We start from the raw sequence: 72,089 nt of genomic DNA, 5'->3' as shown, positions 1-72,089 counted from the left end.
ATGGAAAGGGCAATCCAAAACAACATGTTGCATACTTCATTGAAACCTGCAAAAATGCAGGAACCAGAGTAGACCAGCTAGTCAAGTAGTTCGTCCGTACCTTAAAAGGAAATGCTTTCGATTGGTATACTGATTTGGAGCCAGAAGTGATTGACAGTTGGGAACAGTTGGAAAGAGAGTTCCTCAACTGCTTCTATAGCACAAGGTGTACCGTTTAGCATGATGGAGCCGACGAATACAAAATACCAAAAAGAAGAGTCGATCATCGACTACATCAATCGATGGAGAGTTTCGAGTCTGGATTGTAAAGATAGACTCACTGAATTATCTGCAGCGGAGATGTGCACTCAGGGAATGCACTGGGAACTTCTTTACATCCTACAAGGGATAAAACCTCGTACGTTTGAGGAGTTAGCAACATACACTCATGATATGGAGTTGAGCATCGCCAACAGGGGAACTAAAGATTTCCTAGTCCCTAAAGGAAGAAAATACAAGAATTAATCCAAAGGCACTGAAAAGATCGTGGATAGTGCCACAAAAGAATCTATGGTCGTTCATGTGACCCCGCTGAAATTTTCCTCCAAAGGAAAAGAAACAAAATTTGAAAGAAGGCACAATGAGGGTGAGAAGCGTCGTCCAACTCTTAAAGAAAGACAAGAGAGTTTATCCATTTCCTGACTCTGATGTAGTAGATATGTTGAAGCAACTACTAGAGAAGCAACTTATTCAACTGCCTGAATGCAAGTGGCTGGAACAAGCAGGAAAAGTAGATGATCCTAACTACTTCAAGTATCATCGGGTTGTTAGTCACCCAATTGAAAGGTGTTTCCTACTGAAGGAACGAATTCTGAAGTTGGCTCGTGAAAAGAAGATTGAGCTAGATTTGGATGAAGTAGCTCAGATAAATCACGCTACAGCAACGACGACTTCAAGTGTTCCAACACTATTTGTACCCCATGCTCAAAGACAAAGCCTGATCCAGTTTGGAGCCTTCAAGCCTATAGTTATTTGGTTCCAGCAAGAGATTCAAACAGCAAATTCCAAAAAGAAAGATGAGCTTGTTAAAGATGACAACGAAGGGTGGATAATTGTGACTCATTGAAAAAGAAGACAACCCAACTCCACCCAAAAAGAGTCGCGTTCCTATCGAAGCTATAGAAGAAGGAACAAGACTCATAAAAAGAAAGGCAAAAAGATGACATGGAAGCCTAAGCCTGCTAAGAAAGAAGACAAGGACTTCCTTTAATTTTGACGGCCGACAACTTTGGCAAAATTTCTCCCAAAAAGCTTTCTCAATAATCATCCAAAGAAAGTATCGGAAGTTATTGCATGTCACACTATCGGTATAATGGAAGTTGACAGCAATCATATAGTTGTCGAAGAAGTCAACGATCCAAAAGAAATGAAGCAAAGAACTTTTGTCTTCAATCGTATTAAGCCTTCAAGTGCTCGATCTTTAGTCTTTCAAAGATTGAGTATGGCCACGGTAGGAGAAGAAGACCAATGTCCAACAACTACTTCTACTCGAACTTCAGCCTTCAAAAGTCTAAGTATATCCATATCAAAGAAAGAACGACCTTCAACATCTGCTTTTGATCGTCTTAAGACAAAAAGCGACCAACATAAAAGAAGGATGAAAATCTTGAAGGCGACGTCATTCCGTGAAGAAATCAACGGTGAAAAGATTCACAGTCGTGTCCCTTCACACATGAAGAGGAAATTTTCTGTTGACATAAGTATAGAAAGTTCCTTGATAGTGAAGCCAAAACTCATCATATTGACGAATCCTATAAATGAAGAGGATGATCAAAACCATGATGAAATAAGAGCTTCTGAAGTTTAAATGAAGAAGCTCCTCATCGTAAAAGCCTAAACTGCATGATGCTCTTAGCCTGCATGAGCTTAAAATGTGAACGGCCCCCTCCAAAAAAAAAAAAACATTTGTACAAACTACGTTATGACTTGATCCCTGTCATTATAAAGGGTACGTAGGCAACTTAAAGAAATTTAAGTTCAGTCACGCATAAAAAAAAATCTTTTTGAACTACATTATGATTTGATCCCTATCATTATGAAGGGTATGTAGGTAACTTGAAAGAAACTTCAAGTTCAGTTCAGTTAAAAAAAAAAACTTGAATTATGGTATGATTTGATCCTTTTCTTCAAGGGTACAAAGGCAACTCAAAGAAATTTAAGTTTAGTCCATCAGAAAAGGTACCAAAACCACCTAAGTATAATACTAAAGATTGATGTTGATCATCCCCGTTAAAGAATGACACTTCAGATTGAAGATGTTCATCCCTATTGGGGGCAACACAATGGATTGAAGATGTTCATCCCTCGTAAGGAGCTAGCACAGTAAATAAAAAGGCACACACTTGGAATGTGCTTCGCTTCCTCTTTAAAATCAAACTTGGATGCTCCTCCATCTTCAAGTTCAAAGGCTTCGTCAATGTTCTTCAATCTTCAAGTTCAGAGGCTTCATTGATGCTCCTTCATCTTCAAGTTTAGAGGCTTCATCGATGCTTCATCTTCATGCTCAAGTATGGAGGCTTTGCAATGTCATCTTCATGCTCAAAGTCACGAAGTCGAGCTCAATGTGAAGATTCATCGATGCTTCGTCAAACTCAAGTGCGGAGGATTCGTCGATGCTTCAAGCTCAAATACGGAGGATTCACCGATTCTTCAAGCTCTAGTGCAGAGGATTCGCCAATGCTTCATCAAACTCAAATGTAGAGGATTTGTTGATGCTTTGTCAAACTCAAATGCGAAGGTCTCGTCGATGCTTCTCCATCTTCAAGTTTAGAGGCTCCATTGATGCTGCTCCATCTTCAAGTTCAAGATTGGCATGTATGACCCCACTTCCATCTTCAAGTTCAAGATTGGCGTGCATGGCCCCACTTCCATCTTCAAGTTCAAGATCGGTATGCATGGCTCTACTTCCATCTTCAAGTTTAAGATTAGTGTGCATGGATTCACTTCCATCTTCAAGTTCAAGGTCAGTGTGCTTGGCTTTGTTCCATCTTCAAGTTCAAAGTTGGTGTACATGGCTCCACTCCATCTTCAAGCTCAAGGTCAGTGTGCATGGCTCCGCTTCATCTTCAAGTTCATGGTCAGTGTGCGTGGCTTGGCTCCATCTTCAATTACTCGGTCTACAAAATTATGACGCAACTTCGCTTCATCTCCAAAGTCTGGCATGGTTCGCTTTATCTTTAAAGTCATGGCGTGGCTTTGCTTCGTCTCCAAACTGATGGCGCAGCTTCGTTTCATCTCCAAAATGTTGGCGCAGTTTCACTTTATCTCCAAAGTCTGGCATCACTTCATCTTTACAAGTTTGACATTGCTTTGCTTTATCTCCACAAGTCTGGCACGGCTTCGCTTCATCTCCACAAACCTGGCGTGGCTTCGCTTCATCTCCACAAGTCTGGCGTGGCTTCGCTTCATCTTCACAAGTCTGGCGTGGTTTCGCTTCATCTTCACAAGTCTGGCGTGGCTTTGCTTCATCTTCACATTCGTTTCATCTCCGAAATTCGAGTGCGACTTCGCTTCATCTCCGAAAGTCGAGTGCGGCTTCGCTTCATCTCCGAAAGTTGAGTGCGGCTTCGCTTCATCTCCGAAATTCGAGTGCGGCTTCGTTTCCTCTCCGAAATTCGAGTGCGGCTTCGCTTCGTCTCCGAAATTCGAGTGCGGCTTCGCTTCATCTCCGAAATTCGAGTGCGGCTTCGCTTCATCTCCGAAATTCGAGTGCGGCTTCGCTTCATCTCCGAAATTCGAGTGCGGCTACACTTCATCTCCGAAATTCGAGTGCGGCTTCGCTTCATCTCCGAAATTCAAGTGCGGCTTCGCTTCATCTCTGAAATTCGAGTGCGGCTTCGCTTCATCTCCGAAATTCAAGTGCGGCTTCGCTTCATCTTCGAAAGTCGAGTGCGGCTTCATCTCCGAAAGTCGAGTGCGCTTCGCTTCATCTCCGAAAGTCGAGTGCAGCTTCGCTTCATCTCCAAAAGTCGAGTGCAGCTTTGCTTCATCTCCGAAAGTCGAGTGTAGCTTCGCTTCATCTCCGAAATTCGAGTGTAGCTTCGCTTCATCTCTGAAAGTCGAGTGCAGCTTCGCTTCATCTCCAAAATTCAAGAGCGGCTTTGTTTTGTAAGGAAAAAAAAGAAGTTAAAAAAAACGAAACAGAAAAGATCAAAAGAAAGAAAAGAAAGGAAAAAAAAAAGAAAAAGGAAGGAAAATTGAAAAGAAAAATGTGTTCTTGCAACCCGTATTCTTGTCTGTGGTATTTGGCATACCCATCATCGATTATGAATGATGTGCTAGCGGTGGATTAAAGTGAATTTTTTTTTGGTTGATTATTTTGATTGAACGTGGTTTCCTAAAGTTTTTTTTTTAAGAAAAAAACCTTAGTTCTATTATTGTCAAAATTAAGGATGTTCAATTCAACATTCTTCACAAAAGTCCACTAATGTGATGAAATCGGAAAAAAGTTAAAGATCGATCGAAGGAATTAGATCTTTAGTTGCTGCAAGAGAGAGAGAGAAAAGGAAGGAAGAAAGAAAAGATTAAATAAAAAATAGGAAGAAAACGTTTAGGAAAAAGGAGAGAAAAGAAAGATTAGAAGAAGAGGAGGGGATGGGGATAGTGGAGAGGTTTGGGATTCTATTTATAGAGGTTACTAGGTTCCATAATAAATTAAGAAATCCAAATCAAATAAAAGATTTGATTTAAAATATTAAATTTTTTTATTAGATTTCCTACTTTGATTCTATCATAATTTCAAATTAAATTAAACAAATTTCTTGTTTAATTTAATCTTATTAGATTTTGTCTTCAAATTTATCTTCAACTAAGATTTGGACATATTCCAAATTTTATTCAAAATAAAATTTAAATTGTGGATAAAATCACAAATTAAAATTTGGCCATATTCAAAATCAAATTGTTCAACATTGAGATTAAATTGTAAATAAAATCTCAAATTAAAATTTGGGCATATTCCAAATTTTATCTCAAATCTAAATCACCAAATCATACTTTTATCCTCAAGCCAAATTTTTAAGGACAAAATCTCAAATTAAAATTTGGGCATATTCCAAATTTTATCCCAAATCTAAATCGCCAAATCACTAGACTTTTATCCTCAAGCCAAATTATTAAGGATAAAATTTCAAATTAAAATTTGGGCATCTTCCAAATTTTATATCAAATTCATCCAAATTTAGGTTGTTATCTCTATTTTCAAATCAAGTTTGGGGAAATATCTAAAATTCATCCCAAATTAAAGTTTGGCCATATTCCAAATTCAAGTATCCTATTGAGTTTCTATCTTCAATCAAAATAAATTGTGGATAAGAAAAAAAATCTCAATTGATCTTTTATTGAAATTTGGGCATATCCCAAATTTTATCTTAAATCCAAATCAAATTGGGGTAAAATCTCAAATTAAAATTTGGCCATATTCCAAATTTTATTCCAAATTCAAGAGGTCTAACCTTAGTTTTTTTTATCTTCAATCGAAATAAATTGTGGATAAGAAAAAAATCTCAATTGATCTTTTATTAAAATTTGGGCATATCCCAAATTGTATCTTAAATCCAAATCAAATTAAATTGGGACAAAGCTCAAATTTTTTTTGTAAATTTGGCGATATTCTAAATTTTATCCAAAATTCAAGTTAAACTCATGTACTAAATTCATAGTTTGACTGACACATCAATTGAGGTCAAATTCAAGAACAAATATATTTGGATTTTGAATCCAACTTTATATTTTTCGAGATTTATCCACCCATATATGTACATAAATCTCGAAAGGGGCATTTGTTGAATGAAAAGTTTTGGACCAATCACAAGTTGCCACGTCATTTACTAAATTAATGACGAAATTCCAAATCATTAAATTTGGGCTCAATTAGGAGTTGACATATGTCCTGAATTGAAGTTGAAGATAAATTTCGATGACGCCACGTATTTTTATCATGACCGTTGAATCAGATAAGATTAATTTAGCCCAATTTGATATTATTATTTGGGTCAAAGTCCAACTAAGCCCAAAAATAGGTTGAATTTGATCCAAATGTCAAATCAGGCCTAAATCCGATTAATTGGGCCCAAAGGTCAGACCCATAGACCAATTAAGCCCAAGTCCAACTAATTGGACCCAAAGGACAGACCCATGGATCAACCGAGCCCAAGCCCACCTATGAACTCCATAAATAGAAAAGCTCTCCTCATTTGGAGATGTCAGCAATTCTATACTCCAGAGATCTTATAGGAAATTCTCTACAATCAGAAGACTAGACTCCTTGACTTCTGAAGCTGACCACGCTTGAAGACTGAAGTCCTTCGAAGATACAAGCATTCTGAAGACTGAGGTCCTTTGAAGATACAAACATTCTGACCATGCTTGAAGACTGAAGTCCTTTGAAGATACAAGCAATTCTACATTCAGAGAGCCTAGAGAAAATTCATCAACAAGCAAAAGACTCTCAAGACTCTTGAAGCTGCACTCTTAGAAGACAGAAAACCCTTGAAGACACAAACACTCTTCCAAGACTTCTACTTTAAGAACGTTCGGTGCTTTCTTCTTCAAGTCAAGCACATCCACCCAACCGAGAGAGAATCAAAGGATCAAGTACTAGAGATCAAACCAATTATCAAATCAACCTCAACATCAACACCAACTCAAGTTCAACTCCACGAAACAAGTTTCTCCGGAAACCTCGTGCAAACACTAATCCTACAAGACGATCAACAAGCCCAAAGACCGATCATCTAAGAAGATCAACAAGCTCAAAGGCCGATCATCCAAGAAGATCAACAAACCCAAAGGCCAATCGTTCAAGAAGATCAACTAACTTAAAGATTATAATTTATTTTAAAAGCATCAAAATACTATGTATTAGAGATTGTACTTGTTTTCCACAAAATTAATACAAATACAAAGTTGAAGTTCTACGAAATAAATTTCTCTTGAAATCTCGTGCGAACAACGACTTTTAAATGACACAACAGAGCAGGGAAATTAATGTTGCCCATCATTGCAATCATTTGTAAGAAAAGATGCTTCACCTTGAAATCTATAAATAGTGAATACCACCAGTGAGAGACATATCGACGCACATACATATACATATACATAGAGAACGGAGAGAGCAAGGAGACGAGGCGAAACCGAGAGAAATCGCTCCCGGAAAGATCGAGAGACTGCCGGAAAGCAACACAAAGAAGAGAAGGCCAACTCTTGTGAGAGCAAGAATCCACAACTAAAACAAAGTTGAAGTGATAAAGAGCAGTATAAAAGCCATGGGAAGCAAGACATTGCTTATCGAGCTTGTTATCTCTCGAATCCATTTGTTATTTTGTATTCAACATTTTATTTGTAGAAAATGGAAACTTCATTTCGATTTATTTTCAATCTCTCCATACCATGCATGAGTAGCTAAATTTCTGAATGGGTTGAGAAGTACTTAGCAAGCATGACTTAAGATATGCATTTTATAAAATCATCTTGTCTTACGTATGCATCATTCACCCTTTGGACGTACTTGAGAGAGTAGTCTAAAGATAGAATCTAGGCTTGAGAGAGTCAGATTAGAATCTAGGCTTGAGAGAGTCGGATTAGATCGCATAAGCAAGAGTAGAAACTTAGAAATAAGCTTTATCTGCTATTTACACATCGAATGTGTCCTAGAAATAGGAACGATAGTATGCGGTCATCTTGTCTTGTGTGTGCGTCATTCATCATTTGAACATACTTGAGAGAATAGTCTAAAGATAGAATCTAGGCTTAAGAGAGTCGGATTAGATCGCATAAGTAAGAGTAGAAACTTAGAAATAAGTTCTATCGACTGTTTCGCATATACATCACATGCGTCCTAAAAATAGGAATTGTGGCATCTTGCATTGAGAAATGTAGGACTGATATTTGTGTATAGCATGATCGCATACCTTGTGCACAATCTTGGGAATTTTTAGCTAAACCCCTTCTCAACCCCTTCATCACACACTTATTGTAACTCTATGCTTTCATCTTCCCCGTTCAACTCCGTCGCATAGCAAAATCTAAATAAAAACACTATCCACTTCTTTTTCACCACCGCAATAGAATCAAAGAGTGTTGCATATCTATTTAGTAGTCCCTGTGTTCGACCCTGGGCTTACCAAGAACCTAAGAAGGCTTATACTTGGGCTTTGTTAGGAAAACTTGCATGATCATCGCAAACTCACACCATCGCATCATAATTCTATGCATCAATGCCATACTCGATGAGCAACTCGATGGTATTTTGTGAAATACTTGATACATGATGCCATACTCGATGGTACTCATCGCTCATACTCGATGGTATTTTATGAAATACTCAATGCACGATGCCATACTCGATGGTACTCGATGCTCATACTCGATGGTATTTTATGAAATACTCGATGCACGATGCCATACTCGATGGTACTTGATGGCATACTCGATGGTATTTAGTGAAATACTCGATGCATGATGTCATACTTGATGGTACTCTATGACATACTCGATGCTTGAAGGTATACTCGATGCTTGATGGTACTATTTGAATACTCGATGGTAATTAGTGAAATAATCGATGCACGATGGTGCTTGAGGGCATACTCAATGGTCAATGGCATACTCGATGCTTGATGGTACTCGATGGTTTTTGCCCAGTTCATCACAGTGTTGAGCATTAGAGGTCCTATTCGAAAGGTGTGGGTCTGGTTCAAGGCAGTTCAAGCGATCCTGAAGTGTTTTGGAGTTCGTTTTTGCTGATTTTTAAAATAATTAGGTCTTTGTTTGCTGGAAAATGCCAAAAACTAAAACCATATCAATTTGTGTTTAATTATTTACGCATGTGATGTATGTTATAATTAAATAAATCTTGTAAGTGCATAAAGTATGTCATATAGATTTAAAATCCCACCATCAGAAGCATGTTACATGCATTGAAAGTACGTTATAAAGTGTTATAATATATAGTATGCATGTATAGGGTTTCAAATGTTTTAATGTAAATGTTATATTAAATATTGAATGCCTTTGATGTATGTTATGGATGCTTAGCATGTCTAAAATTTTGTAAGTTGTTATAAAATTGGGTTAGACATTTAAAATCCATAATAAAGATAAGATGCATGCTCACATAGGTTAGCCACCTGTTTTAATAGTTAAAATACGTCGACATCTTGTAAAATATGGTTACAAACTCAACCGGTATATAATCCTGTCTAAGTGGAGGTATTTAAGTTGGCAATCTACGGAACACCTCCTACCTGGGGATTAAATGGCCGAATAATTGAGCATTGTTAACCAGTTTTATGAGAAATACGTGAGTGGTGTGAGGTTTTAAAACTGGTTTATCACCTAGACATCGTAGGTTAAATCCAAACATAAACCTTATACTTGGATAAAACCTAATCTTAGGTTGTTTAACTAGCCAGAACAAACCTGATTAAAGATATACCCAAACAAATGTTGAGACATTTCAGTGGGAGTTTAATAGCATATATGATATGCTATTAGAACACTTCAGTGAGAGATTAATAACATATACGATATGTTATTTTTAGCTCTCACGTCCCTAAAAGTTCACATCGAAATTCATGTTTCACTTCGTGTTGATTATGAACCTCGACTGCTCCATTCGAAAAGTGTTTGTATGAATCAAGATCTAGGTGAATAGGGGAAGTTATTCATAGTAAAATCAAAAGTGATATTTTGATTTTAAATCTCACGTCCTAAGATGTTCACATTGTGAGATCCGTGCAACACTTTGCATCGATTATGAACCTCGATTACCCATTCGGAAAGTGTGTGTATGGGATCAAGATCAAGGTGAATGAAGGGAAGTTGTTCAATGTAAAATTAAATATGCGATATACTGATTTCAACTTTCACGTCCCTAGAAATTTTACACCGTGAGGTCCATACAATGCTTCGTGTTGATTATGAACCTCGACTGCTCCATTCGGAAAGTGTTTGTATGGGTCAATATCAAGTTGAATGAGGGAAGTAGTTTATAGTAAGTGGGTAAAGGATATGTGTCAACACATCCTGTTGTCTCTTCCATTTGTTTGGACCATGAGATTTCTATGTTGAGCTTGCTTGTCGTCTTTATGTCAGCCTTGCTAGTCGTTTAACGATGGCTATCTCCTCGGAGGGTTGTAACAGAGGATTCAGAACAACTCAAACTCCATAAATTGATAGGATTTCTTAGGTCGTTTTCCAACTTTAACTTTCCAATTCGGTAGCATCATTAGGGCCGATCTCTGAGGTCTAAAAATGGAGGGTTACACTTACGAAATTACTAAAGTGTTAGTAAGTTCTGACAAAAAATGGTAGCTAAATGACTATCGAAATATGAGTTATTCTGGAGATAGTATTTAGTCAAGAATGTCTTGCTTTAGTAAAATAGTATTTGATTGCCCGTCGGTAGCCCTTATTTTGACACACCATAGTATCGTTGCAAAAATAATGAATTTTGGGTACATTATTACTTTGCTAAAATATGATTGAGTTTAAAAGCAATTCACTAATAAAATTTATTTATATTTTCATATGACAAGTTTTTTGGTACAACTATTGGCTTCTGATAAACTTACCGGGGATACCTATGCTGCGTGGAAATCAAACTTAAATACAATACTAGTGATAGATGACCTAAGATTTGTTTTAATAAAGGAATGTCCTCCTGTTCCTAGCTCGAATGCAAATCGAAATGTTTGGGATGCATACGATAGATAGGTCAGGGCTAATGAGAAAGCTCGTGCCTATATTCTTGCTAGCATATCTGATGTATTGTCCAAGAAACATGAGAGCATGAGTACTGCCAAAGAGATTATGGAATCTCTGCGTAGGATGTTTAGATAACCATCATTCTCTCTGAGGCATAATGCAATCAAATATGTTTACAACTACCATATAAAAGGAATTACAAACATTCACAACCATACAAACTAGTTATGCATTTCATAACAAACTACGACATGCTTTCATAAATAAATACAAAGGGAACGAGAGACATGCCTTTGAAGAACTTTTCTTCTGACTTTGTCTCGCTCTCTTGAAGAACTTGGAATAGCTACCTCTCGCTATCGCTTTTAACACCAACTCAATCGTCCAGTGGATCATGAAAAATCTTCTCCACGAACAAGTAACCTTTTGGACACCACCACTTAGTAACCTTGGTATTCTCGGAGTGAGAATCCAAGAGGTGTGAGCTCTATTGGATTTGGTAAAGGTTTTGGAGGAAACAACGATCGTACTATATGACCAAGTAAGTGGAAGAATGAACTTTCTATCATATAGACTTTGTGTGCTTGATCGTTTAGTAAAACTCAGCAGGTACACGATCGTTTAGAAAATCACTTGCCACGCGATCGTTTAGTAAAAGGCTACACGATCATTTAGAGAATGACGCGTGTATATGATCGTTTAGACAAACACTTGAAGGCTGTCATAGTCTCTCGTGAGCTAAAAGATTAGTTGTGTACTTAATGAAGCGATCCTTTACAAAATGAAAACATTTTTCATTTTATCCTTCAGTTATGAAAACTGAATAAAACCTCCCACTTCACGCATGGTTAAAGGAGGAACCGCCAACAATTATCTCATAATTTTTTTAATTATAAATAAATATAATAACTAACTTATCATATTATATGTATAACCTATAGTTTTAATATCACATCATATGTAACATTTAAACCATAGTCTTTTTCTTCTTTACTTGATATAAATCATATTCATATCAAACTCCTCCAATTAATGTATCTCATAAACTTCCTCTTGTCAATTTGAACACTTCAAACTGACCCAAAAACTGGTTCTCAACTTGAATTCATTGAGATAAAAAAGGGACCTTATGAACCTGTAGCTTGAAGCTCTAACGGTATGTGAATAGATGACTAAACTCTTTAGTCACGAGATCTACCATCCATTAACTGTCGGGCACTCCACTAAAGACCGACAGCTGCACTCTTCTCACTATAGATATATTTTTGTGTCCATCGGATATAACCAATCAACAGTACGATAACCCTTCACAGATCACTCATAAGTACAGTTGGGCCAATTTATCATTTTACCCCTGTAGTTAAATCTAACTTCTTAAGTACCACTAATCCCTCTAATGAACAATACATCATAGTCCTACTATGAGTGGACACCTCTCGGGCCTTGAGAAGGTGTGTGGCGCCACATCATTCAAGCCCTGGAATCAGCCCTTAAAGGAGCAATCTATCTACTTACCCCTACTTCGGGGAATGAGTGAATTTCATCTTGTGTAGCTGAGTTCCCAGCTCCCCAATCAGACCAATCCCCTAAGTGGTAGGTTTAAGTCTGCAATCTGGCCACTTGCACCCATGCAAATCAAAGAACTGCCCTCATAAGCAGGAGTTCCCAACTAACTCAAGATTAAGATCATGTTACCTATGGTCATCCTAGTGAAATGAAAGTCTTTGTCATGAACAACGTTATATAATGAGAATAAACACTTCGTGGTCCGGTCTTATACAAACTCCTTTGTATAGAATACCCCCGCTCGCATGTATCCACATGAATGATCAGAATCAGACCATCTGTAGTACGTCACAACACTTGTAACTATCTACAAAGTGGGTCGTATCCGTAGTGTCACCAGGATAAGGTTTCCCTCCTATATTCATATACTATAGACCATTTTGGTTATCACTTAAGGCATGATCAGCTTGTATGTCTCCACATACATGCGTAAGTTACAACGACAACCAGGGATCTTAGTTTATTAGTTTGTGGTAAATGCATATAAAATATCTCATATTTCATAGACAATAGTGAAGAAAATATCTCATATTATTACATCACAAGCGTTTGTTCATACAAGTGTTTACAAACTGTAGGACCTTACGAGAGTTTAGAGTATCAACCCCGACAAGAAGGGGCCTCTGTTAAAGAATATGTTCTGGACATGATGGTCCATTTCAACATGGAAGAAGTGAATGATGTTGTCATTGATGAGAAGAGTCAAGTTGGTTTTATTCTTGAATCTCTTCCGAAGAGTTTCTTGCAGTTCTGTGTGAACGCACTAATGAATAAAATAAAGTTTAAATTAACTATGCTTCTCAATGAGCTTTAGACTTGCTAGATTACGACGAGAGCAAAAGGACTGGAACTAGAGATAAATGTTACTACTGCAAAAAAAAAAAAAAAAAAAAAAAAAAAAGATGATTTTCCTCTAAAAGGCCTGATATTGCTAATAAGAGTATTCTAGTAAAGAATAACAAAGGGAAAGGGAAAAAGAAACCTACTGGCAGAAAGGGCAAGACAAATGCTTCTGATAAGGGAAAATGTTTCCGCTGCAGCGAAGAAGGGCACTAAACAAGGAATTACGCATAATACCTTGCGGAGAAAAAAAGCAGAGAGCAAACACAAGGAAACTAGTTCTCTTAAACTCCAAGTTTTAAACAGGGAAGAATTTCTTAGAATAACCATTGGGAGTTGCAATTGTTGTTGAAAGATAAACTTGTTTACTTTTGTTATTGTAATGAAAGTTATTTTATCTTTTGTAAAGAAAAAATGGTATAAATCTTTTGTTATAAATGAAATGTTCATTAGCAAAAGTTATATTTATTCCACTATAAAGAAACTTCTTTTAGAACCAACCAAGTTCAAAGCCATTTGCAAATATTTAGATATTTAAAAAACGGCTAGAAATCAATACAGGCAATAGTTATTTAACCTAAGTAATAAGTTTAGAACACTTGAAGAGTTCAAGGTGCATAAAACTTGTTAGGTAAAATAAATCCGAAGTACTTCGATTGGTTCAAATTAGAGAAAATAGAGAGTGAGATTTCTAGGGCTATTTTGATAGAACATGAAATCCAGTGAAAACTCTATACACCTAGTTGCCTTAATTGTTTTGAACATCATTTAAATTTTAAGGTGTTTTCTGAAACTCCACATGAGATATGGAGAATGTTGGGGTTGATGCCCTAAAGTCTCGTGTCCTGTAGTTTGTACCAACGCTTGTGATGTATATGATATTTACTTCACTTCTTGTTTTTGCTCATCTTAATGTTTTATTTGCTTTACCACAAACCAATAAACCTAAAATCACTGGTTATCTTTATGTTACTTAAGCATGTATGTGGTGACATACAAGTGGATCATGTCTTGAGTGATAACAAAAATGGTCTATAGTATATGGATATAGGAGGGAAACCTTATCTTGGTAACGCTACGGATGTGACCCGCTTTGTGGAATAGTTACAAGTGTTGTAAGTTGTCATAGATGGTCTGATCCTAATCATTCGTGTAGAGGACATGCGGCTGAGGGCATCTTATATACTTAACGGATACACTTCACTTGATGGCGAACGACAAATGCTCCTTCCAGCTTGGGCGAAGGAAATAGTTTGTATAAGATCTGACCACAAAGTGTTAGCGTCTCGTTATATAACACCGTTCATGACAGAGACTTCACTTCACTAGGATGACCATAGGTAACATGACCTCAATCCTGAGTGAGTTGGGAACTCCTGCCATTAAGGGCAGTCCTTTGATTTCATGGGTGTGAGTGGCTAGGCCGCCGACTCAAACCTATCACTTTGGGGATTCATCTGATTCGGGAGCTGGGAACTCAGCTACACAAGATGGAATTCACTCTTTCCCCGAAGCAGGAGCGAGTAGATAGATAGCTCCCTTAATGGCTGATTCTAGAGCTTGAACGATGTGGCGCCACATACCTTCTCTTGGCTCGAGAGATGTTCACACATAGTTCAACTATGTTGTATTGTTCATTAGAGGGATCAGTGGTACTTAAGGAGTGAGATGTAACTACAGGGGCAAAACAGTAAATTAGCTCAATTGTACTTACGAGCATCTGTGGAGGGTTATCATACTCATGATTGGTTATATCCAATGGACACATAAATATATCTGTGGTAAGAAGAGTTCAGTTGTCAGTCTTTAGTGGAATGTCAGACAGTTAACGGATGGTGGATCTCGTAGCTAAAGAGTTTAGTCAACTATTCACGTACTGTTGGAGCTTCGAGCCATAGGTCTATAAGGTCCCCTTGGTAGCTTGGATACAAGTTGAGAATCAGTTCTTGGGTCAGTTTGAAATGTTCAGATTGACAAGAGGGAGTTTGATGATATATGATATAATTGAACTGGTTAATTATATATGATGTGATTGACTAAATGTATGAGATATATTATTTTGGAGGAAATTGGATATAAATATAATTTATATCAAGTAGAGGAGAAAACACTATAGTTGATATATGATATTAAACTATAGGTTAAGAATATAATATGATTATATTCATTAATTAATCAATTGGGCAGTTATGTGATAATTGGCCGAGTTTTTCTCCGGATTCGTGTAATAGTGGGAAGTTTGATTAAGTTCTTGTAACTTAAGAATAAAATGAAAATTGTTTTCACTTTGCAAAGGTTACGAAAGGATCCAAAAAATTGTTCACGATGTGAAAGTATACGATCGCTTAGTGTTGAGAGCCTATACGATAGCGCCCATCTTTATAAACGATCGCACACCCGCGTACTAAACGATCGCCCGCGATTTCTAAACGATCGCTTATGTTTACTACACGATCGCTTAGCACACCAAGCAGAACTAAATGACCGCATACCATTTGATAGACGAACGCTTAGCTAAACCTACACAATCGTGTACCCCGATCTAAACGATCAAGCACATCCGACTATACGATAGTCTTCTACTATCTCCCACTTGCTTGTTCGTACTATACGATTGCTTTTTCTCCTTCCCTCTACCAATTCCATCAAAGTTCACCTTTTGGATTCTCACTTCGAGATATACCGAGGGCTTCGAGTGGTGGTGTCATCCCCGGTTGCTGTTTGTTCGTGTGCTACTGATCGTGTAGACGACCGTGGTGCTGTTAGGCGACTACTTGCTGGACGATAAGAAGTGTGAGGAGTTCGCTTCTGTTGGATCGAGTTCGATTGAAGAAAGTCTTCAACTAGTACGTTTTCTTGGTCTCTTGTATTTATTGTTAAAGCATGCCAGTAACTAGTATTTACAATGCACATTTGTATGTTAGAATGTATGTGTGGTAATTCTGTCACAATGAAATCAGAAAGATCCACTTCTGCTCATGGGTACTCTTGTTTAAGAGATCCTTCAGAGAACTCACAAAAACTGTTTATGAGATGTAAAAGATGTTTACGTAATTCAGAAATCTAGAGAAAAGATCGACACATGTATTAGTGTCGAACCCTTAGGTATTGAAATATTGTTAAAAAAGGCATGCCTATTTATAGGCAACCCAAAAGTAGTATACTTTTCATGTAAAAAAAAATCAAGTCTCTGTATTGACAAATGCTAAATTTTTCCTAGAAAAGTATACGAGATCATCATGTATTATTTATTTTCCATAAAAAGCAAAATGTATATCAATAAAGAGTTATTGATTAAAGCTAACACTGTAACAAAAGTTGTTTGGACAGGTCAGATGCATCTTACTCAAAGAGTTGAGGGTACCTCGATATAGTGGGAGGAATGTATAATAGCCTAACTCTTATTTGGGTTTAGTGGAAACTCAAGTCACCAAATCTTGGTGACGGTATCAAGAAACAAAGAATTGTGAAAATAAGATGCATTCCCTATATAATTTAATGAGAAATCCATAATATACTAAAGTGTTTATAACAATCCTCTCGGCTAAAGTATTTGAGGATCACTAACTGTGATTAGGATTACGAGTTGAACAACCTAGGGCAAGTGGAAGAAAAACCCATGGGTATGTGATACCTAAGGATGGATATGTGATACCTAAAAGAAAAACCATGGGTATGTGTTGCCCTAGTTTATTACATTTCTTCGTAAAACTCAAAAACTCAGCATTATATATTCATATGTATGTTACCACTGGAGTTTTATTCCAATTGGGAGTTTGTTGGGTTTTATATCCTAAAATCGTGGTTTGTAAACAATAAACTCATTCTGTAAATCAATAAAGTTGTTATTGAAGTTTGATTCAATAAAGTTGTATTGAATATATAAATTGCTTATTTCGTTTTAGAAATAAATCCAATAAACTAAAAGATCCATGACTATTACATGAGTACTTGAACTTTATGTGGAGAAATAAGAGTGGACCAGGTTTGAGTAAATAGTCTAAATGATCTATAGTATATGAATAAGGTTGAGTGTCTTACTCTGGTAACACTATCAGATGTGGTCTACTCTGTAGTTATTACAAGGAGTTGTAAAGTGCTACAAACGAAATGATCCTGATTCGTACATGTTATGACATGATGAGTGGAGGCGTCCTGTGCATTGAGTTTGCACAAAATCGGACCAAGAAATAAGTCACTCTTACTTTATAACGTTGTTTACTATTTAAGATTGACTATTTCACGACGATGACCTAGGTAACTTGACCTTAATCCTGAGCTAACTATGAACTCCTATTTATTTAAGATTATCTTTAGATTTGCATAAGTGAGGGTTGGCTCAACAGCGCAGGCTCAATAAGCCTCCTATTTTAGGGGTAAGACCGGGTAGATAGCTAGGGACATAGGGTGCAAGATGGAATTCACTCTTACCTACTTTCAAGGGTAGTAGAGAGGTTGTTCCCTTAAGTACTGACTTCGGGTCTTGAACAAGGGGCCCCACCCTCTTATTGGCCTGAGAGGGACTCGGTTTAACGATCAGATCACGAACCATTGTTTATTATAGAATCAGTGAGACTTAAGAAACAAGAGGTAATCTCGGGGGTAAAACAGCCTTTTGACCCAACCGTTATTACGAACAACCTGTGAAGGGTTAACTTACTAATCATGGTTATATCGAGTGGACACAATATATCTACAGTGAGGGGAGTGCAACTACGAGATTTAGTGGAGTGACCCGGTAGTTAACGAATGAGGGTTAATTTGGTGTAAAGAGTTTAGCCAATTAATCTCGGATCGTTGGAGCCCATGATCTGTAGGTCCACTAGATCCCCTACTAGCTAACAAACGAATTAGCCTTAGGGTAGTGTGATAAGTTGATTTGAAACGTTCAAATTAGAATTAAGGGAATTAGTAATTATATGTGATATAACTATACGTTTAATTTTGGAATTAAACAAAATTGGAGAATCGATTAATATTTAAATATGATTTGAATATTAAGTTCATGAATAGGTTTTAAGAAGGTGGAATTGGTATTAAATTAATTTAATATTTGATATTAAATTAATAGAATTAATTGATTAATTATTAATTTTATTAGAAAATTTAATTTTGAATTAATTTTTGTAAAGTTAATAAAATTTTAGTCTTGTTTTTCGAATTAAAACTGAAAATATTTTTTAATTTTGAAAATAGTTTTCAAAATGAAAAAAAGAAAAAAGAAAAATGAGAAACCAAAAGTGCGTTTTTTTCCATTTTTGGAACCAAGCACCTTACTCATATTTTCACTTCAATTCTAGCTCAATAATGAAGGTGGAGCTGGAATTCATGCAGAAGGTTGTTGCTTGAATGTCATGCAATATAAACTTCAGTTCTAAGTAGAAATCAGGCATGCAAAAGGTTGCAATTTTGCTGAGAATTTTTGTTTGAAGAAGTGTTCTTCACACTGTGTAAAACCAGTAACCTCCTCTCCAGTTCTCTTCGATTCAAGCTTGTTTTGAGTCCTACAATTCAACTCCAAAAAAATAGTAGGGAAGGCCTTGTGGTGGTTCACAATCAAAGAAAAAGGAGATTGCAGCTAGAAATCGTGATTCAAAGGTATCTTTAAAGGTTAGTGTCGAAACTCTGTTATTAGTTTATGAGCATGCTGAATTTGAAGCCAAAATTAATGAATTAGAATGCTTAATGATCTTGTTTTCTTCCATTCATGCTTCTGTATAAGTCATAGGTCTTCGATTACCATAACAAACTTATGCATTTGACTCTTTTCAAGGATGTAACTTTTTGAATGCCTTTTTTCTGGCGTCAATTTGGCGCTGAGAAGATCGTGGATGGAATGAAGTAATTTAAGAGAGAATAAAAATTGGATTTTGTTAAAATTTTAGAAAATATAATCAACCGTAATCGATGGAAGCATTGGATTCTGGGATGCAAAGTTGGAAAAGCAAGTAGGGAGGTGGGCCCCTCCCTATCATGTAGGTCATAAATCATACAATTTAGTAAATTACCATTTATCCAACTAGGGATCTTTTTAGGGTTCTTTGGATAAATAGGCAAAACGTAATGGACTTTTTAAAAGATGGCGACCAAAGTTTTTCTTTGAATAAATAGCCAAATGATTGTTTTAAAATTTTTAATAGAATCTATCAGGTGTCAAAAATACCCTTAACAAAATATCGAACATACTAAAAATTCAAATAAAAATAAACTTATCTCTTAAATTAAGGAATGCTGGCGATTTATTTTAGTGAACAAAATTTGAAAAACAAAAAAAAAAAACCTGAAAACAACTTCAAAATTAAGCAAAAGATGGTTTGTAACAATATATTAGAAAAGGTATTATCTAACATAAATTCATAGATAAATGTTTCAAAAATTGTGACAAGTATAATTTTGGATGCAAAAATACAATGTATATAAAGAATGAAACTTAATTTGGAATTTTCCATCATTAACCATATAAATACATCTTCTCTACAAACATTCTAGGACACATATTAATTGTCTATTTTTTATAACTAAAGTATTTGTGTTTTGTATTATATTCTCAATTCTTTTATTTCATATTCATAGTATCCTCGTATATCTCCTACTCATAAAAAAAAAAAAAAAAAACTAGAATTTTGCCACACAAATACTTTGTACTAAAACTAGCTAATATTTTATTAGACTTTTAATAATGCAAAATACCTAAGACAATTTAAAATCTTATACTAAGATTTAAACCTTGTAACAACTAAAAAATACCATCTAATAGCTAAAAAATAACTAATGTGAGCGATCTAAATATATACCTTGTACTAGATCGTGCCATATAAATACCTTGTATTAAAAACAACTAAAACCCAATATGAACTGACAAAACGCATTAAATCTAATGACAAACTTGAAGAATTTGATGGCCTCGAATGTGAAAATCCATGGATCTGACCACGATGGAGACAATGAAGGAAATACATTCGAATTCATCAAGGTAGATTTATTAAAAACACTGTATGTGTGGTGGTTCTTATACGTTATGTTTGTTCCTAAACTTGTGTGTGGTTTCAATCAAATAGGAGACAACTAACTTCACTAGGCTTGGATAAATTGGAGCGAGATAATAAGAAAAAAGAAAAAAAGAAAAAGAAGCTGATGATGGAGACATAAATGATAAACAGTTACAATTCTCTTCATAGCAATAACTTCCATGAATTGTCAAAAGTTAACATCAACTGAAATATGCAAGCAAGTAACCTTAAAGTTGTTATATCATTTGTTGTCGTCACACACTCCATATAAAAGATGAACAAACGAACTACAGTTACAATGTAGTTGAGATGAACAAGCAAATAAAATATGAATAGTTCAAAGTACCTACCGACAAAAGGAAAGATTCTGCTGCGTGATCTCCTGTTCACATCTGCATATATACCATAAAATAAGGGAACTTGTTTTTTTTTAAAAAAAAATCAAATATTGAATTTTTAGTGCACTTTTAAATCATAAATTAACCATTCTCAACTAAATCCCCAAAATCTCTTCCCAACAACTTAAATCCTATCATTATCTTCTTAAAAATGTGGAGGCATAACTAGATAGAAAGGATACATAACGTTGGATCGAGGTAGAATCAGAAAAGGAAATATGAGGTGAGGAGACCTTTTATTCTAATATTGTAGATTTGAAAAGTTATTAGAAAGGTATGGTGGTTTTAAAACTAATTAAGAAATATGGTTGTTTTGTCTGTTCGAGGCTAGAAGTCGATGTTGAGAATTCAAATAAGATGGATGTCGAAGGTTGAGAACTCGATGAACTTGGTGAAAGGGTTTGCATGGAGACTTGTCGAATGTTGAACATTCGACCTACATAAGTCGAAAGTTCAACCCTCGACAAGCAAGACTTGTCGAACGTTGAACATTCGACTTATGTAGGTCGAAAGTTCAACCCTCGACAAGCTCCATGTCCCGTCCCATCGCTGTCAGCCTTTGCTTTTGCCGCTGCTGACCAAGAATCTGGGTAACTTTAAATGCATGCCCTGCCTCCCCAACCATCAGCCTTTATTATTTCAACCCATGGGTCGAGTGTTGAACACTCGACCTATGTGTTTTTAAACACCACAATTTTCAGTCCCTTGCTCATTGCCCTATGAAATCATCAACTTCTTCCTCTACTAAATCTCTCTCCTCCCATTTTCTTTCCGTTTCCATTTCTCTTCTTCTTAATATCCCTCTCATCCCATTTTTTAACTCACTGCTTCCCATTTCCATTTCTCTTCTTCTATTTCGTTTGATACAAATTGTTCTCACATTTCTCCCTTGATCACAAATTGGTTCGTTACTCTACTAAATTTTTCTTCTTCTATGAATAATTATAAATTTTATTTTTGTTCTTATATTATTATTATTTTTTTATAGATTCTATTTTTTTAAAATTTTTTTGTAGTTGTTGCCAGATAACAAATAACAGGAAAAAAAGGGTGAACGCTGTCACTTTGAAGGAAAAAAAAGAACTATCATCGAATTTATGAGTTGAACTTTAACTTTTATTTATTAGTAGTTTTTTGTTTTTAATATTTTTTATGCTAAATATATCATTTTTATTCCTTATATTGATGTCTACCATGATAATGTTAATTTTTTAATATTATTTTTTAATTGAAGATCAATAAGTAATTTTATTTATTTGTCGTTTTTTTTAATGATATTCTATATTTTAGTATTGTTTTTTAGTTAACAAGTTTAGTATAGTTTAAAAAGTTTAGTTTATTGTTATGTTTAAAAAGTTGATATTTATAGTTTAATACATAATTATTGTGATAGTTAACAAGTTTAGTATAGTTTAAAAAGTTTAGTTTATTCTTATGATATTTGATTTATTTAGTATTAACTTTGATGTTTATAGTGTTAAAAAGTTCAGTTTATTGTTATGTTTAAGAAGTTGATATTTATAGTTTAATACAAAATTATTGTGATAGTTAATAAGTTTAGTATAGTTTAAAAAAATTAGTTTATTCTTATGATATTTGATTTCTTTAGTATTAACTTTGATGTTTATAGTATTAAAATGTTTATTTTATTGTTATGTTTAAAAATAGTTTAATACAAAATTATTGTGATAGTTAACAAGTTTAGTATAGTTTAAAAAGTTTAGTTTATTCTTATGATATTTGATTTCTTTAGTATTAACTTTGATGTTTATAGTGTTAAAATGTTTAGTTTATTGTTATGTTTAAAAGATTGATGTTTATAGTTTAAACGCTTTAGTATTTTTAGTTTAATACAAAATTATTGTAATTTTTTTTAATATATTTCTTATGATATTTGATTTTTCTAGTATTAACTTTGAAAATATAGTTTTAAATAGTTTGAAAAAATTTAATTTAATTTAATTTTTTATTTTGTATTAAATTTGAAAAAATAGTTTAAAAAAGTTTACCTCATTGTAATTTGAAAAGTTTAATTTTGTTGTTATATTTAAAAATAGTTATAAAAAGTTTAATTTATTGTTATGTTTAAAAATAGTTATAAAAAGTTTAATTTATTATTATGTTTAAAAAGTTGATATTCATACAACTTAAAAAGTTTAGGTTTATAAATTAAAAAGTTTAATATTTTTAGTTTAATACAAAATTATTGTGATTTTTGAAAAAGTTTAATATTTTTTAATATACTTCTTATAAAAAGTATAATACAAAAAGTTGATGTTTGTCTTTTTTTTTTTTTTTGGAGTTGACTATGACCAACCACCAAGTAGGAGTTTTAGCATAAATGTGAACAGTGGAATTGTATTTGAACAATTCATTGAAATGGTTGGGATGTCACTTAGTGTAGATATGGGAACAAATCAGATAGAAATAATATATAGACATCCTAACCTAGAACCATCAGAATCAATAAGGTTTATGTCATTCCATATTTTGAATGCACAAGCTATGAACTTGATGTTCTCAATGACAATGTCACTGCCGAATTTAGTGCATTTGTATATAAATGTAAATAGGATAGGGTGGATATAAACTTGAATACATCATTTAGCCAATTTGAAGATCCAACTCAATGTATTGATCCTGATCGCTTTGTAATACTGAACCCCTATTGCATGATATTGACTTAAGGATTGGAGATTGGTCCGAAAAAGTTGCACATTTTGTAGTGCGATGACACTATCGTGCAAGGTTTATTGCAGTGGGGTTTCTATTGAACAGTTTGATAGGGATGTCACTCAAGAATATATTCATTAGTATAAACATATCACAAGGCGCTACATCACTCGTCCGGGAGTAGCTATGGGTCATCTGGTAAATGAATGAATATTATCTAATTATTTTTAATTTAAATTTATTTTAAATATTATCTAATTGTTTTATAATTCAAAAAGATCGAACAACAGTAGACTTCGTGAGGTTGTGAATGATCTGAACCAGGTTCTTGCTATATGTAGTGACAACCAAGCTATATGGAGGAGATACATTATATGTACGATATACCTATTGTTCCTCTACCAGCTCCTAGACGTAGAGGATCTGTTCGGGAAAAGGATGAGTTTGATGAGGTTGCCCATAATGTGGAAGAGTTGCCCCTGTAATGCAGACACAGAGTCAAACTGATTATGTTAGTCCGATGATGATGATACCAACATTTGATTCAGGACATTATGACTCAAAGGCTGGTCCTTCGTCTTCATATGTGCATGGACATGGTTGGGGTCGTGGAGAGCATAATGAATATTTATATTATGAAGTGTTTGTAGAGGTACCAGAGCAACATCAAGAAGAACTCGAGTAACCTTAAGTTCGAAGTCGATGACGACAATCAGCTCGAAATCGACGACGTCCGCCTTGTGGGACACATTGATTTTTGTAATTATTTTTATATAAATGAGATATTTTAATTTACACTTTTTATTTTTATGAGATATTATTTTTTTTAATTTATTCTTTTTAGAGTTTAAATAAAATAATAAAATAATAAAATATATTTAGAAATTGTTTGTATAAAATGGAAAATTAAAAAAAAAAAAAAGAAAGAAAGAATTGAATGTCTAAATAATTAAAAAGAAAAAAAAAACAATCTAAAGGTGGAGGGTTCAAAATAATAAAATATTTTAATAGGTCGAATTTTGAACCCTCGACCTATTAAAAAAAAATATATTTTTCTAAATAGTTTAAAAAATACCATATTTTTCTAAATAGTTTTTAAAACTACAATATATTTTAAATTTTCCTTGAGGTGAGGACCTACACCTTATGATTTTCACCATAAATCATACAATTAAAAAATGACCATTCTTCCAATTGCATGTCTAAATTTGGCCACACAATTACTCAATTTATTTATGGCTAATTTGTGCAATTTCTCCAAAGTTTTCCTTTAGAGAGAGAGAAAAAAAAAAAAAAAAAACAGCTAAGCCCAGCCCATTTCACTATGGATGGCAGTTTTGAAAATACTCTGTAACTCTCTGTTTTGGGCGAAGGAAAAGAACCTAGAAAAACCCTAGTCGCTTCTCATCTCCACCACCCACCAGCCGTTCTGTTTACACGCCCCCTCCCTTCTCCTTCTTTCACTGCTTAAGCTCCTCAAACTACCGGTATTCTGCAAACCCTAACGCAACTCTCCGTTCACAAAGATCCGACCATGGCGACTGCAACGGCTCCACGTCAACTCTCTCAGAAGGAGGCCGACATCCAGATGATGTTGGCCGCTGAGGTTCATCTTGGCACTAAGAACTGTGACTTCCAAATGGAACGTTACGTTTTCAAGCGCCGCAACGATGGTATGTTCTCAATACTCCTTAACTTTTAGATCTTCACATTTGTTTAACTAACTCCCAAAGGCCTTTCGAGATGCTGCTTAGCTTGGCTCCGTTTTCCATTCTGCTCTCCTTGTTTCTATATTTGTGGTGATTTCTCTTGAACTCCAACTTTGAGTGCCAATGCGTGCGCGTTGTTGTTCTCTACTTGTCTTTCCTCAATGACCTTAATTTTTGGATATCAATTTCTCAGGTCCGGAGCGATCATAATTTTATCAATACGTATATTTATCCTTATTTTTTCTACTTGTGGTAGTATTTACGATTCAGAGTCGGTTTCTGACTATTGTTTAGTGATTGAATATCTTTAGTTGTTACTGCATTCGCTAAGGATACACTGTTTTATAATCTCAGATTATTCAACAAGGGGTTTTACACGCACGTATGATGTTATTTTTTAGTTTGATCCCAAAATGTTGGTTCATATGTTTATAGATTTGAAGCATATACTCCTATCTCTGTTGTTTGAAGATACGATTCTTAATTTGAGGAATGTTGGGTTATTTTATGCTCAAAAGGATTGATATTTACACTTTGAATGTGAATGAACTTTTTTCCTAATTTCGTTTCTATAGGAATCTACATTATTAACCTTGGTAAGACATGGGAGAAACTTCAGCTGGCTGCCAGAGTCATTGTGGGTATTGAGAATCCACAAGACATTATTGTTCAGTCTGCGAGACCTTATGGTCAGAGGGCTGTCTTAAAGTTTGCTCAACACACTGGTGCCCATGCAATAGCCGGGAGGCACACCCCTGGAACCTTCACCAACCAGCTTCAGACTTCATTCAATGAGCCTCGTCTTCTGATACTGACTGATCCTAGAACTGATCATCAGGTGATTGAGCCTTTTGGAATACCCATAATAGTTTTCCGTTTTTAGCTTAAGTTGAAAGGATGGTCTTCTCTTTAGCAATTCCAGTATCACTTTTCTTTGTTCCCTTTTTGTTATACCTGACTTGTTGCTGTTATTTTTGTGTTGCCTGGTTGGGTTCCTGCTTGCAGCCCATCAAGGAAGCTGCCCTTGGAAACATTCCTACAATTGCCTTTTGTGACACTGATTCACCAATGCGGTATGTTGATATTGGTATCCCAGCAAACAACAAGGGAAAGCATAGCATAGGATGTCTATTCTGGCTCTTGGCAAGGATGGTTCTGCAGATGCGTGGAACTATTCGTGCAGGGCATGAATGGGACGTGATGGTAAGCCCATAATTATATTTTCTATCTTAACTTTAGAAACCATGTCTAGACATGAAGTTTGAAAATGGCATTTGGTTGTTGGAAGTACTATTAAAGGCTTGGATTGAACCAATGCACCTATTTCTTGTGCAGGTGGATTTGTTTTTCTACCGGGAGCCTGAGGAGGCTAAGGAGAAAGAAGAAGAAGAAGCTGTTGCACCCCCAGATTATGGCATTGCAGATTATGGTGGTGCTTCGCTTGTTTCCTCAGATCAATGGGCTGGACAAATTTCTGATGCTCAATGGGGTGCCCCTGATGTGGTTCCGGCACCAGACGGTGTAATTGCTCCACCTGTTCCGAATGTCGAGTGGACCCAAGAGCCAGGTTGAACCCGAGTTTTCTTTTATGATTTATTTGAATGTTTATGCTTATTGATGTGTGTTTAGCCTAAGACTTGGTTTAAGTTCACAAGTATCATGTGTCAGTTCCAGTTATCATTAATCTTTTTCCTTTCAGAAAAGGTTTTGTAAGCTAAAGATGCAATGCAATTAATAGTTAGGTTGGTTAGTCTGCTTGAGGTGAAGAGAAAAACGGATCACGTTGTTTTGATTTTTAATAATATTCATTTTTTATGCTTTCTTAATTTTTCTGCGTTTGGCCTTTTGCAGTTGCTTTAGCATCAGACGGATGGGATGCCGCAGTACCACCACCAGCACCATCAGCTGAAGGTGGCGCCCCTCCAGCTGCCAGTTGGTTTTAAGGGCTGGTTCCATGAGAATTTGATTAATCGTTTTATGAGTTTGCTTGTTTATGTAGGGGTTCCACCTTTTTTGGTTGCAAACTTGACTTGTCTTTTCCCTCATAGTCCAGTTTTAGATTTTGAGATTGAAATTTTGACTTCAACTTTGGTACCTTGGTGCAATTTTTTGAGATATATGAGAAATTACTTGCCTAAACAATAATGAACATCCATATAATTGGGATTTTAAATCATGGGTGGTCATAATAGCGATCATCTTGGCCAATTGATAATATATTATCCTTAAATGTTTCAATCTCATTAAGATTGAATTATAATGACTTTAACATGGGTTCGTTTTGAAAGTTTGTGTACTTAAACAAAGGGTATATAGTATTTCTTGGAGCTTGTGTTAATTAGAACTATAAGCCAATATTAAGATGGTTCCATGTTTTATTTTATTGGTTGATAGAATACAGTAAAATCCATCTAATCTTGAATTAGGAGTGAAACAAGGATTTGACATTGACGGGTGTGGAAGTGCTTGAATCTCCATTCCATGCCATCTCTGCTAGTATTTGATACGCTCTATCACTCCCATGGTTTGAATCAAAGAACAAATGCTCTTTAGGATTCCCACATAATTCATACTCTTTTACATCACCCATCCCACCGCAGCTTTGTATTCCTTTATATTTCCCACTTCCACAGCATGCATCCTTCACTTCTTTGAAACCTGTTTAAAGTAAAGCAAATAGTCAGAAAGAAAACAACCAACCACAGTAAAATTTTCTACAAGATTCTCTAAATTCAAGTACCATATTTTGCTGGGTTGCTTGTTATTTCTTCAAACACTTTATAGGAATCAACATAGGAGTATCTGAATCCTTCGAGTTTTGTAGCGAGCTTTTGTAACGCTTTGTAAAGTTGTTTGTTATGCAATTCCACAAGTTGATTTAGTTGCTCCAATCGGGCATATTTGCCTTGTGATGCCACTGCTTCTAACACAGCAGGTACATGATTATAAGACCAAAGATTCATCGCAACAAATTTTCTTCCCCCCTTCTTGTGGATATCCTGTTCAATGAGTATTATTCTTAGAAAATGGGAAAATCAAAATCTCAACAGGGAATTCATTGCTTTAGAGTGTATTTGGTTTAACTTTTCAAGTATTTAATTTTGAATGAAATTCATTTTAGAAAAGTTTGAAGTGTAGCTTTTAAAACACTTCCAAAGTGTATTCTAACTCAGGAGTTTAAATAAATGACTTTGTTGAAAAACACATTTTTTTTCTTTAGTAAATCCAAACTGGTCCTTACTTTTATGACAGAGGTTAAGTTCTCAATCACCAAATCAACATATTCTTCCACCGAGTAGGAATCGAAAAGCTTGGAATCCGAGGCAAAGGTACGATAATCGTTGGTCCCAATCGTGATCAAGTAGACACCCCGTGATAGTAACATCTTTGCTTGTGTCTTTCCAAGTTGCTTTCTCAGAATCCTTTCCACTTTATTGAAACTCTTTGCCTGAGTTTTGAGGCTTATTACCCCCTAACAGTTCAACAATACATGTGTTAGAATTTCTGTGCTTTTGGTTGATGATATAATATCTTAGTTGACATATATGGAAAAAGTATCCCATACTTGATCTTAATAGCAAAACTTCTCTCTTTCAAACATTATGAATGCATTAATATTTGTGATAGAGAATGGTAAAAATGATACATATAAAAGACAACATATTTGTTTGGTCTAGGAGTTTTTAAATCTATTGTGGGCTCTACGACTACCTTCTTACGGCTAAACTCTACAACTAAACAACTCTACTTCCTCAATAGCTTCGTCTCTTTCATGATCAAACTTAGCTTTATGAATGAACATATATTTGTGATAGATAATGTCAAAAGAATTACATATAAAAGACTATATTTGTTTGGTCGAGGAGTTTTTAAATCTGCTATAGCCCTACAACTAACTCTTTACGTTGTAGGCTCCACAACCAAACAACTTATTAGACTAAACAACTCCATTAGTACTTAGTAGTTTCAAACGTCCCTAAATATATCGTAGTGTATCCAAAAGCAGGTGAAAAGATGAAGTTTACAATAGTGAAAGTGAAAAAGAAAGAAAGAAAGAAAGAAATATTACAAATCCTCGATTGACTTCATCAAGAGCACCCGCTCCTCCTGACGCAAAATTTATGCCATCAATGTAACGCTTATTCCCAGGATAAAGGTAAGGAAAAACCAATGGCAAATTTGCATATTCAGCTGCCAACATAGAAGAAAAAGAAAAACATTTAATTTCATGATCGAAAAATAGATGAATGGTTAATTAGAAAGGAGATGGAATGATTATTACCAAAGAAATCTGGAACAACTCTGCCATCAGACCATCTTCCAGAGGGATATTTGAAGAAAGTTTGGCCAAAGGGAGGGTAATTTGATTGGGCAGTGGGAATTGTGTTAATGTAGTTGTTGTTTCCAGTATCAATTATGGAATCCCCAAAAACAAAAAGAGGGATATGCTGCTGAAGAAGCTCATCTTGCTTGCAAACAACACACTCACCAACAGGATAAAAGATTAGCAATAACAATACACATAAACTCCAGTTGTTTGAATTCGCCATTTGATGTAATAAATTTGGTTCTGAGATTTAGTTTGAAAGCCCAAGATGGGTTCAATTTATTTATAGTGAGAAGAAACCCAATTTGGTACGTATTTGACCTTTACTTGAAAATGACACCATTAAAGAGGTGATGTCTTTTTGTTCTGTGCAAGGAAAAGTCATTCTTGATCACCAAGGCACACGTGCCAAAGTTGTCTATTTCGTGATTATTTCAGTCTAATAACGAATTTCCAAAGAAAAAAAATGAAAATATTTATAAATAAACTGTGTCAATTAGTGATAGATAACGATAGATATAGAGATGTGATAAATTGTTTTGTAAATAAATTGATTCATTTTTCTAAATTTGAAAATAATTTAAAAATTAAAAAATTAAAACAATATTATAGTTGGATTATCCCTTCTTTTATTGCTATATTAAAATTTATATTCCATTTCGCTTCCTCATCTTTGTCCTTGATTTTTTTTCTTTCAATTTTAAAACCTACCCATTTTAGTTCTTACTTTTATTTTTGTCCTTTTAACGTATTAATGGCAATTATAGGTATGTATACTAGCATGTTAAAATAAGCCATATAGATTAGAAACGAGCATTTGATAAATATATATTAGATGAAAAATAATAAAGCAATGACCAAAATGTTTTTTTTTTTTTTTTTTAAATAAAAATTAAAGATTAAAATAGAGATTGTAAAAAGTTAAGGTTCCATCTCGTAATCATTTTATTTTTGAAAATTAAGTTTATACACACTATTTCCACCTCCAAATTTCTTCCTTTGTTATCCACTAATCATTAATAGTTTAAAAAACTAAGTCAAATTTTGAGAATAACTTTCAAAAAAAGTTTTTATTTTTTATTTTTTTTAAGAATTTGACTAAGAATTGAATAGTTGTATTTATGAAATATGTAAATCATTGTAAGACATGTAGATGATATCAAGTTATTTTTTTTTTAAATTATCAAGAGGCTTAAATGATTAAAATTAAACAAATTTAGGGACCACTCATGTAATAGCTTGACAAGCTCACCAAAAGAAAATCTAGTTATTAGTTCAATATCGAGAACAATTGCTAACATCATATAAATCAATCAAGCCTTAAAACATATATTGTATTTAAACCCTAAACACTATTGACCAAAATAAACATGCTACATAATCTTTAAATGGATAAAATTATTACCAAAAAGTGATCGTTGTTGACTATCCAAAAAGAAAATTAACACAATAATAAATGGTTAAAAATGGTACCACAGAGGAAAAAAAAAACCTGTCAAATTAAGAGCTATTGGAAGGTAGGAAAACTTGGTAGAGGCGTAGTGTAACGGTCATGCTTGTCCAGGGCCTGTTGCCCATGGCCGCATGCCCAATCCAACCCCCTTCTAGCATACTTTCATGTCCTGTATTGTATTAGTTTAGTTAGCTTGCTTTCTTTACATTTTCATTGTAAGTGACCACTCGCCCTTTTGCATATGCAAGGGCGCCAGTTGGCTTTTTGTTCAGAATGCACTATATGGGGATAAGACTAACCATCATTTCCTCATACCCGGAGTAGTACTCTATAAAGCCGTTGTTGTTGCTTATTGCTTTCTAGTCTACTACAATCTTTCTTTCTTTATTCACACTCACAAATCTTCTTACGAAAACCTTTTCTCTAAACCCGTTTTCTAAAACCGTTTTCCCTAAAACGGGGGTGGAGGTTGCAAGAGGCACTCGGTGTGCCATCGGCAGTCCGTAATCGAGTTGGCTGGCTTGTTCGTGAGCGGGAACAAGTGCCGCACAATCGCTAAGAGAAGCTTCCGAAAGAGCGATTGTGACAGTTGGTATCAGAGCCAGGTTGGCTTATAGAAGGAAGATCAGTGATCATGTCGGCGACGAAGAACCTGAACAAGTCCCATGTGGACAGATTGGTAGAGATGGAAGAGCAAATGCTCTACCTGAGAGAGGTCCCAGATAATGTTCGTTTCCTTGAGACTCGGCTACAAGAAGTTGCCGAGAAAGCCGATGGAATTGATGCGGTGGTAGGCCGCCTAGACGGACTACCCGTCAGAGAATTGATGATGAGGGTAAAGACCCTCGAGACCAAAACAGTACGGTCCGGAAACTTTGAACGAGGCGATAGCTCATCGAGTTCTGTTGCCCACATAGAGGAGCGTGTCGAAGAGCTGGACAGCTCCCAAAAAGCAATACTTCAGATGGTAACCGACCTATCTGAAGACTTTCGATCGGGCCTGGATGTCGTCAGAGCCGAGATAGCGGATGTGAGTGCTAGGGTGAATCTCACCATCCGAGCGGTAGGGAACCAAGCCCCACCTGGGGGCGCAGTGGCAGTAAGCCGAATAAAAATCCCAGAACCGAAACCCTTCTGTGGGGTGCGAGAAGCGAAAGCCCTGGAAAATTTTATCTTTGACCTTGAGCAATACTTCAAGGCGACGAACACAGTGACTGAAGAGTCGAAAGTCACAATAGCAATGATGCATCTGATTGAAGATGCAAAACTGTGGTGGAGATCACGATTTACAGACATACAGGAAGGACGTTGCACTATTGATACTTGGGATAGATTGAAACAAGAACTTCGTTCGCAGTTCTTCCCTGAAAATGTCGAGATCTTGGCTCGACGAAAACTCCGAGAGCTAAAGCAAACAGGTAACATCAGGGACTACGTAAAACAGTTTGCAGGACTCATGTTGGACATACGAGATATGTCCGAAAAAGACAAGGTCTTTTGCTTTGTGGAGGGGCTGAAACCGTGGGCAAAAGCAAAACTATATGAACAGAGAGTACAGAATCTCCCCTCTGCCTATGCGGCAGCTGAACGACTATACGACCTTAGCACTAACTCACAAGATGTGAGGAAGCAATCAACTTCCTCAAATGAGGAAAACAGAAACAGCCGTTCCAGCCCTCCCAGGCCTGGGGGAGGAGACAAGAATACAGGGGGGAACCGTAAATCATCCCAACCGAGATCAGGAAACAACTGGCGGGGGCCGCCACAACAGCATAACAATTACAATCGCCCCCTGTCTTGTTTCATATGTAGAGGGCCACACAGGGCGCGTGAATGTCCAAATCAAACTGCGTTCAATGCTTTTCAAGCCACATTAGCCTCTACCTCCGGAGACGAGGCAGAACTAGAGGAGACGGTAACCGAGCCAGCGGCAGAAATTGAGAATCCCAGGATGGGGGCATTGAAATTCCTGTCTGCACTCCAGAAGAATATGGGAAAGGCGACGGAGCCACTAGAGAAAGGTCTCATGTATGTGGACGCTTGGGTCAACCAAAGATCGGCCAAAACCACTATGGTTGACTCTGGGGCTACCTATAACTTCATGGCAGAAACGGAAGCTCGCCGCCTGAACTTGAATTGGGAAAGAGATGCAGGAAAGATGAAAGCTGTGAATTCCGCAGCCCTACCGATTTCGGGGATAGCGAAGAGAACTCCGGTAAAGTTAGGAGACTGGAAGGGCCTCGTCGACTTCGTGATTGTCAAGATGGATCATTTCGATGTGGTACTGGGGATGGAATTCCTACTTGAACATAAAGTCATACCAGTGCCCCTCGCCAAATGCTTAGTCATTACCGGATCTACACCGACCGTAGTCCAAGCCAGTATCAAGCGGCCAAATGGGGTGAGAATGATCTCAGCCCTCCAATTGAAGAGGGGCCCGGCCCACGACGAACCCACGTTCATGACCATCCCGATAGAATCGGTTGAGTCCACTGAAGAGGAGATCCCCCAAGACGATCTATTTGTCTTGGAAGAGTATCGGGACGTCATGCCGAAAAGCTTGCCCAAGTCCTTACCCTCACGAAGGGGGATTGACCATGAGGTTGAGTTGTTGCCAGGGGCAAAGCCGCCTGCCAGGAAGGCATATCAGATGGCCCCGCCAGAATTGGCTGAGCGTCGGAAACAGTCAGACGAGTTGTTAGGTATGGCTCAGCTCAGCTTCAATAGCCAGTAGAGTTCCGCGATCGGAAAGGCGCCCCTCGAAGTGTGCGGCAGACAGCCACTCAGGCCACACTTGGTGGACCACCCTTATGCAGGCAAAAGCCCTCAGGCACATAACTTCACTAAAGAGTGGAGCAAAACCCCTGAGATAGCCCGCACCTACCTAGAAAGAGCATCAAAGAGGGTGAAGAAATGGGCTGGTAAGAAGCAGAGGGCCCTTGAGTTTCAAGCTGGGGACAAGGTCCTGATCAAGCTACGACCGGAACAGTTTCGTTTCCGAGGCCAGAGAGACCAACGGCTAGTAAGGAAATATGAAGGTCCAGTGGAGGTAATTGAGAAGGTCGGGAGAACCTCATATAGGGTTCAGTTACCCTCATGGATGAAGATTCATCCTGTCATCTGTGTGAGCCTCCTGAAGCCCTATCATCCCGAATCCGAGGATGGACAGCGGAACATGCTAAGGCGCCCATCGATCACGATGAAGAGTTTTGCTGAGAAAGAAGTTGCACAAATCCTGGGTAAACGTACGCGCCGTAGTGGAAGACCCAGACGAGAACTGACAGAGTTCTTAGTGAAATGGAAGGATCTCCCCGACGAAAAGATCAGTTGGGAGCGGGCCGAAGACTTGAAGAATGCAGCTCCGGCCATCGCAGGTTTTGAACAAGGTCGGTTGACGGGGACGTCAACCAATTAAGTGGGGGAGAATGTAACGGTCATGCTTGTCCAGGGCTTGTTGCCCATGGCCGCATGCCCAATCCAACCCCCTTCTAGCATACTTTCATGTCCTGTATTGTATTAGTTTAGTTAGCTTGCTTTCTTTACATTTTCATTGTAAGTGACCACTCGCCCTTTTGCATATGCAAGGGCGCCAGTTGGCTTTTTGTTCAGAATGCACTATATGGGGATAAGACTAACCATCATTTCCTCATACCCGGAGTAGTACTCTATAAAGCCGTTGTTGTTGCTTATTGCTTTCTAGTCTACTACAATCTTTCTTTCTTTATTCACACTCACAAATCTTCTTACGAAAACCTTTTCTCTAAACCCGTTTTCTAAAACCGTTTTCCCTAAAGCGGGGGTGGAGGTTGCAAGAGGCACTCGATGTGCCATCGGCAGTCCGTAATCGAGTTAGCTGACTTGTTCGTGAGCGGGAACAAGTGCCGCACAATCGCTAAGAGAAGCTTCCGAAAGAGCGATTGTGACACGTAGCGCATAACTTATTTTCCATAAATTAATTTTTTTTTCCATATTATAAAGTTTTGATTTGAATATCATTCAAATAAACTTTATAATAAATTATGTTTTAATTGCATCCAATACAATTAATATTTTTCCTCATAAATTTGAACATTTCAAATTTTCTTTCAATATATTGGATCCTTGTTGATCTATGATGAGCTAACAAGAAAACCTTATGAACCTACGAATTATAAGCCCTAATGATAAAAAATTAATTAATTAAAATCTTTAATTAAATTAACCTTCATTCACAAACCACTATAGGCTCATAGTTGAACTCTTATGTACGGTAAGATAAGTTGCGTCCATAGATATAATCAGTATAAGCAAGTCAATCTTTCACCAGTTGTTCATAATTACAGTTGGGTCAAATTTTCGTTTTACCCCTATTATTACCTTTTTTCCTTAAGTACCACTAATTCTTCTAGTGCAATTTGTTTATGGTCCGACCATAAGCTAAGTACATCTCGAGCTAGTGAGAGAACGAGGCTTGATAACTTGTAGAAATACAAGTTATTGTACCTTTTTATTTAGAATAATTAGAGAAGTTCAGAGGAAAATATATTAACTCGATACGAAATTCATGTTGAGAATTACACTTTGTGTTCATGTGTTTACAGAACTCATTATCCTGAAAATTATAAAATTTAACATCTTTAAACGTAGGATTTATGATGAAAAGAAGCAAAAATAAACAAAAGGAACAAAAGTTGCAGTCGTAGACGCATATAAAGTGATCAAATCAACTCCAAATCTTGCATGCAAAGAACCATGCAATGAGCAGAAAATGAAGAGAGAAAAACGACAAATGCATGTGCGTGGATGTCAAATCAAAAAGCAAGTTGATAGATGATTTGAAATAGTTGTGACAGAGGCAATGAACTTGTGACGCGAGTAGTCGATGCAACAGGGCATCACTAGAAAGACGCAAAAAGAAGCTTCCATTTCACGCTTATAAATAGCCCATTTGAAATTCGTCTAATGGAGAGACTTTCCAACAATTTTGGATTATGAAAGTATTGTAAAACTGGTTTACGACATTTCAATATTTTCTTGTCAACCCATTTTTTAATACACTACTAATGGGCTAGAAAAACCATTCCATTTATATATTTTTTCATCACATATGTGTTTATATGTTTATATACAAATATTTTTGAAATTTTAAGATGGTCTGGTAACTATTTGATTATTGTTTTTGAGTCTTTGAAAATTAAAGCACACAAACATCATTTTTACATATAAAGTTTTTGCTTTTTATTTCTTTACCATTATTTCAAAATTATATATTTTAATCCTTAGTTTTAAAAACTATGACTAATAAATATCTAAAATTTCAATTTTAACTCTAATAAATCCTTTAAAAATGTCTAATAAATATATAAACCTTCAATTTAATATCTAAAAAATCTCATAAAATATTAAAAATAATTGAAAATTAATTGTCGTAATTTAACTTAAAATTTTCAATTTTGTAACGAACAGTTACATTATTTTTTGTTAAAAAAGTTAGTACTATATATGAGACACATAAATTGAGATTTTAGTGATCTAGTATATATTTTTTTAAGTTCAAAATATACGATATAAATTTAGAAAATGAAATTTTGGATACACCACTATTCATATGTCAGAATTTGGGTGAGAAATCAAGAATAGTATATTAAGGGCGTGCCACCTACTTTCTTCATGTCATTTGACTAAAATCCTATTTATTACTTTCTTTCAGGCATGAAGCCCTACTTCTCCCTTCCTTCTCCCTTCAGTTGCAATCCCCATCCTATCTCTATCTTTTGCTCTTTCTTTCATTCTTCGACTCAAAATTGATTTTGCTTTTAATTTTGTGTTCGATTTATCTGTTTGAGTTTAATAGGATGAATTGAGATGATATTTTACAATTTTTAATCATCTTCTACAATTTCATTCGATTGTTTCAAATTTTTTGAAGCTTTTTTTTTCTCTTCTCAATGATCATCCTCTAGAATGGAAATCTGGTTACGGGTTGTTTTTCTTTTTCTTATTGCAATTAAGAGAGAGATCGTGAGGAGAGATGAGCGACTGAGAGATTGAGAGCCAGAGGGAGACAAATTGGAGCCAGACAGAGAGACAAAGTGAGGGAGGGACTGAGGAAGACATGCGGCTGAGAGATTGAGAGGGAGATTGCGAGAGTATGAGAAATTGAGAAGAATACCGTGAGACATTGAGAGAGAGACAAGTGACTGTAAGATTGGGAGCAGCAACTGGATGAAAGCGAGTGACTAAGAGACAAAGTGAGATTATGTGGGACTAAGGGAGACATGCAGCTGAGAGATTCAGAGGGAGATTGCAAGAGTCTGAGAGATTCAGAGAATATTGTGAAAATTGAGAGGGAGACGAGCGATTGAAAGATTGGGAGTCGGACGGAGATGAGCGACAGTCAGATGGAGATGAGTGACGGAGAGACCTATGATGGATTGATGGAGACGAATGACTGAGAAATTGGGATGGGCGGCTGAGAGATACACTAAGATTGAGAGGGAGGTGTGAGCGACTGGGAGAGGTTTGAAGGCTGAAAACCTAAATTAATAATGTGGGTGTGTATGTGTATATATAATTAATTTCGGGTCGGGTTGGTTCAATCTGGTCAGAGAAGTAATGAACCCAAGAACTGACCCAATTTTTAAATTTTTATAACTTTCAATTCAACCCAACTAAAAAAAATCTAACCCAATCCTTATGGCTATAGTTGGGTAGTCTTGGTTGCTAGTGTTACTGGATTTTTTGAACATCCTAATATAGGGGTGTTGAACGTATTTTTTGGACAAACCCAAAAATTCGAGTTGATTTGTTTAGCAACCCAAATGACCCAAATAAAGTTTTCAACCCAATCCAACCCTTAAAATTCAAAAATTAATCAATACAAAGAAATCAAACTTTAAACAAAGAGGAATATATATAATTCGGGTTGGGTTGGGTCAACCCAGAATTTTTTTAGCCAACTCAACCCAATAAAAATAGAAAAATTCAACCCAACCCAACCCAATAACAAAATTAACCCAACCCAACCGTTACATTTTGGGTTGGGTAGTTCGAGTTGTTCGGGTTGTCGGGTTATTTGAACATCCCTACCCTTATGTTTCAGTTTATGAAAAAAGCTTGTGGGTGAAATATTTTGCATGTGATGTCCTAAATATAGTGTATCTCGTGGTTTGTAGTTTTATCAAATTATTTATCTAATAAAATCAGAAGTATTTTATTTGACATTTAGGCAACATTAATTCAATCTAATAAACTAAGATCCAAGGTTATATGATGTCACTTGAACAGTATGTGATTGACAAGTGACATACATGTGGTTCATGTTCAAGTAATAACCTAAAAGGTTTGCAATAAATGGATGAAGGTTGGATGCCTTATCCTGGTAAGGCTGCAGATACAACCTACTTTGTTATTGTTACATGAGATGTAAGTGTTACAAACAATATAGACTATATTCTTCATGTAAAGACATGTGAGCGGGGTATCATGTATACAGGAGTTTATACATAGACCAAACCACGAAATAATTAGTTTCTCTAACACCGTACTTAAAGAAACTAATATTTCACTAGGATGACCATAGGAGACTTGACCTTAATCTTGAGTGAATTGTGAACTTCTGTTTATGACGATAATCATTTGATCTGTATGGGTGAGAGTGACCATGATAACCGACTCATTAAGTCTACCATTTTGGGGATTTGTCTAATTAGGAAGTTGGGAACACAATTACACAAGATGAAATTCACTCATTCCCATTCCTTGGAAAAGTAGATAAATTGCTTCTTAATAACTGGTTTCGAGTCTTTAACAATGAGACCTCAATCTCTCATTGGTCTGAGAGGTGTTAGTTTATAGTTGAACTATAAATTGTTTGTACACTAGAGGAATCAGTAGTACTTAAAGAGTAGACGTAATTGTAGGGGTAAAACAGTATTTTGATCTAACTGTAGTTATGAGCATTTTTGAAGGGTTATCGCTCTATTGATTGGTTATATCTATGGATACAAAAATATATCTGTAGTGCGAAGAGTGCAGGTATCGATCTTTAGTGGAGTGATCAGTAGTTAATGAATATCGATTAATTGGATTAAAGAAGTTTAATCAATTAATCTCATATCATTGAAACTTTCCATAAGGTCCCCTTGTTAGTTCACTAAATGATAGTAATGAGGAATGATTTAAATTGTTCAAATCAAATGAGGGAATTTTATATTAATGAGATTAATATATTATGTATAATGGTTAATTATAGATATGATCTATGATCCAAATTATGTAAGAGAGATATATTTGAATAAAATTCAAATATTAGATTTATATGAATTGGATTCATAAAGTGATGTATACATATAAATATGTGATATTTATATGTTAATTAACTCCATATTAAATATGGTTTAATTGATTAATGGTTAATTAATTGATTAAGAAATAATGAAGATTGGAAGTTAGTATAAATATATGATATTTATGATAATTAATTAAATGCATATTAAAGAGGATTTAATATATGATTAATTAATTAACGTGCCAATTAATTACATAAAGGTTATTTAATTGATTAGCACTAATGGTATAAAGAAAAATTCTTGGAGAAGAAGTTAATTATTCACCATATAAATATATTCTTATAGCCCACTTAGGATAAGAGGTTTTTATTACGTAAAACCTAACCTCCAAGCCTCTACCTTCTCTCTACCTCCTCTCTAAAAATTCTCTACCCTTTTCCTCCTCAAAAGTTCTTGGAGACCACTCTTCCAAGTTTTTTGGAATCCTAGAGAATAACAAGATACCTTTGTTGGTAGTGTCCTAGAGAAGTTTGAGATTATTGATAACGGTGGAAGAGGAAAGTTAGAAGAATCAACAAAGGTGAGTTTTGATTTCTTCTCTTCTTCCTCTTTTCTAGCATGCTTATAGTTTTGTTTGAATGTTTATCTTACAAATGCATGTTTTATTTTACTGTTTTCTGTTTTCATAAAAACGAATGTCTAAATGCAAGGCATTCACATGCTTCCGCGGGAAATTTGATTCCTTCATGGTTATGACTGCTTCAGAAAGTGTATGGTTTCATCATTTGTTTATCTTAGTAATAGATATTTGGTTATTCATATGCTTTTAATGCATGATTTTTTTTTTTTTTATTGATGATTGCTATTTGATTGTCATGTGATTATCTAATTGATATTTGGTTTCTATCTGATTACCATTTTTTGTACTATATACTTATATATCAACATAATCTTATGATATTCTTTTTGGTAGATTTTGGAGTTTTTAGACCATACTAGCAGTAGATTCTTGCATGCATGCTTTTGTCTTGTTGAGAAATTTCACTTGTTATTATCCAATATTTGTCTGATTGCTAAGTGATTAATATCTGATTTCTATATAATTGTCACGTGATTTTAACTAGATATTGAGTTCTTTATAATTTCTATCTGATTGTTATATGATTGCTGTCTGATTGATATTTAATTTTTATCTGATTGTCTTTTGATTTTCATTAAATATTAAGTACTTTGTGATTTCTATTCGATTGTTATGTGATTTATATACGATTGTCATCTAATTGTTAGTTGATTTCCATTTGATTTTCATTAGATATTAAGTACTTTGGGATTTCTATTTGATTCTATCTGATTATTTCCTACTTGTATTGCAGAAGTGGGCAATACTATATTGTCTCTGATTGTTTAATATCGCGTAGGAAGACCTTGGAATCAAAGGATTCCTTCTACTGGTGAATTGACAAAGCACACAAAGTGTAGTCGTTGTAAACGCGTGGGTCATAATAGAAGAACATGTAAATTTGCACCTGTTTGAACAATCATATTGTGAATATCAAAGATATTTTTGTTATTTTTTTCATGTGAGTACAACAATGCATTTTTTTTAGTAGTTTTTGAGTATATTAGTGGATTGATTTAATAATTTTTTCTGAGTATATCAATGATGTATCAACAATAAATAAACACTAATCACAAATATATACTTTGTAGCTTTTCGAACCAACTAATGCATTTAATTTCATGGTCGGTATCATGATATCCCCTAAAAAAACTACTTAGTATCATGGTGATAGGTTGTTAAGTGATATCCTATCAGTGACTGTTAATAATATACCCAATATGTAATGCACACAAATTTGATAGATTGTAAGTGATACTATACCCACTAAGCCAATCAGATAACAATCAAATCATATGGTAGAAGTTCATATAGAAATTAGATGGCAATCAAAAGACAATTAGATAACAATATTAGAAATTACTAATTATGTGACAAAAAAAAAGTAATCAGATATGACAATATCAAAAACTACTAATGTGACAAAAAAAAAAGAATGTAATAGAAAGGGCAAAATATATAAAAGTAATAGAGGAAAAGAATTTATGTTGAAGTAATTGAAAGTGAAATAAAAATCACATAAAATTGATAATTAGTATCAAATAGTAATCAAACAGCAATCAGATTACAACCTGTATCATTAGCAATCGTATAACAATCAAAATCAAATAAAAATAAGATAGCAATCATATAGCAATCAAATACCATATGGTTAGTGATCAGTGAGGGCATTTTTGACTTTTTACTTTCAATGCCTCACTTAAATTGGGTTGGACTGACCGGTTTTGCAGTTCTTACAAAATTTATATTGTGTGAATATGAGCCTAATTTTTATAACTTATATTAGCATGCTTGTAACTAGCCCAATATTATCTGACTAGAATATCATATTGATACATCTAAAATTAAATTTATACGAACTTGTACTCTCGGATAAAATCATAAAATCCTGGATCTACTACTGGTGGTGGAGATTAAACCTTTGACTTTGATATTATCATATATATTTTATGCTAGCTAGTTGAGCTATACTCATTTTGATCTATATATTTATAAGTTAATTAATAATAGTTTATAATTAGTCGTATTTGAGAAAACTATAGATAAGTCATAGAGATGGGACTTTACAACTCTCTCAAGCGGACCATTATTGAACCAAGAGATCTAGAACTCAAGCCTGAACCTTCCATCTTAAATGCACATTTCTTGGAAACAATAAACTCTTATAGTTCTTATGTCAACCCAATTACTTGATGAATATGACTCTTCTATGTTGTAGGTTCTGTCAAAACACAAAAAAGTCGAGAACTTTATTTAGTCAGCGTCGTTTGAATCCAATTATGAAGGAGGTAGTTTCGAAAGAAGAGAAAAAGAGGAATGATTGTCGCTTGATAATAACTAATCACAGTTATAACACTTTAACAAACTATTCTAATTAATATGTATTGCACCCCCTCAAGATGTACTGTGTAAATTGGCAACACCCGTTTTGACTAAAAATTCTTGAATAGCTTTAATATGCAAAGCTTTTGTACACATATCTTCCATTTGAAGGGAAGACCGAATAGGTAGAAAAATGAAATGGGGAATTAAGAAAATGAATTCTGTGTCACGAATTGCTGAAGGCCTCATCTTTTATAGGCCATCGAACCGTTTTAAAATTAATCAACGGACCGTTTTAAAAATAATAATAAAAAATAAAATAGTATTTTTTTATTAAAAATAATCACACTCGCCCGATCGGCATTGGTCTATCTCTTCACTTCCTCCAAAATATGGATTGAAAGAGGAATGAGTTTTCAACAAAACAACATTCCTAGAGATGATAACATGATGCTATATAAACAATATCCTTTAGTTCATGATGGATAACCATGGAATATGCAAGCAATTGCACGAGGTTCAAATTTTGATCTATGAGCAGACAACATAGATGAATAAAAAAGACGTAAAAAACATGCATGAAAGAATAATCTGTTGGATGATTCCCTAAATCTCATAGTCTTATAGTTTGTAATTGTATTTGTACAAACAATTTATTTATCTAATAAAATAAGAGGTATTTTGTTCAACATTTAGTTGCATTATACTAAAAAACAATAAACGAAGATCCAACGTTATTTGCTGTAGCTTAAACATGTATGTAGAGACATACAGGTGGATTATGTTTAAGTGATAGCCTAAACAGTCTGTAGTAGATGGAGAAGGTTGGGTACCTTATCCTAGTGATACTATGAATATGACCACTATGTAGTTGTTACAATTGTTGTAAAGTGCTACAAGTGATATGATTTTGATAATTCATGTGAAAACATGTGAGCGAGGGTATCTATAGAAAAATTTTGTATTAGATCAGACCACAAAATGAATAGTCTCTCTATATGACACCTTTGCTAGAAGAGACCTACATTTCATCAAGATGACCATAGGTGACTTGACCTGAATCCTTTGATTTTCATAGGTGAGAGTGACTAGTTTCACCAACTCAGTATGCCTACCACTTTGAGGATTCGTCTGATTGGGGAGTTGGGAATGCTGCTACATAGGAAGGAATTCACTCCTTCCCTATTGTTAGGGCAAGTAGATAAATTGCTCATTTAAGGGTTGATTCCGATACTTGAACAATATGACACCACATCCTCTCCTGATCCGAGAGGGGTTTGGTTATAATTGAACTATAACTAATTGTTAATTAAAGGGATCAGTGGTACTTAAGGAGTTAGATGTAACTACAAGGGCAAAATGGTCATTTTGGCTCAGTTGTACTTACGAGAAATTTGTGAAGGATCAACGCACTGTTGATTGTTTATATCTAATTTACATAGAAATATATTTATGGAGCAAAGAGTGCAGTTATTGGTCTTCAGTGGAGTAACCAACAGTTAATGGAAGTTAATTAATTTAGTTGAAGAGTTTAATAGATTAATAAACTATAGGTTATATTATATATAATGTAATATCAACTATAAATTGTATGTTGTATATGATATATTTTTTTTTTTTTGCAATAAGTTAGTTATTATAAATTAGTTAATTCAAAATTATGGTTTTTCAATTTTAATTTTGTATTTTTTAAAAATGTGAGAGGGAGAGTTAGATTTAATAACTCCTTCCCTTATCTCATTGAATCTCTCCTTTCTTTTCTACAACGTGAAAAAAAGTCACAGAGAGTTCATACCTATTATCTTCCTCCCATTCTTTCAGAGGTCTCAAAGATTGTTCTCTGTGTGAATACTCTCTGTGAATGATTTTTTCTCTCAACAAAATTCCTTCAACCAAAATTAATTCTCTAGAAGCCCATTCTTTTCTAGTCAATTCTCAACCTTTGAGAATAACAAGAAAAAACTCTTGGTGGTGTCCATTGACGTTGATGTGATTGTGTGTTCGTGAATTCGAGGGAGAGTCCCATTTGTTCGTGATGAAGAGGATTCATGAAGATTTTTGGTCTCCAAGGATAAGATCTATGAATGCTTATCTGTTGGATTTTATGTCCTAAAACTCGTAGTTTGTAATATCATATTCTTGTTAAATAAAGTTGTTATTGAAAATCTTTAGTAAATTTAAATTCTATATTCATGAATCCAATAAACTAAGGATCCAAGACTATTAAATTTAAGTTTGAACTTTATGTAGTGACATAAATGTAAATAAGTTCAAATATATAGCCAAAATAGTCTATAGTATATGAATAAGGTTGGGCGCCTTTCTGGAGACACTATGGATGCGGCCCATTTTGTAGTTAGTACAAATGATGTGATCCTAAACCTTTCATGTGGAGACATGAAGATGGGGGCATCCCAGGTAAAGAGTTTACATAAGACTGAACCATGAAATAGTCACTTTTACGTTCTAAATGCCGTTTAATGTATAAAACTGACTATTTCGTTAATTGATGAACTAGGTAACTTAATCTTAATCCTGAGCTGACTATGAACTCCTGTTCACTTGGAATTATCCTTAGATTTACATAGGTGAGGGCAGCTCATTATCGCTAGCACAATAAGCCTCCCATTTCAGGGGTAAGATCAGGTGGATAGTTGGGAACATAGGGTACAAGACAGAATTCACTCCTACCCGTTATAAGGATAGTAGATAGGTTGTTCCCTTTAGTACTGAATCCAGGTCTTGAACAAGGGGCCCCACCCTCTCATTGGCCTGAGAGAGGTTCGGTTTATAGGTTGGACCTTAAACCAATTGTTCATTAGAGGATCAGTGGAACTTAAGGAATAAGATGTGGTCTCGGGGGTAAAACGGTTTTTATGACCCAGTCGAGATTACGAACAACCTGTGAAGGATTAACTTACTAATCATGGTTATATCAAATAGACACAAATATATCTATAGTGAGGGGAGTGCAACTACGGGACTATAGTGGAATGACCCGTTAGTTAACGAATGTTGATTAGCTCAGTCTAAAGAGTTTAGCCAGCTAATCTCGGATCATTGGAGCCCATGATCTATAGGTCCATTAGGTTTCCCTACTAGCTCATATGGAATAAACTTAGAATAGTATGGTAGAATAATTCGAATTGTTCGAATTAGGTGAAGAGAGAGAAACCGACAAGTATATGTGATATAGTGATCGGTTTTTTAGTTTAGAGATACAACTTTAATATTTAAATGTGATTTAAATATCAAGAATATGAATATGTTCATATTCGAAAGCTCGGAAATAATGGAAATGGTCAAAGGTGTAAAAAGTCAAAGAGTTGACTTTTGACTTTGAAAAAGTCAAACTTTGACCGACTTTATATTTAATTGTGATTTGAATTTTGAGAAAATAAATGCCGATTCATGCTCGGGAGGTCAAAATTAGTCAACACGAAAAAAATAAGAAAAAGTCAAAATGTTGACTTTTTGGTCAAAGTTTGACTTTGACCAAATGACTATTTTGCCTTTTGACTAAAGTTAGTGGGAAAATCCAAACTTTTGTTGGATAATTCCACTAACAAAATAGTGGGCTAGGTGTTGGCTTATAGCGGTTGTCTGGTTCATTTTCGAGCGGAGATAGACGAGTTTCGGGAGCTTCAAAGGTATTATTTCAAAATAACCCTAATTAATTCTTTTGAGTTGCATGTTTAATTTGTGCAATTAGAGTAAAATTGATTCTTATTTCCGCTAAGCATGTTGATTTTTCCATCATTATCTTCCTCTCTATTTTTTCTCTTGAAGCATGTTGTACAAATTAACAATGGTTGTTCATCCTATAAAATTCTTGGTTATTCTGAATTTTCTGTTTGTTTCTCAAATTGAAATTAAAATTGTATGGCGTTCACACACTTTCACTTGAGATTCAATCCCTTCAATTGGTATCAGAGCCAAATCGTACGATTTTAATGTACCACTTGTTTCGAAGATCAGAGTTTAAGGTGAGATTTTCGTTCTGCATTGTGAATGTATTGGAATGATTCTGCAATTTTAATTGTGGTTTGCAATTGGGCGTTTTCAAGTCTTGGCACCTTAGAATCGTTGCTTTAATTTTGATTAAAGATATAAAGAGCCTGTTGTTTTTGGGCATTTATTACTACTATCTAATCTGTAAAGTCTGGGTCTCGAGTTTGGTAAGGGTTGCTGATGATCGGGATGAAGAACAAAGGATTTCGGTGCAAAATCGAAGGTTTCTAGTGCATTTTGTGATGCAACGTTGTGACGCTATACCTAGCATCACGACGCTTCAATGCGAAGTGAAACATAGTTTTTTCTCTGTAGCGTCGAGACGCTCTGAGGCTGATGCGCACATGTGGTTTCCGTTCGTGAAGTCGTGGGATCGAGCCTTGCTTTCGATTTTTTTTTAGTTTTTTCTTGTATTTTTGTGTTTTTAATTATTTTAATTAATTCAATTAATATAAATTAGTTATATTAATTCAATTAATTTTTTAGGGGTGCTAACTCGATCCAATTTTCTATTTAATTTAATTTTTATATTTAATGTATGGTTATTAAATATATGTCATATTATATACCATATAGTATAAAATCCCACCTTAGGATAAACATTATTCATGCATCATATTTAATATAAACGTTATATTATATGGTTGTATGATTTATTAGCATGCTCATGTATTTTAATATAAGAGTTATATTATAAATACATGTTTAATATATAGTTTCATTAATATTATATAAGTGTTATATTATTAATGAAAAGCATGATCATGCATCATTTCTATAACAATTATATGATATGATGACTGTTGGGGTTGATGCCCTAAATCTCGTAGGGTTCTATAGTTTGTAAACATTGTATGAACAAACTCTTTATGTGATTAATAAAATATATGATATTTTATTCACTTTGTCTATAAAATATGTGATATTTTAGTTGCATTAACCACAAACCAATAAACTAATATTTAAGGTTATCTTTGTAACTTAAACATGTATGTGGGACATACAAGTGGATCATGTTTAAGTGATAATCTAAATAGTCAGTAGTAGATGGATAAGGCTGGGTATCTTATCCTAGTGACACTATGGGTATGACTCGCTTTGTAGGTGTTACAATTGTTGTAAAGTGCTACAAATGATATGATCTTGATCATTCATGTATAAAACATGCGAGCGACGATATTCTATACAAAGGAGTTTGTATAATATCGGATCACAAAATGTTTAGTCTCATTATATAACACTGTTCATAATAGAGACTTACATTTCATCAGGATGACCATAGGTAATATGACCTGAATCCTGAGTGAATTGTGAACTCTTACCTATGAGGGTGTTCTTTGATTTATATAGGTGAGAGTGGCCAGTCGCCAACTCAACAAGCCTACCATTTTGAGGATTCGTCTTATTGAAGAGCTGGAAACATAGTTACACAAAATGAAATTCATTCATTCCAAGAAGCAGGGGTAAGTAGATAAATTGCTCCCTTAAGGGCTGACTTCGGCTCCCTTAGATGGATGGATGGATATTATTTAATTTTTATTATTTTATTATATAAATGTTATGTATGTAGTAATGAAAATGGAAATGTATGATGCATGACACCACTTTAGTGAATTATAATTGTTATAATTTTTTGTAAAGTATGTCATTAGATGCATGTATAGGTTTTAATTATTTCATTCAACTTTATAATAGTTATAAGTTAAATGAAATTAGAATTAAAATCTATAATAAAGAGTTGCATGGAAACATAAGTTAAATTAATTTTAAATAGTTTAAAATTAATTACACCATTAAACTTATGTTCACAATATTTCTAATATGATTAGAAATAGGTTTAATATTTTAATTCTATGTAATAGGATTAAATTGGAGTCAAATAAAAGATTAAATTTGTAACAAATTTATCTATAAGGGACATTTGTTTAAGGAAGGTTTTGTTTAGGCTGGAATTTTTAAGCTGACGGAAACGGAAAACCCCTATCTGGGAACCGATCTGGAAGGTGAATTAGATAAATTTATTATAAGCATGCAATGAGTGATTAATGTTTATTAAAGTGTTTAATGAACATAAATCAACGTTGTTAAACGATTCACTGTAAATGTTACATTGGGCAGAGTTAGCAAACACTTACTAAAAATTATTAGTCGATTTTCTTCTAAATTAATCAACCCTAGGTAGAATACTTAGTGGGAGGAAAATATTATATATGATACTTCAGTTTCCTTTCACGTTTCTCCTATATAGCTCACACCGTGAGATCTATATTCGACCTTGAGCCACCTTTGCTAGTGTCCCCTCTACGGATGGTGTTTGCATAGATAAATAACAAGGTAAATTGAGAGAATGTTTATAGTAAGTGAGAGTGGGAGAGTGTGTGCCAACACATCATACTGTCTCCTTCACTAGTTTGTAGTAAACTTTCATGCTCGACCTTGAGACTCATTTTCTTGTGTCCCCCTATGGATGGTGTTTGCATGAAATTTTACTTAAACTCCTGAAATGGATAGAATTGTTATAGTTTTTGCCCCAATCAGTTTTTCCCTACGGTTGGCTTATTGAGCGGAACTTTAGGATCTAAAATGAGGGATTACACTTACAAGAAAATGTTAAGTAAGTTAACAATTTCTAAACCAAACAATGGTGACTAATAATTATAGGAATAAGAGTTATTCTTGTGTAGGTATCTCTTATTCCTATAATTATTAGTTGAGATTGTCTCAATTTAGTGAAGAGGTAACTGATCGCCCTACGGTAGCTTTTACCCTATCCTACTGAAGCATTCTTATAAAATAGATGTCACATATGGTACATTGAAATTTTGTTAAATTGATTGGTTGTTTAATTCAGTAATGCATTTAATAACTAATATAAATAAATTGTTTCAAAAATTTTATAATGACGAACGCTACTTTAAATCTACTTTTTGTTGATAAGTTAAACGACGATAATTATACGAGCTGTAAAAATACTATTAATACTGTACTCATTATCGATAACCTACAATTCATCTTGGTTGAGGAGTGTCCTCAAGTCCCAACTGTTAATGCAGCCCAAAATGTTCGGAAGGCATATGAACGATGGGTTAAGGAGAATGAAAAGGCCTGCGCGTATATCTTGGCCAGCTTGTCTGAAGTTTTGGTCAAGAAACATGAGCCAATGCTCATGGCTTGTGAGATCATGGAGTCTCTGAGGGGAATGTTTGGACAACCGTCGATACTATTGGGATTGATGTTCTAATTCTCCCGGAGTCTCGTTGTTTGTAATGATATACATTGTTTGATGAATAAAATAATTGTTATTTCATTATGGCATTTACTCATATCCAATAAACAAAGCTCCATGATTATCTTATGTAAACTTAAGCATGTATATGCGATATACAAGTGGATCATGCCTTAAGTGATAACCTAAATAAGTCTGTAGTATAAGGATTAATGTGGGATACCTGATCCTGGTGACATTACGGATACGACTCGCTTTATAGAGGTTTGCAAGTGTTATAAACTACTACAAATGGTAGATCCTGACCATTCATGTAAAGACATGCGAGCGGGGGTGTCCTATACAAAGAGTTTGTATAAGATCAGACCACAAGATGCCTAGACTCTGTATATAACGCCATTGATACTAAGGACTTACATCTCACCTAAACAACCATAGGTGACATGACCTCAATCCTAGGTGTTTTGGGAACTTCTGCCTTTGAGGGTGGTCCTTTGATTAGTATGAGTGAGAATGGCCAGATTGCCAACTCAACATGCCTACCTTTTTGGGGACTTGTCTGACTGGGAGCTGGGAACTCAATCTACAAGATGAAATTCACTCCTTTCCCAAAGCAGGGATATGTAGAGAGATTTTTCCTTTACGGGCTCATTCCAGGGCTTGAACATAGTGGCCACAACTTCTCTTTGGAAGAGAGGACTCAGTCATAGTAGGACTATGACTTATGTTCATTAGAGAGATCAATGGTACTTAAGGAGTTAGATGTAACTATAGGGGTATAACGGTTATTGGCCGAGCTGTACTTACGAGTGATCTGGGAAGGGTTGTCGCACTATTGATTGGTTAAGATGGACATATAATATATCTGTGGTAAGGAGAGTTCAACTGTCGATCTTTAGTGGAGTGCTTGGCAGTCTATGAAACACAGACATAGATACAACTACACGATACGGATACGATCGGATATGGCGATTCGTCAATTTCTAAAATACTAAGATACGGATACGTTTAAGGATACGTCATTTTTTAATATATTTTTTAATATATATATTTCTAAAAAATGAGGATACTGATACGTTGAAGATACATTTTTTTTTAAAAAATACAGGATATAGATAAATTTAGCATACAAGTTAATACAATAGCACAAAATAGAATACAAACACTGAATTACAATACAAAAAAAGCAACATTTAAGATGTTGAAGTACAATAGTTAATAAAATATAATAAAAAAATGACTTAAATTACATTGAAGAAGAAGAAGACTAGAGGGAGAAGTAGAAAGATAAACGAAAAACTTCTTTATTGAATTGTTGAAGATATCCAAATGGTTTATATTTTGGTGGACTTTGTGCGGACTCAAATATGAAGATGGAGATTATATGATTCTAGTCTAGGTTTGGTCTATTATTTTTTTTCTTTTAGTCTTGGACTCGAATAGTGAGCTTTTTAAATAGGTTGCCTAATTTTAGATTGGGAAAGATTAGATGAGTTACTTGTCTTTTTTCTTTTTTTTAAAAAAGCATGCATAGAAATAGATACGTCAAATAGTGTGTCAGATACGTGTATGGAAAGTATCTGAAAATATAGATACGTCAAATCGCGTGTCAGATACGTATCTTGGAAGTATCTGGAAGTATCGGTATCCGATATGTGTCTGATACTGATTCTTTGCCTCACATGAAGTATCTATGCTTCATAGTTGGCAGTTAACGGATGGTGGATCCCATGACTAAAGAGTTTAGTCAGTTATTCACGTACCGTTGAAGCTTCAAGTTACAGTCTATAAGATCCACTTGGTAGCTCAATGGATTCAGTTGAGGATCAATTCTTGGTGTTGATTTGAAATGTTCAAATTGATAAGAGGTATTTTGATTATATATGATATGATTGGTATGATGTATGAGATACATCTAGTGGAGGATTAATGTAAAGGAGATTTACATTAAGTGCCATGGAATAGAAAAATAGCTATGGTTTGTATGTTTCATGAGATGAAATATTAAAACTATAGGTTATAAATATATTATGGTAAGTTAGTTATCATTTATATTTATAATAATATTAATTATTGGATAATTAATTCTTTTTCTCTAATAATCAATTGAGTGGGAGGTATTGGTGGTTTCATGGTAACCGTGAGATAAAAAGAAAATTATTTTCCTAATTTTAGTAAGTTTTTACATGGTTGAATTTTGTGAATTTGAGAATTCAAATCTCTTGGAAATAATCTCACAGAAATTGACAAGTAAATAGGATTTACTAAGAAACAGCTTAGATAAGGTAAACGATCGTGTAGTGTATGTAGGCGACAGACACTTAGCTAAGCGATGAGCTAAACGATCGCTTAACTTTTGCTAGACGATCGCTTAGCTTTTGCTAAACGATTGGACATCGACCTATACGGTAGGTTCAACCTTCTTCCACTTACTCAATCGTTTACACGATTGTTGTTTCCTCCATCTTTTGACTCAAACTAAGTCCACACAGAGCCCACCCTCTGGATTCTCACACCGAGAATACCAAGGTGGTCTTCTTGGTGGTGTCATACTCAACTCGACATCGTAGAGGTTCTGTGGAGGCCGTTTGTGTTGTTGGGGTGTTCGTGACCGAGGCTATCGCTGAGTTCGAGTGTGCGGTGTTTGTGCAATGTAGTGGTCGCGTTGGATAGGCGTTCGAGGTTGCTGTGTTGCTGTGTTCGAGTGTTCGTGATCAAGGAGCTTGGCGATGAGTCTACAAATGTGTGTAGCATTTCTTCTTGATCATTTGTATTATCATGTTGTAATTTCTGTAATTAATGCATAACGGTATGTTTCTGTTTATGATTGTAATTGTAAATTTCATGTATGATTATAATTTGGAATGATCTTTCCACTGCTAATGGAAATCCTCGTATTCGATTTCCTTCAGATACAACTCAGGCATGACGCTCTCAAGTATATCTTCAATGCCTGATGAAAAAAAGGACATCTGTTCGTGAACATATTTTGAACATGATAGTCCACTTTAACGTGGTAGAGATGAACGGGTCTGTCATCAACGAAACTAGTCAGGTTAGCTTCATCTTGGAAACTTTACCTAAAAGTTTCTTTAAGTTATATAGCAATGCTATCACGAATAAGCTTGACTACAACCTGACCACCCTGCTCAATGAGCTACAGACTTACCAGTCCTTGATGAAAGTCAAGGAACAAAAAAGTGAGGCAAATGTTGCCTCGTCCTCTAAGAAGTTCTTAGAGGTTCGACCTATTGAACCAATTTTGCACCTTTTTCCTCCGACACCAAAAATTGGAAGAAGAAGAAGGGAGGTCAGGTGGAAGCTAACCTTGTTGCTGCACAAAAGGGAAAGAAAGCTAGATTTCCTTTGCAACCAAGAGGGACATTGAAAGAGGATTTGTCCCAAGTATTTGGCAGAAAAGAAGAAGGCTAAACAAGGTAAATATTATCTACTCATATTGGAAACTTGTTTAGTGGAGAATGATGATTCAACTTGGATAATAGATTCAGGTGCCACTAATCATGTTTGTTCTTCATTTCAGAGAATTAATTTCTGGCGATAGCTGGAGACTGGGGAGATGACAATATGGGTTAGAACTGGGCATGCCATCTCAGCTAAGGCAGTGGGAGGACCTCGTTTGCTTTTACAAAAATCTTACTTGTTATTAGATAATGTGTATGTGGTTCTTGATTTGAAAAGGAACTTGATTTCTATAAAATGTTTACTTGAACAAAACTATTCTTTAACTTTTAATGTAAATAAAGTGTTTATTTACAAAAATAGTGCATTTATTTGTTTAGAAAATCTTGAAGATAACCTTTATGTGCTAAGCTATTAGTATCTAAGGCCCTATTTAATACTGAATTGTTCAAAACTATTGTAATTCAAAACAAAAGACAAAAGGTTTCTCCTAAAGAAAATGCTCATCTTTGATACCTAAGATTAGGTCACATTAATCTCAATAGGATTGAAAGATTGGTTAAGAGCGGACTTCTAAGTGAGTTAGAAGAAAATTCTTTACTAGTATGTGAGTCATGTTTTGAAGACAAAATGACTAAAAGACCTTTTATTGGAAAAGGTCACTGAGCTAAAGAACTCTTAGAATTTGTATATTCAGACTTCTGTGGTCCTATGAATGTTAAGGCAAGAGGAAGATTTGAATATTTCATCACCTTTACAGATGATTATTCAAGGTACAGGTATATTCACTTAATGCAACATAAATTTGAAGCTTTTGAAAAGTTCAAGGAGTACAAGGTTGAAGTTGAAAATGCACTAAGTAAAATAATAAAGACACTTCGATTTGATCGAGGTGGAGAGTATATGGATTTAAAATTCCAGGACTATTTGATAGAACATGAAATTTTATCTTAACTCTTGGCACCTGGTACACCTTAATAGAACGGTGCATCAGAAAGGAGAAACCAAACCTTGTTGGACATGGTTCGGTCTATGATGAGTTACGCTCATTTGCCTGACTTATTTTGGGGTTATGTAGTATAGACTACAACCTATATTTTGAACTGTGTTCCATCCAAGAGTGTTTTTAAAACACCTTCGGAATTATGGAATCTTCGTAAATGTATTTTATGCCATTTCAGGACCTAGGGTTGCCTAGTACATGTGCTTGAGGAAAATTTTAAGAAATTGAAACCTCGTTCAAAACTGTGCCTATTTGTAGGCTACCCTAAATGAACGATGGGTGGTTACTACGATCATAAAGATAATTAAGTGTTTGTATTAACAAACTCTACATTTTTAGAAAAGGACCACATGAGGGAGCACAGACTGTGCAAGAAGATAGTTTTGAATGAGCTTTCCAGCAAAACTACTAAACCTTCAACAAGAGTTGTTGATGTCGGTTCATCTAGTAGATTACATGCACCTCAACTGTTGAGGGAACCTCGACGTAGTGGGAGGGTTGCGAGCCATCTATTTGTTATATGAGTTTAATACAAACCATAACCATCATATCTGATGGAAATGTTGAGGATTCATTGTCCTATAAATAGGCAATGAAGGATGTAGACAAAGATGAATGGATCAAAGCCATGAATCTCAAAATGGAGTCTATGTACTTCAATTCAATCTGGGATCTTGTAGATCAATCTGATGGGGTAAAACCTTGCAGATGGTAAGATGCAAACCTTTAAGGCTAAACTAGTGATGCGTTGTGAATATGATGAAATAATGGTATATATTGCGATGGTGGTGTATGCGTTGTACATGCAAGTTTTCCTAGTAAAATCCAAGTATAAATCCTACTAGGTTGCCTGGTAAACCCAGGGTCGAACACAGGGACTATGGAGATAGTAAATGCGACGGTAATTTTAGATTCCTTTGTGATAACAATCAAAACAATAAGTTGGTTGATATGTTCGTTTAAAATAAAAATCCTATGTGGCAGAATTGAGGAAAGAGTTGATAACAAAAAAGTAACAATGATATGCTGGGAACGGGTTGAGAAGGGATTTAGCTAACACTTCCTAAGCTTGCGTTCAAGCTATGCAATCATGCTACACACACACAACAGCAAATCATCTTCCAATGCAAATTTCATAGTTTCTATTTCTAGGACGCATGCGATGTATATGATGATGTCGATAGGACTTATTCCTAAGTCTCTATTCTTATCTATGCGATGATGAATGATGCACACATACACAAGGTGACCGCATACTATCATATCCTATCTCTAGGGTGCATGCGATGTGTTAATAGCAAACATAACTTATTCCTAAGTTTCTATCTTTTGCTTATGTGGTTCTAATTTGACTCTCCCGAGCATCTCTAAAGGATGAATGACGCACACATAATGCAAGATGATCGCGTAAAATGAAGATCTCAGGTCATGTTAGCTGAGTTCTTTTCAACCCATTCAAAAGTTTAGTTACTCATGCGTAATGTAACGAGAGTGAACAGATGTAGAAATGCAAATTCCATTTTATAATTAGAATCAGAGTACAGAATGACAATGGAAAGTAGGGATAGTGAGCCTGGCAGCAATGTCTTGCTTCCCAAGGTTTTTACACTGTATTTTTCTCTACCTTGCCCAAAAGAATGTTCTTGCTTCCGCAAGAGTCGGTCTTCTCTCTGTTTTTAATGCCTCCTAGCAGTCTTCCGAGCTTCCTAGGAGTGATCTCTCGGCGTCCTCAATTCTTCACTCGTCTTCGCCTTCTAAGTGTAAGAAAACTATGAATAACGGCTAACTATCTTCTGTATGGCGAACTCTCTATATGGCTAAGCTTCTTTATCGATGGTGGCCTTCGGTGTTTATAGAGATCAAGGTGAAAATGATTTTCTCTCAAATGATTGTACTGATGGGATGTCATTAAATCTCTGTCTGATGCGCCGATTAATTGTCACCGAAAGTTGAGTGTATTTGCTACAGTGTGTCGCTAACGGCTTATCAACTAAATTCGGATTTGACTGTCATCAGCTTTTTGTACCATCGTGATTTATTAATTTTCACCTTGATGCAACATCTCTATGCGGCCACCTTCTTGAGCAGATCTTCGCGAATGCATACGATCGCATAGCTTTGCGGTCATAATCTTCTAATGCACTCGGACGCTGAATTCCTTGGATCACAATTCTGCCTTGCGCCAACGCATTTTCCTGCACAAAATACGTAAATTAACTGCTTTAACGCAATTGGCGCATGCGATCGCAATGTTCTCAACTTAATGCTTTTGGACACGATTTTACATATTTTTATCGTCGCAATCCTACATTGTTTATATCTTTGCATTGTAATAACGTACATTTCTGCCTATTATCAACTAGTGGCAAAGGGTTTTATACCCAGGTTGAAGGAGTTGACTATGAGGAGTCTTTCTCATCTGTTACCAGGTCAAAACCTATCCTGATATTCTTATCCATTATCACATATTATGACTATGAAATTTGGAAAATGGACGTCAAGATCGCCTTTCTGAATGACAATCTTTAGGAAACCATCTATATGCAACAACAGAGGGATTCATAACCCAAGGTCAAGAGCAAAAGGTTTGCAAGCTTAATCGGTCCATTTATTGATTGGAACAAGCTTCTCGATCTTGGAATATAAGGTTTGATACTGCAATAAAATCTTATGACTTTGATCAAAATGTTGATGAGTCTTGTGTTTACAAGAAAATCATCAACAGTTTAGTAACTTTCTTAGTGTTATATGTAGATGATATTCTACTCATTAGGAATGATGTAGGTCTACTGACTGACATAAATTAATGGTTGGCGACCCAATTCTAAATGAAAGATCTCGAAGAGGCACAGTTTGTTATGGGCATTCAAATCTTTAGGGATCGTAAGAACAAATCGCTGGCCTTGTTTAAGGAATCATATATTGATAAGATGCTTGTCAAGTATTTGATGCAAAACTTTAATAGAGGTTTACTACTTTTTAGGTATAGAGTTATCTTGTCTAAAGAACTATGTCCTAAGACACCTCAAGAAGTTGAGAAGATCAGACGAGTCCCCTACGCATCGACTGTTGGTAGCCTGATGTATGCAATGTTGTGTACTAGACCTGATTTGCTATGCGATGGGGACAATCAGTAGATATCAGTCTAAACCAGGATTAGATCATTGGATAGCTGTTAAAACCATCCTCAAGTATCTTAGGATAACTAGGGACTACATGCTTGTCTATGAGTCTAAGAATTTGATCTTTACAAGATACACTAACTCTGATTTTCAGATTGATAGGGATTCTAGGACATCCAATTCAAAATCAGTGTTCACTCTTAATAGAGAAGCTATAGTATGGAGAAGCACCAAGCAAGGGTGCATCACTGACTTCACAATAGAGGCGGAATATGGAGCGACTTGTGAAGCTGTCAAGAAGGCTGTGTGGCTCAGGAAATTCTTGACTAATCTAGAAGTTGTTCCAGACATGTCAAAGCTCATCACTCTTTATTGTGATAATAGTGGTGCTATGGATAGTTCCAGGGAACCTAGGAACCACAAACGTGAAAGCATATAGAGCGCAAATATCACTTGATTTGAAAAATTGTGCATCGAGAGATATGATTGTCACGAAGATCACTTCGGAGCACAACGTTGTTGATCCGTTTACGAAGGCTCTCATGGCTAAGGTGTTTGAGAGTCACCTGGAGAGTATGGGTCGATGAGATAGTCCTCATCTAGTCTAGGGCAAGTGAGAGATTTTATTAGGTGCATATTGCATGCCCTAGTTTTTCATTTTTTTGTGTACTGTTGTACTAGTTTGAATTTTATGATGTACAACTCACTAGCTTTAGGACAAATGAGAGATTGTTGGGGTTGATTTTTATGATGTACAACTCACTAGCTTTAGGACAAATGAGAGATTGTTGGGGTTGATGCCCTAAATCTTATGGTCTTGTAGTTTGTAATTGTATTTGTACAAACAATTTATTTATCTAATAAAATAAGAGGTATTTTATTCGACAACCAATAAACTAAGATCAAAGATTATCTGCTACAACTTAAACATGTGTGAAGACATATAGGTGGATCATGTTAAAGTGATAACCTAAAATGGATAAGACTGGGTACCTTATCCTTGTGACACTACGAATACGACCGGCTATGTAATTATTACAATTATATTATAAAGTGCTACAAGTGATCTAATCATGATCATTCATGTGGAGACATGTGAGCGAGGTATTCTATACAAATAGTTTGTATAAGATTGGACTACGAAATGAATAGTCTTTTTATATAATACCGTTGCTAGAAGAGGCCTACATTTCATTAGGATGACCATAGGCGACGTGATCTGAATCCCGAGTGAGTTCTGAACTCCTACCTATGAAGATGATCCTTTAATTTGCATGAAAGTGGCCAGTTTCGCTGACTCAGTATGCCTACTATTGATTCGTCTGATTGGAGAACTGAGAATGTAAAGAAGAATTCACTCCTTCCTTACTTTAGGGCAAGTAGATAAATTCTCCCTAAAGGGTTGATTACGGAACTTGAATGCCACAACGCACTGTTGATTGGTTATATCTAATTGACACAAAAATATATCTATAGTGTAAAGAGTGTAATTTTTGATCTTTAATGGAGTAACCAACAATTAATGTAAGTTTATTAATTTAGTCAAAGAGTTTAATTAATTATCAAATACCATCAGAGCTTTAAGCTATAGGTTCATAAGACCCCTCGTTATCTCAATTGGAAATAATGAGAATCGAATTAATTTTGGATTAATTTGAATTGTTCAAATTAATTGAAGGAAATTAATTATATAATATATAATTAATATAATGTATATGATACATTATAATATAAAGTTTTAATGAGAGAAATAAATATTTGAATATGATTTAAATATTAATTATATGAATGTGATTCATATAAAATTATAAATTAAAATTAGTAAGAATATGATTTATATTAATATTATAGTTTATATGAGAGATTAATAAACTATAGATTATATTATATATGATATAATATAAACTATAGGTTATATGTTATATATGATATAACATATGTTTTTCATTATAATAAGTTAGTTATTATAAATTATTTAATTCAAAATTTTGGTTTTCTAATTTAATTTTAAATTTTTGAAAAATGTGAGAAGGAGAGTTATTAACTCCCTTCATAATCTACTGACTTGTTCCATAACACAGAGTAGGGAGACTGATCTGAAAGTAAAGCCATAGGAGGTCGATTGATAATATAAGTTGCAGTCAGTAAACAATCAACACAAAATCTTATGGAAACACGAGACTGAAAAACAGAGCTCTAGCCACATTTAATAAATGCTGATGTTTATGCTCAACCATTGAGTTTTGATGAGGACATTCCACACATGAAAACTGATGTTTAGTTCCTTTAGAAGAAAAAATAATCAGTAAATTTGAGTTCAAAAGCATTGTTAGATCAAAACACTAATAGTTTTGGAAAATTGTGTCTCTACTAAACGAAAAAGCTTGGATCAATATGAAGAACATTAGATTTATGTTTAAGCAAATACACACAAGTAAATCTAGAACAATCATCAATTAGTGTGAGAAAGTAACGATATCCACCATATAAAGGAATTTTGAGAGGCCTCATATATCAACATGAACTAGATCAAATATATGGGAAGCTACATTGTTCTTAAAAGGAAAACTTTTCTTAAAAGGAAAACTAAGTCTTTTCTGTTTGACAACCTAAGAACAATGGAACCCCATTATTCAGGAGAAACAATTTGTGGAAGGCATCAACTGGAGCCCCATTTCTCCTTGGGAGGATGAGGAGCTTGCGGCTCCATTCATGTTGGAGGAACTCAGAAAGGCGGCTTTTAGCTGTGATAGGAATAAATCCCCAGGCCCAGATGACTTTACCATGTCTTTCTTCCAGGACAATTGGAATCTTGTTAAGGGTAATTTGGAGGCGGTCTTTAAAGAATTCTTCGAAAGAGGTATTTTGAATCAGTCTATGGTGGAGGCTTATGTGTGTAATTTCTAAGAAGGAGAATACTAATCAGGTGAAGGAGTTTAGACCTATTGGTCTTATAACCAATGTTTATAAGATCTTGGCTAAGGTTCTCGCTAATCGGTTAAGAAAAGTGATGCTCTCTACCATCTTTGAGGTGCAAGAAGATTTTCTGGCTGGAAGGACGATCTTGGATTAGGCTCTTAGAGCCAACAAGCCCATCAAGGACGCTCGCATGAAGGAGGGACTTGTGCTTAAACTTGACTTTGAAAAGACTTATGATTATGTTGACTAGGATTTCTTGGACAAGGTAATGATGAAGAAAGGTTTCGGGTTTTAGATAGAGGATGTGGATGTGGGGTTGCATTAGGAATGTGCAGTACTCTATACAAATCAATGGAACCCCAAAAGAGTCGATTCAAGCTTCTACAGGTTTAAGGCAAGGGGACTCCTTGTCCCCTTTCTTGTTCTTACTTGTCGTGGATGTGCTAAGCCGGCTTATTTTTAAGGGAGTGGAAGGAAATGCCATTGAGCCTTTTAGGGTTGGTTTGAATGAGGTGGCCTTATCTCACCTCTAGTTTGCCGATGATGTGATATTGTCTTGCTCGGGTAAAGAGGAGTTATTCTTGATCCTTAATCACATGGTAGATTTTTTTGATGCCATGTCTGGTCTTAAAATTAATAGGAGAAAGTGTCAAATTGTGGGGATTGACAGTGACCAAGAGGAGATCAAAAGATGGGCAGAGAAGTTTGGGTGTGAGGTTGGTTCTTTCCCTCCTTCTTATCTTGGGCTCCCCTTGGGAGATAATCCGAGCACTACGATGTTTTGGGATCTTATTTCTGAGAAGATACACAAGAGGCTTGCTACGTGGAAGAAAAGTTTGTTTCTTTAAAGCGGGTAGGTTAACTCTGATCAAATCGATGCTAAGTGGTATTCCTGTATATTACTTTTCACTTTTTTCGAGTTCTTAGCTCGGTCTGTAAGAGTTCTCATTTGGTTAGTGGGAAGTGGTTGGGTGGCCTGTACATCGGGGGGAGGGGGGTTGGAGATTGGTAATTTAAGGACTCGGAACAGAGCTTTGTTGGCTAAGTGGCATTGGCAATACGCCCTTGAGCTCGAGGCTTTGTGGCGTAAGATCATAGCGAGTAAGCATGGTAACCATTCTTTTGAATGAGAGGTGAAAAGGGTTAAAGGCACACATTGGAACCTGTGGAAAGATGAGGATCAGTGGATGGGGGATATTGCTCTTCTGCCTTTTCGCATCTTTATTACTTATCTTCCTTTAAAAATCTCTTGGTCTCGGATTTCTTGATTTGGTCTAAGAATTATGTGTCTTTTTCCTTTGGGTTCCTTCACCATTTGTCTTATAGGAAAACAACGGAGGTTGCCTCTCCTTTTTCTTTATTGGAGGGGTGCATCTTTAGGAAGGGGAGAATGGATGTTTGCATTTGGAGTCTGAATCCTAGTGAAGGGTTTTCTTTTAAATCCTTCTTCAGATTGTTATTGGATCCCTCTCCCATTAGGGAGTCTGTGTTTGATGTGATTTGGAGGATTAAGATCCCGAAGAAAGTCAAATTTTTTATTTGGCAAGTCTTGCTTGGCGTGTGAATATTGTTAAGAGAAGAACCTCACTTATTTGGCCTCTTTGCTTTATTTTTTGTTGGAAGATGGAGGAAGACCTAGATTATCTCCTTTGGGACCGGCAATATGCGAAGACTATGTGCAGTTTCTTCTTGCAGGAGTTCGATGTCAACATTATTGGGTAGAGAGACGTTCGTGCGATGATTGAGAAGTTCCTCCTCCATATACCTTTCAGAGAGAAAGGTCATTTTTTGTGTCTTGTCGGGGTGTGTGCGATGTTTGGGATATTTGGGGGAAGAGAATGATAGAGTATTTAGAGGTAGGGAAAGAGATCCTTGTGAGGTTTGGTCCTCGGTGAGATTTCATGTTTTGCTTTGGGCTTCTATTTCAAAATTTTTTTTCTAACTATTCTATAGGAAACATTGTACTTAACTGGAACCCCTTCCTTTAGATGGGGTGTTCTTGTGGTTTTTTTTTTTTTTTTTTTTTTTTTTTTAAGCTCTTGTATGAAAATGAAAGCCGTAGTTCTAATAAAAAAAAAGGGGATGGATGTCCTAAACGTTGATGCCTAATACCAGCTGATATAGAGGCTGCAGCTGCAATAGAGAGAACTTGTGGATGAGGATCAGAATCAAGCAAGACCATCTGAGCAACTAGCTTTGCCAATCGTCTTCAATTTGAATCTTTCCTTTATAGTGCATTTGTTACCAGAAAAATCAACAATAACCTCACCATTTTGAAGTAAACAACTCACTGATATCAAGTTATATGAGAACTAAGGGATGAACAACACATCACGCAGTAACAAAGAACCATTTATGCGATTATTTCCAACAAATTCAATAGGTATTCTAGATCCATTTGGTAGTGCAACAAAGATATTAGATACATTAGACCAGGTTAGAAATGCAGATTTGTTTTGGCAAACGTGTCTAGTCGCACCTGAGTCAATGATCCAAGTATCAATATTTGTCACAACAGAAGAAGACGCCGGAAAAATACCTGCACAATGGGAAATGGTAGTTGCTACGGTGATAGGTTTAGATTTGGCTACTTGAAGATGAGTGTTTAGTAGATTCACTAGTTGAGCATATTGATCAACGCTCAAACCAGAAAAAAATTCTGGTAAATTTGTTGAAGAAACAGTTTTAGCACCAAAATTCTTGGAAGCTTCATTCGAAGAATTTCCATTGCTTCCATTATTTGAAGATCGTGGTTTATAATGAGGTGGATAACCATGTTTCTTGTAGCAATGATCGACTACATGTCCCTTTTTTCCACAATGAGAACATATAGGTTTTTCATTTCGGTGCTGATTCACATTAGATGAATTTGAAGAAGAATTCGTATTCGAATTTGCGGCTAGTAATGTGACTGGATCTGTAATAGGAGTTAAAATACCAGCATATCGTTGGTGTTCTTCTTGGATTAACAAGGAGAAAACCGTAGTGGTGGATGGAATTGGCTTTATAAGAAGAATTTGAGCACGTAGAGTAGCATACGATTCATTTAATCCCATTAAGAAGGTCATGACGTACTCAGAATCAAGATGAGCAAGAAATGGTTTCAATCCACCACATGTGCATTCATTGGCTGGTCAAAAATAATTTAGTTCCTGCAAGATCGTCTTCAGCTTCGTGTAATAGCTTTCAATCGGCATATTTCCTTGCCGAAGAGTGACGAATTCTTTGCTGAATTGATAAATGCTAGGGCGGCTTGATTGTTTAAATCTATCATGCAATTCACCCCAAACTTCCTTAAAAGATCCATCGTAAATAATGCTTGCAGCGATTTCCTTGGAAACAGAGGTCAGAATCCAGGAGGCTAGGATATCATTGTTACAAATCCACGCATCAAGTAAAGCACTGTTCACTGTTGGAGGGCTTTGTGATATTACCGGTGATGAATCGAGCTTTATTTCTTCCTCAAATAGCCATCAACCTCGCTCGACTGCATGAATTATAATGGTTGAGATACAATTGCAGAAGTCAGTCCAAGCGAATGATGTAAGAAGAAAGGATTAAGGTAAGCATCAATTCTGGAATTAGCATCAGATGAATTTCCAGTGTTTTGAAGAAGGGATGAAGATGAATCTGTCATTGGAGCGATTTGAAGTGAAGAAGACGTGAAGAACTCGAAGGAAAAAGAAATTAGGGCGCGGAGCCAAAAAAATGGAGAGAAAATATTTTGCTCCGATACCATATGAATAAAAGAGAATCAACTCAACTTTATTAATGTGATACTCTCCAAATATATACAAGAGATCCCAATTAATAATAACTAATTACAGTTATAATAATTTAACAAACTATTCTAATTAATATGTATTAGATTTTAATGGTGTAACTTTTGAACTGACTTTATAATTTCACTAATGGTATTTTAGTAAATAAACAAAAATTAAGAATCTGTTTGAAATGATTGTTCAAGTAGTTCAAAAAAATGTTTTCAAGAAACCCATTCCAAAATATCTGTCCTAATATTACACATCCTTTACTTGAATGAAAGAAAATGTGGAAAATTGGTAGATAAGAACCTAAATATATTCTTCAAATGAAGAGACAACTTTTAATATCTTTAATTATTTAGGTAAATTAAGCATACACTGCCATAGCCATAGGGTTGCACCCAATGTATTACTAGAGAAGGAATATGAACCTCAATTATTGCTTTACATCAACAAACATGTATTAGGAAGAGGCTGAATAGTGGAATGGATCACCACCAAAACACTTAAACATGAAATAGAGTTTTAAGATTGTAAGGCCTTATGCTTTGGGAATTCCCATTCCATAGCAACTCAGCATATAATTGGTTTGCGTTATCAGTGAAATGGGCAGCATCGAAGAATAAATGCTGGCTTGGATTATTACACAACTTATACTCTTCTCCATTTCTTCCTCCACAGCTAAAATAACCTCTAAATGGTCCACTTCCACAACATGCTACCTTTCCTTCCTTCAAACCTTACCAAAAACAACATCAAAACTTCAGTAACTGATCAATCTAATAATCATCCCAAGATGCATTATTATTATTCACTATACAAAATATAACTAGCGGAGTTATTGCATGTCTCAGATCGAGTTAAAATCAATTTTGAACCTGACAAAAGTGATTTCGAAATTCTACTTACCATATTTAGCAGGATTATTTAATAGTTCAGTGACAATAGTGAAGGAATCGATGTAAGTATATACGAATCCTTCAAGCTCCTTTTCAAGATGTAGGAGAGTTTTGTAAAGATCTTTGTTGTGCAGTGTTGCAAGTTCTGTAATCTCTTGCAGGCATTCATCTTTGCCTTGTAATATTACTGCCTTCAGTAAGGGAAAACAACCTAGAGGTCCAACACCTAGAAATGCAAACTTTCTTCCTCCATTCTTATGGATTCCCTGGAAACACAAAATCATTTTCAATCAGAAAATATATGGTAGAAAATTTTGTGGCCTTCATTTAAAAGGCCATCGTTTTTGGAATTTCTCGTGAGTGAGCGGAATACATTGAATTAATTTATGAGCTAAACAATTTACATTTTTTTTAAAGGTAATTGCAGTGCTAATAATTAAGTATATAACAACATATTTAAAAATTATAAGTATAACAAATTATAGACTCCGATAGCTAGATCTAAATTTTGTTATATCTGTAAATTCTTTTGTATTGTACTATATTTACTAATACTTTGAGTCTGATTACTAAATTTATAACGATCCCATTTTTTTTTTTTGACAGGGATAAGAGATTTATACACAGATGTTTTGGTTGTTACTAATCCTGAGTATATGAACAAAATTAATTAGTGGGTGTTTGAGTACTTACTTTGATGACAGTGGTCAAATTTCCTATGACAAACTCAACATATTGTTGTGCAGAATGAGAATGGAAGAGTGTTGAATTTGTAAGGAAAGGAGCAAGATAATCATTGCTTCCAATGTTGATCAAGTAGACAGCTCTGGACAGTAATGCCTTTGCCCCTGCTTCATGTCCTACCTCTTCAAATACCTTTACTACTTTGTTGAAATAACTCAGCTGGGTTTTCAAGTCTATTACCTTTAAACAACATACACATTTTAAATTATATGAAGCATAGATACATTTTAAATTTTGGCCAGCTTCTTCATACCGTCTGATAGTTAGACACTCCAATACTTCATTAACACACTATCGGAAACTCGTTAGTATAATAAATATACTAAACATTACATTAGTTATACACACAAGAATTGAAACATCCATTAATACAATGATATATGTTTGATATACATACATTGATAAGGATGAAATTGATATCTCTAATATGCTTTATATATATATATATAACATAAAAATATATGTTCTATTGAGCCAAATATGAATGCTAATTAAAAAGATTAATAACTAAGTTTACAAGTAAAAACAACTTTATCCATAATTTAAATAAATTTGTAAACATGTTGACTTACTGAAATATCTTTGATCAATATCAATATTTTTATTGATACATCTGTTGTATCAAAATTCCGAAATCAATATTGACATAATTATTTTAATGATTGGTATTAAAATGTCAAAGTTGTTCAAATATTTGTTAGACATGAATCAAACACTTGTTAAGTTTACCAATTATAATTAAACACACATATATATATATATATTAAGAAAATGATAAATTTTAAGATCGAAATACAACAAACTAATTAAAGTATTTAGATATATATGCATATAAACTCATTAACTTGAAAAAAGTTTGTAGTATGAAAATGAGATATATTTTAAGAAATATATATATCCATATCGTGTCCATATCTGTATCCATATTCTAGATTTAAAAACGAAATGAAATGAAATGTTAACGTATCATATCATATCACTGTTTTTGTATCATATCGATGGTTTTTTAATTTGGTAAGAAACAAAAAAGAGAAGATTTTACTTACAAATCCTTGCTGGGTGTCAACCAAAGCACCTGCTCCTGCTGATGCAAAGTTCACTCCATGAAGGTAAAATTTGTTCGTAGGATGAAGATATGGACGGATTAATGGCAAATTAGCATATTTAGCTGAAAATATAAATAAAACAGGCTTCGTCAGTAAATTGAAACAAGAAACAAGAAACGAAAACGTGGGACATCAGTAACAACACTTTAGAAAGTTTCTCAATAATTTCAAATCATAAGCGAAAGGATGAGAAGAAGTTAACCAATGAAATCAGAAATCAAGCGACCATCTGAAAATCTGCCAGTTGGGGAATTGAAAAAGGTTTGTCCATATGGCCAGAAATTTGATTGAAAAGTGGAAGTGGTGTTGATGTAGTTATTGTTTCCAGCATCAAAAATGGAATCCCCAAAGATGAACAAGGCTACATGTTTTGGCAAATGTATTTTTGGATCACCTTTACAAATCTGCATACACACAACACTAACCAATATCAAGTACACTAACAAAGATGAAAGAAACCTTGAGCCTGCCATCTCAATTTCACTTCCCTCACCCCCTTCAAATTTATAATCAATGATGTGTGGTATGGGAATGGGAGTTTCAATTTCAAAACTATAAGCATCTGAAACCAAGGGATTCAATAAATAAACATAATTTTATTTTATTTTTTCAAATATGGGTTTAGTAACATATTCAAAAATTCAATTTTAATTTAATCAATTCTTTTAGCCGTTAAACTATGAAGGTAAATTAAAAATGAATGGTAGAGAGGGTTGAAAAAATAAATTTGGTTTGGTTAGACTTTTGTGTAAAATAATAGTCCATTAGAGTATTCAGGTAAAAATTAGAAAATTTTAGATAATTGCATAATTAGATTCGGACTATATGTATAGAAAATCTATTTAATTTTATATTATAAAATCTGTGTGTGACAAATTCTAACAAAATATTCTAATCTTTAGTGACAATGACTGATCAATTATTAACATTAGATTTGGACTAATGAAATAAGAGTTGATTTTTTCCTCTAATTTTCTTCGATCATAATGGGTACCGTTGGTAAGTACTTGAGATTTTACAATATAAATTCATTATAAACAAGTCAGAAGGGAGAATAATTCAATTTACATCCGACATTAAAAAAAGAAAAAAAAATTGAGATCGATATTTCCTACCTCATATCTGAACTTAAAAAACATTTGAAATGTAATGTTATTATTTCTAAGCTCACGAAGTCAACACAAAGCAATAAAAAAAGAAATTTTGCTAATCTCACGAAGAAGAGTTATACGCATACATGAATATTTTTTTTGGGTGTGGTCAGAACTAATGTCACATCAAGATTTCAATTTAGATCAGACTATAGGAAATACTGCTGGACTTTCTTTGCCTTCAAAATTTTCTTCAACTTCATCTGTTCCATTACTTCTGACCTTGAAAAGTTCAAAAATATTTTATTTTAATTTTTAATGAAATTGCTGGTACTTTGTTCCAAAAACCTAACTTTCAACTTTCAAAAGTTTTATTAATATAATATATCTTAAAATTTTCAAAACTTAGCATATAAATGAAAATGGCTAGTATGTCATTTTAGAAACATCGTTAAACTTTCAAAATATGAATTAATACTCTTAATCTTTAAAGAAAAAACAATTAAAAATGACATTGGCGAGGTATCAGAGTTTTGGCTCGAAATTAGATATATGTTTCCATTGTTATGTTTTTTCATTATGTCAATTTCATTTTTGTTCTTATTCATCTTGTCAATTTCTGTCCAAAAATATAAACCATGAAAAAAGTGTCAATTTCACTGTTTGTTTGGAGTGTTTTCTTTTGTCCTTTCATAGATCGTGTCTAGATCTACAACTTTTCGTTCTTTGAGGTCTTTGAATTTGGCTTAATTTGGTGTCAAGTATTTTCGTCACATTCGGTCCAATTTACATGTAACAACCTAAATTTTGAGGTAATTTTTAATTTAATTATCTTAAATTATTCATGTGCTATTTTCAGTTCTGAGGCTAAAATTGAATTACTGGGGTTAAGATGATTCAATTCATCCATTTCTTTATAGCAAAGGGGAAGCTTGTAGAGCTTTCACAGCGTTTTAGAAGGGAGATGAGACTATTTGTGCTTGGTCAGCCACTATCGAAAGATGTGATTTCTTTCGCGAGCAGCATACCGAAAAAAAAGAAGAAAAAGCCCATTCTGAAACCCACCAGAAACCCAGACTTCCTGTCTTCTTACAACTCTTTATCCATCATGCTAGCGAAAAAAGTGAAAGTGTCGTAGCAGCCAAATCAAGCCCAATCTACTTAAACACGACTTGATGATTTGATTAAGCATATATTTTTTTTACGATCGATGCAGGGTTTATTCTTTGACTGTTCTGCTTCCCCCAAAAAAAGATAGACTTGTTCTAATGGCTTAAGCTACTGTTCCCATTTTCTCGCTGACCCATCATGCAAACATGTGCTCGATTTAGCATCTTTAGGAGCACATTTCTAAAGGGTTCTAAAAAACAGGACTTTATATGCCCCTGAACTACAGTGGCTTCAATCCAAGTCTGGGTCCCAGGCTGGCTGCATCGGAAAGGGGTTCTTCATAAAGTTCGAAAGAAAGGAATAAAAAAAAAAGTTTCTCTATGGCCTCCTCATTTTGCTTTCTTCATAAGGTAAGGTAAAGAGACAGGACGTATGTCAGAGCGGAACCTATCTCGAACGCACAGTGCAACCTCCGACCACTTTTTTATTTGAAGAGGTGAGTAAGAGGTGTTCAATTGGTGGAAATTTATTTGAATTTGGAGGAGATTTAGAATCTTTTAAGAAAGTAAATTTTGGTTTAGAGTTAAAAAGGAAAAGGATAAGTGTTGTGTATGTGTGTGCGCGCATGTGTCTATATATATATATATATATATATATATATATATATATATATATATATATATATAATAAAAGTACTAATAATTAGGGTTTTGGATTTTTGGAAGAGGAAAATGAATTTAAATATTTTTATATATTTAGGTTTAAGGGTATATATATATATATAGTTAAAAAAAAAAAGAAAGAAAAGAAAGTAAAAAATTCAAATCTCTCTCTCCCTCTCGTGCAGCAGACCCCCATCGATTTTCTTCTTCAAGCAATCAATGCCAGCTACTATCTTCGTCTCTTTCTCGCGTCGACATCCGGAGCAATGCCGTCATCCCTCTTCATTGGGTTGTGCTGTCATCCGTCACAGCCCCGCGACTACTGCTTGACTGCCATTCAGATCTTTTGTGAACCTACAGTCACCATTCCTCTTCATCAGTCAACCATTGTTCTTGTCTATCATTGGCCTCAGATCTTGCCACCTGCATTCTGTTGTTGGTCGACACTCGTTTGCACGGTTAAATCTCTCTCACCTCTGTCGATTTGAGTTCCTCCAAGTCGTTGTTGATGTTTGTTGTCCATTCAGACCCGTCAGACGTCAACCAACCCCCACAGTGGTTGCTGACAGCCTATGCACAATCATCGTTCATCCTTGCCATTGTCGAATCTTTCGATTTGGGTGAGATTTTCTGCCGTTTGGGTTTATTTCCGACTAAATCTTGAATACCCATTGATGTTGGTTTTGATTATTGATAACCATTGTGTTTGGATTTTAGGTCCAAGTTTTGGAGGCGGTTTTGAGTTCAAGACTTAAGTTGGGTAAGTTCATTGAACACATTTGAGATTGAAGGAACTCTTATACAAGAGTACCTATGAGTGGAAGTGGATCTTTCCAATTCATTGTGACAAAATTTCTACATATACATTCAAACATACAGATATGCATTCACAACGCTAAATTACTGGCATGCTTAAAGGATAAATAAATAAGAGACTGAGAGAACATACCAGTTGAAGGCTTTTCTTCACTTGAAATCTTACTCTTTCCACGAACGACCTCTCGCTCTCGCTAGATCAATAAGTAATCGTCCAACAACACCCCGATCATCTACACGAACAGTTTCACATGAACACAAGGAAACGGGGATGACACCATCACTCGAAGTCTTCAGTATTCTCGGAGTGAGAATCCAAAGGGTGGGCTTTGTTTGGATTTGGTAGAGGGAAGGAGGAAAAGAGATCGTATACAACGATCAAGCAAGTGGGAGAAAGACTCGTCTATCATATAGACAAAATGCTTGATCGTTTAGACGAAGTATACGATCGTGTAGGAAAAGCTAAGCGATCATCTATACGATCATTTAGTAAAGCTCGAGTGCTAAATGATCGTTTAGTAAAAGATAAACGATCATTTAGATAGTAGCGCACGTGGGTGTAAGCGATCATTCAACACTATCGTATAGGCTCTAATTTACTAAGTGATGACTATCACTTTAATCGCAACACACTGTGAGCTATATAAGCGTCTCAAAACGATTCTTCATCTTACTCATCAGTTACAAAAACAAAAGAAACGCGGGCCAATTATCCCATAATTGTCCTATTTAATCACATTATATTCATAACCTATAGCTTAATATCATATATTAACCATAGCATTTTTCCTCTACTAGATATAAATCATATTTACATCCAATTTTCTCCAAATTAATATATCTCATACATAAAGTCAATTATATCATATATAATTAACTAGTTCAATTATCTCATATATGATAGATTTGTATATTTCAAACTGACCCAAAAATTGATTCTCAACTTATATCCAAGCTATTAAGGGGACCTTATGAACCTATGGCTCGAAGCTCCAACGGTACGTGAATAACTAACTAAACTCTTTAGCCACGATATCCACCATCCGTTAACTGCCAGACATTCCACTAAAGACCGAAAACTGAACTCTTCTTACCATAGATATATTTCTATGTCCATCGGATATAACCAATCATCAGTACGATGACCCTTCACAAATGCTCGTAAGTACATCTGGGCTAATTTACCATTTTGCCCCCGTAGTTACATTTTACTCCTTAAGTACCACTGATCCCTCTAATGAACAATACAACATAGTCCTACAATGTGTGAACACCTCTCTGTCCATGAGAAGTTATGTGACACCACATTGTTCAAGCCCCAGCTCCTAAATCAGACGAATTACCCTTGCTTTGGGAAATGAGTGAACTTCATCTTGTGTAGCTGAGTTCCCAGCTCCTAAATCAGACGAATCCCCAAAGTGGTAGCTTTGAGTCAGTGCTCTGGCCACTCGCACCCAAGCAAATCAAAGGATCACCCTCAATGGCAGAAGTTCCTAACTCACTCAGGATTGAGGTCATGTTACCTATGGTCATCCTAGTGAAGTGAAGTCTCTGTCATGAACGAGGTTATATGACGAGACATTAACACTTTGTGGTCAGGTCTTATTCAAACTCTTTGTATAGAACGCCCCCGCTCGCATGTCCTCTACACGAATGATCAGGATCAGACCATCTGTGACAAGTCATAACACTTGTAACTATGCCACAAAGTGGGCCGCATCCGTAGCATTGCCAGGATAAGGTTTCCCTCTTATATCCATATACTATAGACCATTTTAGTTATCACTTAAAACATGATCTACTTGTATGTCACCACATATATGCTTAAGTTACATAAAGACAACCAGAGATTTTAAGTTTATTAGTTTGTAGTAAAGAAAATAAAACATCCAAATGTGCAAAGTTTAAGAAGTGAAGTAAATATCATATATTATACATCACAAGCGTTCGTACAAACTGTTTACAAACTACAGGACACGAGAGTTTAGGGCATCAACCCCAACAATCTCCCACTTGTCATAAAGCGAAGTGGGGTGTACAAAAACAAGTACAAAACAATAAACTAAGACATAAAAACCCAATACAATAAAACCTCCCACTTGCCCTAGTCCAGCCGCGGGCGGTCCCGTAGACCCATGCTCTGAAGGTGAACCTCAAATACTGTAGCCGTGAGAGCCTTCGTAAACAGGTCAGCAACTGTCACACCCCACCCTAGACTACTCTCTGAGCCTAGGAAAGGACATGACTGCAACAGTTATTAACC

The 72,089-nt window shown here is 35.1% G+C and overlaps 3 protein-coding genes and 1 long non-coding RNA gene across 4 annotated transcripts; 2 read left to right on the top strand and 2 right to left on the bottom strand.

Annotated features, from left to right (window-relative positions):
- The first annotated feature begins 22,643 nt into the window (after positions 1 to 22,643).
- LOC150038728 (uncharacterized) lies at positions 22,644 to 24,063 on the top strand. Its single transcript, XR_016526058.1, has 2 exons — positions 22,644 to 23,431; positions 23,575 to 24,063. It is a non-coding gene; the product is annotated as an uncharacterized LOC150038728 (long non-coding RNA).
- Positions 24,064 to 24,468: 405 nt separating this feature from the next.
- LOC120090070 (small ribosomal subunit protein uS2-like) lies at positions 24,469 to 27,081 on the top strand. Its single transcript, XM_039047563.2, has 5 exons — positions 24,469 to 24,906; positions 25,518 to 25,780; positions 25,948 to 26,145; positions 26,278 to 26,509; positions 26,794 to 27,081. The coding sequence occupies exons 1-5, from the start codon at positions 24,768 to 24,770 to the stop codon at positions 26,883 to 26,885; spliced, it is 924 nt and encodes a 307-aa protein (XP_038903491.1). The 5' UTR covers positions 24,469 to 24,767; the 3' UTR covers positions 26,886 to 27,081.
- A 199-nt stretch (positions 27,082 to 27,280) lies between these two features.
- On the bottom strand, positions 27,281 to 29,533 carry LOC120090061 (GDSL esterase/lipase 1-like). Its single transcript, XM_039047553.2, has 5 exons — positions 29,225 to 29,533; positions 29,012 to 29,133; positions 28,184 to 28,414; positions 27,683 to 27,941; positions 27,281 to 27,600 (listed from the first exon to the last, which is right to left on the bottom strand). The coding sequence occupies exons 1-5, from the start codon at positions 29,490 to 29,492 to the stop codon at positions 27,365 to 27,367; spliced, it is 1,116 nt and encodes a 371-aa protein (XP_038903481.1). The 5' UTR covers positions 29,493 to 29,533; the 3' UTR covers positions 27,281 to 27,364.
- Positions 29,534 to 63,714: 34,181 nt separating this feature from the next.
- On the bottom strand, positions 63,715 to 66,703 carry LOC120070165 (GDSL esterase/lipase 1-like). Its single transcript, XM_039022019.2, has 5 exons — positions 66,350 to 66,703; positions 66,088 to 66,209; positions 64,991 to 65,221; positions 64,308 to 64,563; positions 63,715 to 64,137 (listed from the first exon to the last, which is right to left on the bottom strand). The coding sequence occupies exons 1-5, from the start codon at positions 66,618 to 66,620 to the stop codon at positions 63,905 to 63,907; spliced, it is 1,113 nt and encodes a 370-aa protein (XP_038877947.1). The 5' UTR covers positions 66,621 to 66,703; the 3' UTR covers positions 63,715 to 63,904.
- Between the last annotated feature and the right edge of the window lie 5,386 nt (positions 66,704 to 72,089).

Source organism: Benincasa hispida, chromosome 1 (assembly GCF_027475165.1).
Source record: "Benincasa hispida cultivar pf3 chromosome 1, pf3_genome.v1.1, whole genome shotgun sequence".
NCBI lineage: Eukaryota > Viridiplantae > Streptophyta > Magnoliopsida > Cucurbitales > Cucurbitaceae > Benincasa > Benincasa hispida.
Note: the sequence above shows the minus strand (reverse complement) of the source record. Positions and strands in the feature narration are given on the sequence as shown.

Excerpts from the sequence above, each read along its gene's own strand:
- LOC120090070 (XM_039047563.2), top strand. The coding sequence starts at position 24,768 with ATGGCGACTGCAACGGCTCCACGTCAACTCTCTCAGAAGGAGGCCGAC. Across the intron at positions 25,781-25,947 it reads ATCCTAGAACTGATCATCAG|CCCATCAAGGAAGCTGCCCT; the intron begins GTGATTGAGCCT and ends TCCTGCTTGCAG. Across the intron at positions 26,146-26,277 it reads GGCATGAATGGGACGTGATG|GTGGATTTGTTTTTCTACCG; the intron begins GTAAGCCCATAA and ends TTTCTTGTGCAG.
- LOC120090061 (XM_039047553.2), bottom strand. The coding sequence starts at position 29,492 with ATGGCGAATTCAAACAACTGGAGTTTATGTGTATTGTTATTGCTAATC. Across the intron at positions 27,942-28,183 it reads ACTTAACCTCTGTCATAAAA|GATATCCACAAGAAGGGGGG; the intron begins GTAAGGACCAGT and ends CTCATTGAACAG. Across the intron at positions 27,601-27,682 it reads AAGCAACCCAGCAAAATATG|GTTTCAAAGAAGTGAAGGAT; the intron begins GTACTTGAATTT and ends TACTTTAAACAG.
- LOC120070165 (XM_039022019.2), bottom strand. The coding sequence starts at position 66,620 with ATGGCAGGCTCAAGGTTTCTTTCATCTTTGTTAGTGTACTTGATATTG. Across the intron at positions 64,564-64,990 it reads ATTTGACCACTGTCATCAAA|GGAATCCATAAGAATGGAGG; the intron begins GTAAGTACTCAA and ends TTGTGTTTCCAG. Across the intron at positions 64,138-64,307 it reads AAATAATCCTGCTAAATATG|GTTTGAAGGAAGGAAAGGTA; the intron begins GTAAGTAGAATT and ends GTTTTTGGTAAG.